Below are 67,668 nucleotides of genomic sequence, written 5' to 3' on the forward strand. Positions count from 1 at the left end.
GCTGCCTGTAGGCCCCCAGGGCCCAGTCAACCTGTCTGTGACAGCTTTTTGCCTGGGACCCCCAACTTGTAGGTTGGAAATAAAGTGGATTTGGATTTGCTTGATATCTGGAAAGGAGACACCGTACAAGCACAGTGAGTTTAAAAATAATGCTCGGCTGACTATGAGGGGTACTGTGTGACTCAAGACACCTTTTCATAGCGCATGGAGATGAGACTAGACACAGCTTTGCATGTAGCAACTTTGAATGTGAGAGGCCTTGGTGCACGACGGCGTCAGTGCCAGCACATTTAGATACGAATTAACAAACTTTCTGATGAGGCAATGAATATTACTGCAATCCAAATAAATAACACTGACCAATTAGAACTGACACCACTACTCGACCGGCGGACAACTGATTGATTCTTGATCGATTAACTTTTGTTTGCATCATAATGTGCTAGCATGTATTGGTTTCTTTTTAAACGTACTGAAATAAAATATATTATATTGAAATATAGTTGTATACCTCTTCAGGTAGTGTAAACACTGCATTTGCTGTTTGTTTTAAGTTTCATGTTCATATTCATTTTGATATCTGTTGTGTGTGGTTTATGGTTTATGGGGTTTAACGTCCCAACGCGGCTAAGGCTATGAGACGCCGTAGTGGAGGGCTTCGGAAATTTAGACCACCTGGGGTTCTTTAACGTGCACTGACATCGCACAGCACACGGGCCTCTAGAATTTCTCCTCCGAAGAAATTCAACCGCCGCGGCCGGGTTAGAACCCGCGTCTTTCGGGTCAGCAGCCGAGCACCATAACCACTGAGCCACCACGGCGGCCTGTTGTGTGTGTAATCCTTTAGGAAATGTAAGCACTGAATTTGATCTGGGTACAAGCTTCATGTTCATATTCATTTTTATTGTGCCGTGAGGTCCACCGAGTGATGCTGCCTGTAGGCCCCCAGGGCCCAGTCAAGCTGTCTGTGACAGCTTTTTGCCTGGGGGATCACCAACTTGTTGGTTGGAAATAAAGTAGATTTGGATTTGGTTGATATCTGGAAAGGAGACACCGTACAAGCACAGTGAGTTTAAAAATACTGCTCGGCTGACTATGCGGGGTACTGTGTGACAAGACACCTTTTCATCGGGCATGGCGATGAGACTAGACACAGCTTTGCATGTAGCAACTTTGAATGTGAGAGGCCTTGGTGCACGACGGCGTCAGTGCCAGCTTAACCGCCTGCTTGCTGAAAACGCGCTTGACATAGTTGCAGTCCAAGAGACTAAGATCGAAAGTGAGGAATTCACTTTGACACTTTCACTTTGAGGCTTAGAGGAATTCAATTTGGGGAATTCACGTGCGGCGTTGCCCGGCCACTTAGAACGAGACACAAGCATCAGTGCGATCGTTAGATGTCTTCCGTGGCCACTCCGCAAAAGAGCAGTCTCCGATATTTCCTGCTTTTATTAGTGCTGCACGAGTGCTATCGGCGAAGCATCGGCGATGTGTCGACTCCTGGGAAAAGACTCCGTCACGACGGTAAATCGGGACAGAGCACGGACACTCCACGAATGAACGAGACCAAGGCAGGGCACCTTATTGTACGCGGGAGCATCGTTCAAGCAGTGAAGCAGCCACTCAGCAGCGGGCTAAGATCGAAGGAGGCGGCGCAAGGAAAATTAAAATCCGCAGCGGAAGGCAACGGCAACGCAAGCACAGAAATGTGGGATGATGATGATGATGAAAACTTTATTTGTAACAAGGGAGTTTTGGACTCGTCGGTCCTTGGGCCCCCGCACGGCCCCACTGCACTCAAACGTTCATGTCCCGGAGGCTCATGACGCTGGCAGCCCGGCCGGTGGCGATGGCTTGCTTGGCCGGGTCCTCGGAGCGCAGTAGGGTCTCCCAAGCCTCCCATGAGGTAAGGTGCTCCAGGCCCCGCGGGGGAGGATCCGCCGGGCAGAGGAAAAGAATATGGTCGAGGGTGGCTTTGGGGTGGTGGCAGAGGGTACAGGAAGGGTTCGTGTGGACTGGGTGATATCGCGAGCGTATATAAGGGGAGGGCAAAGTGGGCGTTCTCGCAATGAAGGGACTAGGTGGAACGCCTAAACAAAGAATGCTTACAGAATCTTTGCTAATTCGTACAATTTGAAACCGCCTAAAACCCTGTAACCTGAAGCGCGCGCAGCCTGGAACTGTGGCAGCAGTCTACCGTCCAAATTAGGCGCTCAGCCAAGAGTCCATGGGTATTGAACGTGCTGAGAACAGGGGACTTGCGTACGGCAAGCCCAAATGAAGTCCCTTAACCATTTGCAGTAGTCTTTGGAAATTGGGTCCTGAATACAACATTCGACCTTCGGACGTATTCCGGAAGTTCTCTCCCATTTTTCACAAGATAGCGTCCAATTCAAGGCCTTCGTGATCGTGGTCCACGAGAACCACACACGCGAATAACGTCGAGTAAAAGCGCCAACAAACCGGCTATGCTGATCAGCATTCTTACCGGCCAGCAAATGACCGTGGGAGTCGTGGGAGCTCCTGACTGCTCTAGAGATGGAAGGATGGAAACAACTTTATTACACACAGAAAAAAATCTTCCAGGATGGTCCCCTACTGGGCCAGGAGTCCACGGGCTTGTGCTTCACGTAAAGCCCGATCACCAGTCATTTCTGGCCGGCGGGCTGAGCGGTCCGTAAAGCAGCCTCCCAGGAAGAATGAGTGGGATTGGGAATGAGGGGTACTGTCTTTGGGGATGAACATTCATAAAGGTAGTGGAAAAGTCTGGATCTGGGCTCGCCACAGGTGTTACAATCAGGTGGAAAGTTGGGGTGAAAGCATGAGAGACGGTGGGGGGAAATAAAGGAGCCTGTCTGTAATTGTCGAAATGTGGCGCTGTATAAGGGCGACAAGGTACTGTGGGGTGGTGGCAGTGTCATGCGGCTGAGTCTGCTGGTTGCCCGGCAGGGTTGGGTGCCTGATCATCCGGGGTCCGGGAGGAGAGTTCTCGGGCCAGCGCATGAACGCGCTCATTACCGGGGATCGAGGCATGCCCAGGGACCCCCGACAGAGTAACCGTTCGGTCGAGAGAGGTGGCCGTGGCAAGAATACAATGTGTTGCTGGCGTCGCCACGCCCTTTAGGTAGTGGCGGTGCGCGGCCTAGGAATCTGTGCAAATTTCGGTTACGTTTTTGTCAATTGTGGAGTGCGCCAGCGCAAGTGCGATGGCGGCTCCTTCCGCCTCTGCAGGTAATTAGTTCGGATAGTGGCGGCGGCCCCTCCTACTGTGCAATTCATAGGCTGCGACTGCCGTGAAATATCCTGGTTTAGAATTTTGTGCCGCGTCGACATAAAAGATGTCGGAGCGGTTGCTGTATGTTATGGTGTAATAGCTCGCTCGTGCCTGCCGCCTACCCTGATGGAGACTAGCGCTCATATTGCGCGGTAGGGGCTTCTGATATATGTAATCCTGCGTGCGCACTGAAATCATGTAAGGTGCTCTAGAGATATTCCCCTGTGCACCAGTCACTGTGACAGCACTGCGAAGGACAGATCGAACACGGTACGGGACGAGCGCAAAAAGGTATTTAATAAAGCTCGGTGGCTTCAGCCGAGGGTACTGAACCTTCGGGCTCCTTGACTCGCAGTTGCTTTTTTTATGGTTTGTAGTCGATGTCCTCATCCAACGGACCTGACAGGGTACCGGGATAAGCGCCGTCGCTGCTTTACACCGACCCCTTCACGTCTAGATGTCCCATGAGATACACGGTGGCCGGGCCGGCACATAAGAGGCTGGCGCAGATCTTGTCCAGGATGGCCGCGCCGGTGCGTGTCTTGTCTTCTGCTAAATACTACCTGGGCAAGAAGTTAGAAAGAGGCAAAGAGATGACATGCAGTGAGCTAAAAAATATACTACGGGTTGCAAAGGCTTTCGAAAATTTCTATCGGAGAAGCCGATATTGCAACAAGCAGGATTGCGTGGTACACAGATGAAGACTAAGGAGAAGAGATGCTGGAAAATGCAGCTGGCTGTTCGTGTGGGTGAGTCCGTATCTTTTACCAGCCGTCTGTCTGGGACAGGACAGAGTGGGCAATAGAAAGCGAACGTACTCTATGCGGGTGTGCAGCCATGACACCCTTAACTTGGGATGACAGAACTGCTGCCCCTCTGCATTCGTCCTTCACCCTGTCAGCTGGTATTCATTCCAATGGATGCAAAATGCGCCTCCCACTACCATTCCATGCTTATCAGCAGACTGGTCTATCTGAATGCAGAGGAATTAATCTTTTGTAGCGGGAGCTACACTGGCCAAGGTTGAGCAGTTTCGCGTGGCTCCTGGAGAGCCGTGCTGTGCAAGCGCGACGAGCAGTTGACCTCGCTACGCACAGCTGGGGTGCCTCGCCACGCGCGCTCGCCTTCCTTTCCTTAAAATGATCAGAGTGTAAAACGTTGACAACGCCAATGAACACAATGAACGCCGACGGCCCATTATGCAGCAATAATTTTTTTCCGCGCAATTGTACCCAGTGAAATTTTATCCATGATTGCACCTTTCGCCTGTGCATCGGTACTGTACTTTCTATATCCGACCGATATGCCTTTCATGTTAAAATTTACGGCTATGAACCGCTCCGACGCACCCGAACATCTGTTCTGGCCGAACTCAGCGATGTTGAAGTTTCCAGAGTTATGAAGTGGGGCGCAGAGCTACGAACGCACATTCATCTCAGTACGACGCTGAATACTTTTGCTGTCTTGGCCTTACAAATGATTTAACTGGTGCTTTGCCACTGCCTTTATACTGTGGCATTCAATTTAGAGTGAAAACACACGCAAATGAAAATAATGATAAATCCCTGCACATGTGAGTGGGCACTGTGCAGTGGGCCATTCCTGTGGGCACTGTCTGAAAGTTCTAACCCAGTGTGGGATCTGATGTTATGAGATCCGATTTTATCAGTATAGCGGCGAACAGCTCAGCGAGTCTATCGGCTTGTCGTTTGCCAGCTATGCTGCAGTGACCTGGCACCCAAGATACGGTAATTTTCCACTTTTGATGTACAGGAAGCAGTTCCGGAGACAGATGACTACAGGGTGCCTACGACGTTCTCAAGAGAGTAGGCAACTTCATTTTTTTAAATACTCAAACAATAATTTCAAAAAATTTCGCGTGGGGGGGGGGGGGGGGGGGCTTCGCTTATACTAAGTGCGATGAGGCGAAATCCACTTCAGCCTCTGTTGCTGCCCCTGTTACTGTGGTGATGACGTCACAGGTGACATCATGCGAATGCGCTGGCCCCTGCCAGGGTGGATACACAGCAGTGGTCGGCGCTCCATATATAGACAGCAGCGGTGATGACTTCACAGGTGACGTCATGCGCATGGAGAGTACGTTTCCGGTTGCGACATACTATGCTATTTGATAACGTCATTACCTTTTGTTAATTCTTATTTTCAATTTTTGTGCTTTTTTGTTTTATTGTATTAAACTTTGCTCTCTCTATTATTTTTATTATTTTTTATGGTTGGCCGTAAAAATGTCCTGTTTGACAGCGCGAATCGGAAGGGAGGGAGATTGTATTTAAAATTTTTTTACGGAAAAACTCGTCAGGCGTCCCGTGCCTGCAGTCACACTTTTGGGCTCAAAAAGACCTTAAGTGACACAAATTTAATTCACATATGTGAGAACCGAAAAATCGCCGTTATTTTGAGGCAGAATTCGCTGCTAACGTAATACTCTAGAGAGCCACCACTCCATACAAACCCAGTGGATGACTGGTGCAACTGTATATCTAGCAACTAGCGCGAGAGGATGTGTTGATGCCAAACATTAAGGCGAAACCTTTTATGGCTCATACTCGCGGAGTCCGCCCGTGCGCTTGAATCGTGCGAACTGTGGCCTCTCCTCCGCGCAGCGGCGCAACCTCCTCCCCTCCTTAGCAACCGGCACGCCGGTGGCGGCGCAGCTGGCTGTACATAGCAACCGTGACGTCACACTGTAGCGGTGGAACGAGCGCGCGCGCGCGTCGGCGGTGGCAGCTGCACCGCCGCTCCTTCGCCAGAGTCTCGTTGCAGTCGAGTGAGTGAGAGGCATGGCTCCGAAGCGGCCCAGTGATTCCGCGCGAACAGAGGCAGCGGACGCCATATTCCCCCCCAACACCAAACGCAAGAAGAACAAGGAGCGAATGCGCATGCGAGGACTGAGCATGTCACCAGATGCGAAAGCAAGGGAGACACAACGGAGGAGGCTTTCGCCAAGCACACTTCAGAATTTCCACCAAAGTGTCTTCGGTAATTTTTTTCATCCGGCAGTCAACGTCGACACCTTTTTAGCCACTTAATGCAAAACTGGCTTTACCAGCCATACTCACTCTTGGCACCTTTCCAGGTCCGTCGGGCATGCGGGCACATTTGCACCCTCGTGACGAAAGCACTGCAGGCAGTGTAGCTGACCACGGCCGCACCTGCTCCTCTGTAGGCTGGCTGCTGGCTACTTCCTGTTGATCGAGATAAACAGCGGCAAGATCGAAAAGTCGATTCTAAAGAACCTGTTCACTAATCTCTGGAAGACATACCGCAAGAAAACGGTCTTTCTAACGCTCCTCTCACGGGGTTCAGACATCTTCGCAACGAAGTGTCAACACTTAAGCGGCAAAGCCTATACTCGAGGAAAGTAGTGTTATAGGTCAACTATAACCCTCCCAATCACAAACCAGGACTGTGACGTCATATATGAAATAGTGGCTGCGTCCAACCGGGCGCTCCTCTAAGTTTATAAGCAGGTCAGCAGGCCGTACCGACAGTGAGTTTATATTCACATTCCGCATACGAAGGCGCATAAGAAAAGAAGCATACAGAATAAAGTTGGCAGTCTCTTCACGTGGCTGAATTGTGAGAAACAGGAGGTTATTGAATCTACTGGGTCATCGCGAACTGTGCTGTGGTGAGCTGGCTCCCTAGACACGGTGGTGTAATTGCCGAGATGAAGCAGTTCTGGAGACAGTTGACTACACGGTGCCAATGGCGTTTCCCTGTGGTCAAAGGAGCCACCCCACTTTTGGAGTTTGTGTACTTAAATGATCGACAAAAATTAAAATTTTCCATGATTTGGTTTACAAGCAAGACGCCTTAACAAACTGCAGTATGTACTCATTGTTTATAATTAAGAAAACTGGAAGCCATGAGCCGCACTTGCACCTAGACAGGACTCGTAGGCGTAGCTGAAAAACTCGTGCCCAGCGGGTTTGCTGCTAAGGCCTGATGACGTTCTTTTAGGGGCATTGGGCAGCCCGTCCATGCTCGCCTCATTGAACGATAAGCCAATGTCTACAGGGGGCACTTCCCAGGGAGCAGTGACACGTTTAATGAAGGCCACCTTAATATCAGAAAGGACCGTGTTCTGGCTTTCAACAAGCATGCCGACTCAAAGTGATGGTGTTATAAGTGGTCGACTTGAGATCAGTGGCTGTCTACAATCCTTGTCGACGCTCGCTGAGTGCTTGTTCCGCTTGCGAAATCACCTTAACGGCATAATTAGAACTAGTGAACTCGCGTCGACTCTCGAGTGAGCATCGCTCCGCCTCGACCTACAAGCTGACAACGAAGCTCGGCGAAGTGTAAAGTAACACACCGAATCCAACGTTGTTAGAGGGCGAATAAGCGATTTTTTTTTATTGTACTCAGTTACTGGTTGATTCATGTTGCTGGGGGCCTTCTCAATAGAGTAGGCAACTTTTTTTTTTCGCCGCCGCGGTGGCTCAGCGGTTATGGTGCTGAGATGCTCACCCGAAAGACGCGGGTTCGATCCCCGGCCGCGTCGGTAGAATTTCGATGGAGGCGAAATTCTAGAGGCCCGTGTACTGTGCGATGTCAGGGTACGTTAAAGAACCCCAGATGGTCGAAATTTCCGGAGCCCTTCATTACGGCGTTCGTAGTAGCATGAGTCGCTTTGGGACGTTAAACCCAATAAATAACCAAGCACTATTTTTTTTTACATACTAAAAGAATAATTTACAATAAGCGTCGATCTTTGCCCATAAACCGAAACTACTGTGTTGCCGGCCCGGAGTGGTTTTGCGTTATGTCAGTGATGACACAAGCGGGGCGCTTGTGCGCAGCGCGGCAAAGCAAGTGAATGACGGTTCCATAGACACAGCTTCAGTATATGTATAAGCAGCTGTTACCGACTACGTGCGGCAGCGAGGAAGGACCCATCAGAGCGATTTCAGGCAAGCGCTACATATTGTTCTTCGATGCTACTACGAAGACTAAGTCTGCCTGATGTAGACATGAACGACAAAGTGATTGTTGAGAGCATGGCGAAATCACGAGCCAGTGAGAACAAGTACGGAAGTGCGGTTAGAACATTAGAGCTACGAGGTATTGAAATCCTTCGGTAGAATGTTTACCGCTCTTATAAGTCTTTACGCATTAGTGCATACGTCATTAAGTGGCCGCACTCAATTTGATGATACAAACAGCAACAATTTATTTTATTTGTATTAACAAAGGCAAGGCGCCCTGTCAACACGCGGGGTCCGCCGGTACGCAACTTGCTCAGTGCTAGTTTACTCTCCGTAAAGTAACCACAAGTATTTTTGCTGGTGTTCGGTACTCGTAATTTACGCATCCCGGGTTTTTAACTCAAATAACACACCGAATGCAGACATTAGAATGCAATCATTAGACACCACACCATAGCTTCCCGAGTATTAGATCCACTTGGACACAGCGATGACCTTACCAGCGTCCGCAATTTAGTTCCGCGAAACCGAACTCATCCTTGAGAAATTGCCGCTTGGAACCTTCCGAGAAGTACACACACTGTCAGAGTAGGGGACCTGTTCAGGCGCCCCACAGCATAAATGTGCGTCTCGCTTAGCGTCTTGTCACTGGATAATGTGCGGCAAGACATTCGCACCATCGAGTATGAGTCACCACAACCATTTCAGGGAACACAAACGGCGAGCAACGACCTAAGCCACACCCTTGAAACCTGTTGCTTGTCTGGCTGTGCAAAGCCTGATGTCGCCATGCGCTTGGTTGGCAGTAAAAATGCCCAGTTAGACAGCGTGAATCGGGAGGGTGGGAGATTGTCTTCAAAATTCTTCTCAGGAAAAACTCTTCTCAGACGTGTCGTTTAATTGACATATTGAACCGAAAAATCGCCGCATTGCCTTTTAAAGCACAGTTCGGTGCTGATCGACTCAATACTCTAGAGAGCCGCCACTCAATGCGACCCCAGTGGATGACTGGTGCAACTGGATATCCAGCAAGTAGTGCGAGAACATGTGTTGTTGCGAAATATTTTATCTGGTAGTCAATGTCGACACTTGTTTAGCCAATTAGATGCAAAACCGACCTTACCAGCCATACTCACCCTCGGCAGTTTTTTTTTTCGTCATGGCCACGTCCGTCGTGTATGGATGGCGGGCCACCTTGCACCCTCGTGACGAAAGCACTCCAGGCAGTGTAGCTGACCACGGCTGCGCATTCTCTTGTGTGAGGTGTCTTGCTACTTCCTGTTGATCGACATAAACAGAGGCAAGATCAAAAAGCGAACTCCAAAGGACCTGTTGAAAACGGTCTTTCTGAGAGTATGAGCCGTTGCTCTAGCGGTGGCGGAGGGCTATAGGACCGGACGGTCGCTAACAACACTCACGGACTCTCAAAACAGCCCGCCGAAATTACATGAATGGCAGGACAGGTCGTCACGCGCTCCGTATACTCCTCGCAGCGAGCGACAGAATTGAAAACCAGGAAGAACAAAACGACAAGATCCCACACAAAATTGTGTGGGTACCGGGCCACACGTGGGTGGCAGAGAACCAAGAGGCCGACAGGATGGCTCGAGGATACATTACTTTCCGAGCATCCGACGAGACCGCGGAACTCACGCCAGCACCCAGGGAATACTCGGCCATGCTAAAAAACTATAGAGGCAGAAGAATGCGATATTACCCCACTGCACAAATCTCTCAGCAGAGAGGAAGCTGTCACTTGGAGACAATTACAAACAGGCTCTTTCCCAAACCTACATATACTAAACAAAATGCACCTACGATACACGCGGACAAATTTCCCTGGTGCGATGAAAAACCTACGCTATATCACATCACATGAGCCTGCCAAAAACATAGACGTGGTCCCCAAAATACAAAACCCAAGTGTGGAGCAATGGGAGACTCTGCTGTCCAGCGACCGCTGTGAATACCAACAAGGCCTGGTACATCGAGCTCAACGGGCGGCAGTGGCCAGCGGAGCCCTGAACTGAGGGCAACCGACCATTGAGTAGAGGCGGACGACTTCCACAGAGAAGGCTCCTGGGGGTAGAATCAAGACGTCTCTGAAGATGCCCCCAAACCGCAGGAAAAAGCATTAGTGAAAATAAAAGTTTTCCCTTCCTTCTAACGCTCCTCTCACGGGGTTTAGACATATTCGCAACGAAGTAGTAAAACTTCTACGACAAAGCCTATACTCGAGAGAACACGCGCTATAAGCCAACCACAACTCTCCCAATCACAACCCGGAACGTAGTGATGGCACACAACTGGGATTTCCTCCAAGGTTATTAGCAGGTCAGCAGGCCACGCAGTGAGTTTATTTTCACATACCGCATTCGAAGGCACTTAAGAAATGAAGCATAGAGAGTTAAGTTGACAGTCCCTTCATGTGGCTGAAATGTGAGAAATAGGAGGTTATTTAATCGGCTGGTTCATCGCGAAATGTGCTATGGTGAGCTGGCACCCAAGACACGGTAATTTTCCCTTGTTGACGTAATTGACGAGATGAAGCAGTTCTGGAGATAGTTGACTACACGGTGCTTATGGTGTTTCCCTGTGGTCAAAAAATCCACTACACTTTTGGAGTCCGTTTAAATGGTAGACAAAGGTTAAAATATTCTATGATTTGGTTTACGACGAGGACGACGCCTTAAACTGCACCATATATGCTTGAGTGTGCACTCATTGTTTTTGATTAAGAAACTGGCAACCATGAGCCGCACATAAGAGGACTTGTAGGAGTCGTTGGAAAACTCGGTGCCCAGCGGGTTTCCTGCTAAGGCCCTGCGTTCTTTTATTGGCAGTGGGCAGCCCGTCCATGCTCGCCTCATGAAAGGATAGGCCACAGTCTACAGGGGGCACTTCCAGGAAGCAGTGACACGTTTAATGAGGGTCACCTTAATATCAGAAAGGACCGTGTTCTGGCTTTCAACAAGCATGCCGACACTGATGGAAAGTGATTGTGCTATAAGCGGTCGAGTTGAGAGAAGTGGCGTGCTAGGGTAGTTGTCCCGAGAAAGCTCGCTGCGTGCTTGTTCTGCTTGCGAAATTACCTTCACGGCGTGAGTAGAACCAGTCAACTCGCGTCGACTGCCGAGTGAGCATTGCTCTGCCTCTACCTACAAGCTGACAACGGAGCACGACGAAGTGTAAAGTAACACACCGAATTCATTATCGTTAAGGGCAAATCCGGCGATTTTTTTTTGTTGCGAAAGCTACACTACGCCCGCACCGTTTCGCTTCTTCAGCGTGGCCGCACTTACACCGTGGCGGCGACTCCACGAATGATCTTCCGCCGTCGCCTAGCAACCGCGGCAGCTGCCGCCGCCGCGCTTCACGAGATGGCGCCGCCGCCGGCACTCGCTTCGCCAGCCTAACCACGCCTAACCACAAGCGAATCCTAAGCTTAGCCAGGCAGCCGTTTCTTTTGCAACACAACCAAGTTTAACCAGAGCTAAACCACTGCCATTTTTATCGTACTCAGTTACTGGTTGATTCATCCTGCTGACGGCGTTGTCAACGCAGTAGTCATTTTTCTTTCTAAATACTCAAAGGATAACTTCAAATAAGCGTCGATCTTTGAAAATGAACCGAAACTACCTAGTTGCCGGCTCAGAGTGTTGTTTTGCGTGACGTCAGTGATGACAATGTTTGCACGCTCGCCACATGTGCGCAGCGCGGCAATGCGAGTGACGGTTCCGTAGACACAGCCTCAGTATTAATGGGGAGTAGCTTTACGACTACCTGCTGCCGCGAGAAAGGACCCATAAGGGCGATGTCAGGAAAGCACTACATATCGCTCTCCGATGTTACTACGAAGGCTAAGCCTGCCTGATGTAGAAATGAAAGACAAAGCGATTGTTGAGAGCATGGCGAAATGACGAGCCAAAGTGAGAACAAGTACGGAAGCGCAGTTAGAGCTACGAAGTACTGAAATCCTTCGGTAGAATGTTTGCCGCTCTTATACGCATTTACGCATACGTCACTGAGTGTGCGAACTCGATTTATTCATAAAAACAGCAACAATTTATTTTATTTGCATTAACTCAGGTAAGGCGCTTGTCAATACGTGGGGTCTGCCGGTTTGAAACTTCCTCAGTGCTAGTTTCCTTTCCGTAACATAAACAAGTATATCTGCTGGTGTTCGGTACATTCGGTTAAATTTGCCGCCATTCGACACCACCTCATAGCTTCCTGAATATTATATCCACTTGGACATAGCGATGACCTCACCAGCGTCTGCAACTTAGTTCCGCGAAACCGTACTCTTCTTTGAGAAATTGCCGCTTGGAACCTTCTGAGAAGAAAACACAGTCAGAGTCGGGGACCAGTTGAGGCGCCCTACAGCACACATCCGCTTTTCGCTTAACGTCATGTCACTGGGTAATGCACGGCAAGAAATTCCCACCATCGGTTACGAGTGAATTGTGTGTCCCAGTGCACAATACCCTGTCACCACAATCATTTCAGCGAAAACAAACGGTAATCGAAGACCGCAGCCAAACCCATGAAACCCCTTCCTTGTCGGGCTGCGCCAAACCTGATGTCGTGATGCGCTTGGTTGGCCGTAAAAATGTCCTGTTTGAGAGCGCGAATCGGGAGGGCGGGAGGTTGTTTTTAAAATGATTTTCCGAAAAAAAAAAACAACGCTTCTAAGGTGTGTAGTTTAGCAGGGACGCTTCCGGGCTTAAGACCGTAAAAAATGCAAGGACATATGTCCGAACCGAAAAATAGCCGTTGTTACCTTTAAAGGGGAATTCGGTGCTGACTCTACTCTAGGAAGCCGCAGTCGACACAAACGCAGTGGATGACTGCAGCAACTGGATATTTAGAAGGTAGCGCGGGAGGATGCGTTGTTGCCAAATATTTCATCTGACAGTCAATGTCGACTCCTTTTTTGCAAGCTACATGCACAACCGGCCTTACGAGCCGTACTCACTCTTGGCAGCTTTCCACATCCGTCGGGTATGGATGGCGGGTCTGCACCCACGTGACGAAAGCACTGCAGGCAGTGTAGCTGACCACGGCCGCACCTGCTCCTGTGTAGGCTGGCTGCTGGCTACTTCCTGTTGATCGAGATAAACAGCGGCAAGGCCAAAAAGTCGATTCCAGATAACCTGTTCACTAATCTCTGGAAGATATACCGCAAGAAAACGGTCGTTCTAACTGACTTCTCACGGGATTTAGACATATTCGCAACGAAGTGTCAACACTTTACCCTCGAGTATAGGCTTACCCTCGAGTATAGGCTTTGCCGCTAAAGTTTTGACTCTTCGCAAACACCTTGGCGGCAAAGCCTGTCCTCTAGGGGACACGTGCTATAAGCCAACCACAACCCTCCCAATCACCACCCGGAACATAGTGACGTCACGCGTGGAGTGATTGCGTCCAACCGGGAGTTCCTCCAGGTTTTGAAGCTGGTCAGCGGGCAATACAGAAAGAGTTTATTTTCACATACAGCATTCGAGGGCGCTCAAGAAACGAAGCATACAGAGTTCGCAGTCCCTTCATGTGGGTGAAATCTGAGCAACAGGAGGTTATTGAGTTTCGCGTGTATGCAAAAAGCAACGCAATAGTCGAAATAGTAACCAAACAACTTCTGGTCTGCCACGCACGGAGCCGCCACTGTCGATTTCTTTTCGTGCCGAAGTATCACTCACCTGATTGCCCAAGTGAACAGGCCGCCGTGCCGGAGCCGCCCACACGCGACGCAGGCATTTCACGCGACCGGGTGGGCTTCAGAGGTCGCCGCTGCAAGCAAAAAGGCGCTTGTGAAAGCAAAGGAGAGGTAATACTTTGAATAAGAGGCGGACATCGTAGGTCGGTACCTGTATATATGGACAGCAGTGGGACTACGACGGTATGTTTGAAGAAACTGGAGCATTAAAATTTCGCTGCTTTGCGCGACTATAAAGTTTCCCTTCTAGTAAACAGTATGTTAACTAACTCTCCTCTCCCATTCCGCTTATTCATTTTGCCTGTTCGCAAAGCAGGACATTCTGCTAATTGTGATTTTAACTCTCCAATCCATAACAATAGATACGGTGAGAGATTGACTTCACTGACCTGAAGGTCTGGAATGCGTTGCTAGAGATTTTAGGCTCTCTTCGAGGTTGTTTTTCTTGCGCAACCAACGGCGTGATCTCGCAATCTGCGTTTTGTTTCAATTAAATATGTGTATACCGTTCAGACGTTGTTTCGCAAGTTCCTGATGCGGTTACCCAATGCTTTCTTTTGTATTCGACCCGACAACGAATGGTTTCAATGTCATATTTCGCTGTTTGTATTTTGTTTAAATATATGTCTGCACAATTCCTATTGCGGTTGCCCAAATGTTTTGTTTTGTATTGGACTGGACACTAGCCATGCAGGCTATCGGTTCGGATATTGTCTACAAGATTTCCTTGAGTGAGCAAATAAATCTTCAACTGAATTGGCTAACAGAGGCGGCAACTAATCGGCTTTGCCTAACGTCATTTTTGTCTTGAAAATAGGATTACAACTACTTTCAAAAAATTTAAGTAGTGTAGAACACGCAAAGGAAACACGATATGAACAGGGGATGACCAGACTATTTTTTCTACTCTTCATCTTCTTTGCTAGCATGTAATCAATATGCCAGCCTTACACTATGCAGCTCAATTTCAGTATGTTCAATTGTCACTCTAACTTAAAAAGCCCAGCATATCGTCTTTATATAGAAACCGAACGTCCTCAATCTAAACGAAGAGGCAGTCGAATAAACTTCTTCGCAGCCAGTGAATCAACCGATGACTACGATACAAGAAAGGACTGCCACGTCTTAACTTAGCTGTGACTAACTATACTGATGCGCCGAAGCCACTCCTCGCCCTTCAGTGTCATCCCTATTTTTTCTTTCTGCCTCTTTTTTATTCTCCCCCGAGAAGCACTGTTACAATTAATGCAAAGTTTTCTGCGTGAATCTCAAAGCATGATCATCATCACGGTTGTGCTACGAAGCAACCACTTCACAAGTGATTTGGTTTGGTGTATGGTGTTTATGTCCCAAAGCAACTCAGGCTATAAGAGACGCCGTAGTGAAGGACTCCGGAAATTGCAGCCACCTGTGGTTCTTTAACGTGCACTGACATCGTATATTACACGGGCCTCTAGAATTTCGCCTCCATAGAAATTCAACCGCCGTGGCCGGGATCGAACCCGCGTATTTCGGGTCAGCGGACGAGCACCATAACTACCGAGCCACCGCGGCGGCCTATGTGTGCTGAAATCGACCGATATTATGGCTAACCGTGAGGCCACACGTCTGCAATCAATAACTTTGCGTGCAGTTTAGCTCTAGCCAATCGTCATGGCAGGAAGCTTTCTAGTAAGATTAAATGGCAAAGAAAGACGACGGGAGGGTGGGGGGGGGGAGCATTTTGAGCCAGGTGACGAAGAATTTATGTGGCGATTACTCATTAGTGGCACTGCAGGATAGGACCACTAGCGGCTTTTATGCTGCGCTGTAGCAAATAATTTTTGTGGGGTTCATATTTTGAAAGTTATGATTTAGCTAGTCTACCAGACTGGCTTTCATTAATGATGCGCTGCTTCCCCAGGCAGATGATTTGGTTTGGATCCAGAGTCTGAAAGCTACTCGAGGCTTTGAGCGACACCTTAGTGGAGGGCTCCGGATAATTTAGAGCACCTGGTTCTTTAGCACGCACTAGCGTTGCACAGTACACGAGCCTCAAGCATGTCGCCTCCATCGAAATGCGACTACCGCGGCCAGAATCGAACCCAAGTCTTTCGTCTGAGTAGGCGAGCACCGTAACCACTGAGTCACCGCGCCAGCCCCAGGCAGACGAGTTTTACGGTCCTGGCGTTGTTAATGGCCAAGTTTCTTCTGCGCGAACTAGTACTTGAGGATCTTCCATTTTTTGACGGGTGTCTTGGAGTTCGCACTCCTGCACCCCGGGAGGTCACACGCGCTTTGTTTGCTTTCGACCCATTGCCCCAGCAACGAACGTTCACGCTGAAGCGAAAACCCTTGCTCCACTTACGCCTCTTTTAGCTTGCGAGCTCCAGTCACTCGATAAGTCGCCGCGTCCTTCGCCCGGGCTGCGGACAACGTTGTTGCACCATGCGACTGACAAGCCTCACACGCACACGACAACTTATGAACCTTGAGAGAGACGTTAAGGCTCCTCGGCAATAGAGTTGATCAAGCCGACCGCAACGTCCTAACGCGTATTTTGAAGCACTTTACGGACGCCCCAGAGCTTTGTTGCGAAGCCACAAATTCGTATCATAGCTTCGTCCTAACCCTAAAGCAACGATGGACGTGCGAAAAAACAGAGTGCCTCTACGTCTGGGATAACTGTAAATATAGCAAAGAAAAGACAGCAGCCTCACTCTGGGTGGACACCTGGACCGTGGCATGAATGGTAACTGTCTGCGATGTAGCGTAACGGTTGACGGTTCCCACCAGATGTGGGTTCCCGTCTTGCACAAAGCTTTCCCATAACTTGCTGCACTCCGCCGGGATGCAAAGCTAGGTCAGTCCTGCCCGCACCGGCCACATTTTCATTGAGACGAGCGCAAAAAGACGCCCGGGTGCTGTGCGACATCAGGGCGAGTTAAAAAAAATTGGCGGTGGTTTGACCAATGGCCATCCATCCCTAATAGAATTGCGGAACCAACGGCTCGGCAATCGCAGCGATGGCGGCACCTCTGAGTCACCCGCGTAGCGAAGGGATCGGCGGTGGCCGCAGCGCCGCAGCTGCGCGCCGTGTGACGTCACTCCTCCTGTAGAACGCACTGCTGGCGCAGCGACGACGGCACCTTTGAGTCACCCGCACAGCGGAGGAGTCGGCGGCCGCACCGCGCTGCTCTGACGTCACTCGCTCCTCGCGCATGCACAGATGGGTCTCTCCGGGGGGCTCCGCGAAATCGCTCACACTTAGCGTATTGTTGCTTCCGCAACATAAGCCGAGTTGGTCGAATTTAATCCAGAAGCCCTTCACTAGAGTCGCCACCGCGTTGACTCAGTGTGTTATGGTGCTCGGCTGCTGACCCGAAATACGCGGGTTCGATCCCGGCCGCGGCGGTAGAATTTCGATGGAGGCGAAATTATATAGCTCCGTGCTCTGTGCGATGTCAGTGCACGTTAAAGAACCCTAGGTATTCGAAATTTCTGGAGCCCTCCACTACGGCGTCTCTCATATCCTGGTTTGCTTTTGGACGTTAAACCCCCTTAAATCATAAACAGATTACAGGAAGCAGTTGTATATAAATATATCTTTTTATGTATCACTTCGTAAAGAAGGCATTCGAAAGCATGATGGCCGGAACAAGAAGAACGAACGTTAATTGCTGTGTGTCTCATATGTAGGCTCGTGACAGCGTGTCATATGCACCGCGCATCAGACGACCTTTTCTTCTATACGCCGACCTGTATATAAACGCTGGTAAACTAAACCATCTTTCACTAGAACGCAGTAGCCTAACTCAATAGGCCAACTAACATTCCTCCTCAGCCATTCCAAGAAATGCTTGTGCGTTTGTTTCCACATTTCTCCTTAATTGAAACACGGACTCTGTGCTCCACTTGAGCCCATTCGTGATGTCATTTCGCTCACCTTCTGACTGCTCACACCTCTGAACAGACGCCCATACGCGATGCAGGTAATCCACACGAACTAGTAGGCTTCGAAGTCAGCCAGCCTGCATGCAGAAAGTGTTCATACAGGTTTCATTACGGCACAGCAATCATAGAAATAGCAGCAATACTAACAATAGTACCGATATTAGTATAAATATATTAGTATCTGCTGGTTATGCTCACCTCTTCCCCGTGATACAGAGAAAAAAAGCATTCGAAAGAGAAATGTCTGCATGAACGCTGCTTTACCTTAGAAGAATGCTTCGTTTTCATTTGAAGACGCTGCTAAAAAAGGGCCGTTCCATTAAATGTCGCAACCATGCGGTTGCATACTAAAACGCAATCACATGGTCTCAGCTCACAGATACTGTCCACTAAAGGTAAGTGAACGAAATATGGTGTGCACTGCGCCTTTAAGAGTATAGTTTAATACATTATAGGGCAGAACATTATTGCTGGCCGAAAATTAGAGGGTACTATACATCTTGCAGAGAATATTTGAAGTTGCGATACAATTCGAAGTTCACCAATTTTCAAAATTTTTGAATTCAAAGAGAGATCAATATCTAACACAAAAAACCCTCGCCTGTCTAGATGCAGGAATTTCCCGTACGGTAAGGGCGCTATTCCTGCGTGGCTCCTCTCTCTCTGCCTCAAACTTTGCTCTTGAATTCCTTCAATCAGCGCACAGAACCCCCTGGTCACAACGCTCGTAACAGCTTCCGCGGACACGTCCACCACCCTGCTAACGTAATAAAATGAAGAGTCATGTGTTAAAACGAACGTGTGATCATGTTTAAATTAAGTCTCTTTTAGTCGCGAACCTCACATCTGGCAGTTTTAGCCATGGCCCCCGTGTAACGGCTCTCGCTGTCGGGCCTGTTCCAGGTGGCGCTGCAAGTCATGACTTCTCATGCTTCAGTGGGGCTAGGTGATTTGCGATTTTGGGGGTTGCCTATAAACCTTTTCACCGTTCCATAGAAGATATGCTTCAAGAAAACGGGCACCGACTTTCTATCACACCTGCCACAGAGGGTATGAGACTTAACACGAGACTTAACACCTTCAGTCTAATTTAACATGGAATTACCATCTTAGCCATTGCTAACCGCTCTCTGGGTCTTCTAAAACGTAACCTTAAACAAGCGCCTTTTCACCTAAAAAAACTAGCATACGTTACCTTAATACGGCCTAAAATCGAATATGCGTCGGCCATCTGGGACCCGGATCAGGCATACCTTATAGATGACTTGGAATCTTTGCAAAACCGTGCCGTTAGATTCATCTTTTCTGATTATTCTCGTCATTCTAGCGTCACCGCACTAAAGGCTCGCGCCGAACTTGATACGTTATCACATCGCCGCAAACTATCGCGCTTGACCCTTTTCCATAAACTTTACCATCATGTTCTGCTCCATAACGATTTTTTTCAATCACCTGAATATTTTTTTCCACGTCGTGACCACCCGTTGAAAGTTAAACGCATATCATACCACACTTCTGCTTTGGCTAACTCTTTCCTACCGCGTACTATAGTCGACTGGAATAATCTACCATCACACATCGCTTCTGAAAGGGATCTTAACAAGATTCAGGACCTTCTAAGCCAAATGTCTGTTTAGCTTTACTAATTGATTGTACCACTTTTATGCATTCAGCTGTTTTATTATTGTTTTGTTCCTGCGGTTGTTATGCCTCTAAAACACTATCTGTTCTTTTTTCGTGTAAATTACAATGTATACTACAGGTTTTTGTTTGTTTCTTGTTTTGTTTTCTACATGTGCTTTCTGTATTTATGTATTGCACCTTGGTGCTTGCTCATTCTTATTTTGCGCGGTGTGTCATTGCTCCCCCCTATGTAATACCCTCGATTGAGGGCCTTTAGGGGTTTATTGAATAAAAATAAATAAATATGAACACTTCTGAAGTGACCCAAACAGGCCACACGCTGATATCTCAAGCGCTACCTGGACATTACGGCATCACCCTACACGTCCGTTGGGGTTATCGCCAAATCCGGAGGGTGAAAATGCAGAATTGTCTCGCTGAACTGGTTTGGTGCCCAAAATGAATATATAATTTCGTTGTCGCTAAAAATAATACTTTTAACTCTTAACCAACGCGAGCAGAACTACAAAGCGTTGAAAATATTTGAAGACGTTGAAGGTATAAAATGCAAAACAGTTTAGAATCTGCGACTTTTCTATTTGGCGATAGAGCGAGGTAGTCCATCCATTCTGCGCTTACTCGAGCAGCACAGGTAATTGAACCAATATTGGAAACGTGTTGGTGAAAGCCGGTCTCACACAGTACCATAGTGCAACCATCCATTTGCAATATTGGGCTGATTATATGTGCTGCTCGGGGACTGTCTCTAGCGATGGCTAACCGAGGCTATGCGGACAAATATCTTGAAGCACCCGTCCACACCTGACGCAAGCACTCTATAGGACTAGGTACATCTCGACGCCAGCCCACCTGTGAACGAAAAGCATTACTGCAGCAGAACAATTTGCAGTACTAGCAGTGCGACAGCTACCGGGACACAATTTCCCAACTGAACGCGATATAAAGTAAAGAGTTTATTGGCATTAAGGTGCAAAACTTGCTGCAGCAAGGAGACTATGCTCCCCGAAGTGGCATGTACTACGTACCCACTCTGGCCAACGGTCTGCTTGCCTGGAGGCGCTGAATACGTGAGCCTGACGGCAGACATCAGGAGTTGCCTGCAGTGAACCGCAACACGGCGATTAATGGCGATTCCGGCTACGTGCGCCAGGTGACGCGCGCTTAACTTTTAGAGAGATGGGGGAAACCTCTCTCTGGGAGTTTTCTGTACAGCGACATTTGTTAGGAGCACTACGACTTCCAAAGACAGCACTCTATTCTTCATGCAGAACGAATAAAGCGGCCACTGCTTGGTTATCAGGATTGCTTCGGAAGAAACTAAATGCTGCAGAGTTCACCTCACAATAGCATTCATAATGCTTGCTTCCGAGCTTGTAAACGACGGTGACGTCGAACTCTTGGAAGCGCGAGCTCCATCGAGCGAGACGGCCCGAGGACTGACACACCGGTACCCTAATGCTGCCTCGTCAAGCAGAGAGCCCCTTCAGAGGGGCGAGGAGCTGAACCCGTACCAAGATATTCTTAGCCATTACAGATTAGGAAGACAACACTACCTGGAGCATGGAAGGGCCTCAGCAAAAAAGAAGAGGTCATATGGAGAAAGCTACAGACGGGAGTTTTTCCTAACCCACTAGCACTAAGCAGATTGTCCGGCGATCCAAGCCCCGAGGTGTAAAGACTTTAATGAAATAGCAAACATGATCCACATGGTGTGGACATGCCCCAGCCACAACGAACCAGACAGGAATATAGAGTCCTGGGAGGCTTTAATGGCCAGCCAGAAAGAACAAAAAAAGTCATCCCTCTGGCCCTGGACACCGCTGAAACCCAAGGGATTCCAGCCTGCTGAAAGGGGGTGAAGATGACGGCGGTCAAGACTCAAGCCTGCAACGCCCTCTAATTCCTTGACTGGTGCAAATGAAGTTATTTCATCATCATCATCGGGTCATGATCATGGTTGTCATTGTATGCGACGTCGGCGTATTGAGGGCGGCGTCTTCATGTGGCGTGGTCGTTGGAGGATCTTCGACGTTTCGCATGTGAGCAACCTCACCTCCAGAGATGGTTCCCTCCGGAGGCTTACTCATATAGTGGCTGCGTAGCTGCAGCGTGGCGACGCAAAACGCGAGGCTGAGGGCGATGGTGAGCGCAAGAGGCGGTTCGGCGCATGCATCTCTCGACACAGGTAACGGTCGATTTATCGCGGGCGTAGGCCAAATCGCGGTCATGGTGGCTAACGGCAAAGCCACGAAGACCACATCAGTAAAGACAGTAATGAAGAATATGGCCCGCTTCCCCGCAATGGAAGCACAGCGGCGGTTGCCGAAAGTCCTCCAGGCGTCGCATTTCCTTGTGCTGTGGAGTATCTTTCGTAGGCCGAGCGGGCGGGGCAGGGGGGGGGGGGGGGGGGGGGGTGCGGCTTGCGAGAGCAGCTGGTTCACGCCAAAAAAGACGAACCTCGGATGTGTCGTTGGGGCTGAGGACTGTGTACTGCAGCGGCGTAGGTCAAGGCTAGCCAAGAGCATGCCATACTTCTTCGCGGCCGATTTCCTCAAGGGCCGCAACTTGAGGCTTGTTATCAGATGGTAACAGGCAATGCAGCTCTTGCCGTACAATTTCGCAGTCATCCGGCAGGTTGCGTCCGAACGCTGTGCCATCCCACAGGCTGTTGAGGTCACTTGCAGCTGTCGAGAGAAATGGCGGGCTGTGTTTGTAAGGTTTTGTCAAAGGTGGCTGCTTCGCTGGTGAATTAAGCGACGGTCTTTGTTGTATTGAGGGCCAGAGCACTGAAGAGGGCCTGTTTAGCACAACGCATCAAAAGCTCCACCTTCTCCTGTGTCATGTCAGGATAGACACCTCTCTTCTAAGTACGCGGTCACTGTCTCATTCGGGTACTGGATGCGTGACTGTAGAAGCATCTGAGCTCTTTATTTCCTGACGATGCTTGTGATTGCCTTCAGGAAATCTCGCTTTAATGATTACCTCGTCGTGAGAGAAGTTTCGTGGCTTTTGAGCCAAAGTCTGAGTGTTCCTTCCAGGGCAAGAAAACGTGGCTCACGTCTGCCTGGAAATTTCAACTGCTGAATACGGCGACATGGTCGAACTGTTTCAGCCGTTCTTCAGGATCCTGACCCGGCGAAACTTAGAACATGGGCAGCAGTCGGGGCCGGTGTCGTAGCCATTGCTGACGTCGGCTTTGAGGAGTCCAAGTTCGCGTGTGGTTCGGTAGTAGTACGCATTCAGGAGAACGCCCCGGGAGACGACGGCTGCTTCGCACTTCTTCGGTTGGGACTGCTTCGGCAGTTTTCCCGTGATCTGCTTCTTCGAAGCGGTTCCGGCCGCTTTGGCGGCTCCCAGGGGGTGAGGGCCACAGCGACTTCCGTTATCACCGCCACCAAACGTTACGTGGAGGTGACGAGAGTCCATGGAGTGAGGAATACAGCGAAAAGGGATTATAAAATGAATTATTGGGCTGACCTTCGCCCACAATAGACTGAATCACTTAGCGGCAGCGTAAGCGCCAAACGTGCTTGGTGGTCGTCCCTCTCGGCCATGCACAATTCAAAGCTGATAGCGAACTTTCGAGATACGGGTGCAAAGTTACTAGAACATTCTGGAACTATTTAGAATCGGCTGCACCGGGATGCGATCAATCGAGATTAATCTGGTCGTGTCTTGCATAACAAACAAAGCGATAAAATTTACAGTGGCTTAGCTTGGCTATGTTAGGATATACATAGTGAAAGCGAGCGCAACGGCGATGCAAGCGTTGCGACGTCATACCAAACGGTGGAGGCGGCTCTGCAGCGAGGCGCGCGGTGGGAAGTCACGCCAGATTGCGCGGCGTCCGCCAGCTGCGGCGGTTGCTAGACAACGGCTCAAGGTCGGTCTCTGTGTGCCTCCTCGGAGCACTGCCAGAGCGAAATCGCAAGTTCGTGGCCGATGTAGCTCTCGCTACAAAAGCCGCAAGAATGAACAAACTAACATAGAGTAAAAAGATTCGGGCAGTATACAGAAAGTGCACAGTAAGTCCAAATGAGCACTAATTCAACCTAATGAGTCTCATAAAATAACAAAACTAAAGAAAAATATCACGGCGCTAACGATACGAGCACGTAGTGCTTGAATACACTGTACTTCTAAAAATCTGACGCCAGGAATGTCGTTGACATGACTCCGATCTAAAGCGAGCATCAGCTTCTAGAGCAATGCTGGAGATCGCCTTCCTTACCGTCGTAAGCTTCCCACGGCCGGGTCAGAGTGCAGTTGGTCCCAACTAGAAGGAGTGGGTGACGGCTGCCCGGCTAGCGTCTACGTGACGACAACTTTGCAGACACCGAAGATCACAGATGCTTCTCCGGGCTCAGGGGCTGCGTTTCCTCACCTGCGGGTTCCAGAATAATCGGGAGATAAGAAAAACATCAGAACCCACCTGCAGGGAAATCTGTTCTGAGGATGAAACAAAAATTTAGCCCGCTACCACGACACCGCTGCTGGTGGTGTATTTCCTATATGGAGTGGTAGCCAGAAAGCGGGGGCAGAAGCCTCTCATAGGAGGTCCTTTAGCCAATAGCTACCTTCTTGTGGTGGCGATAAAGGGATTACGCTTTTATGGCACCTTTCTTCGCAATAGTTCGCGATGGCCAGATGGAGACCTCTCGGACCAGAGGTGCTTCTGCAAGTGACGCCCAATCTGCAGGTAAAAGCAGCTTTGTGGTCTGTTGTCCCACTTCAGGATTCTTGTGAACAGTTTCAGAAAATTCTCACCAAAACAATCTCGAAAGTATGTTTCCTGTCTTTTGTGTATAAGATCCTGAACAAGTCGGTTTCCAAGCGTCACTGCCCCGATTTGAACGATGAATAACGGGCAGTTGTGAGCAGGAGCATTCAGGAGTCAGCGAAGAGGGGAAATATCTGACTTCTCAGTTCATAAAAAACGCGTCTGCAAAATTAAATGTGCCGCTCAATGCGCGGGAAGTTTAAAATGCCGGTCGAATTTCGATGGAGGCGAAATTCTAAAGGCCGTGTACGGTGCGATGTCAGTGCACGCTAAAGAACCGCAGTTGGTCGAAATTTCCGTAGCCCTCCACTACGGCGTCCCTCATAGCCCGAGTCGCTTTGGGACGTTAAACCCACATAAACCATAAACCAAGCCAAAATGCTTCTGTGAGACGGCTTGGTCGATATGGGTGAGGAATCAGTTTATCAATGCTAGGTGTTCAAGGGGGTTCCGAAGGCGTCCCCGTATAGAGATGTTTGTATAGTGTGATGAACTCTCAAAACGTATAAATTTTGGAGCGTGCACGTTGGATCCGAAGGGCGAGAATTTGACAGCGGCCTGCGATCTGCTCTAAACTTACCCGAAAAGCCAATAGAAACAAATCCTGCAATTTCGCGAATTTCCGCTTTAGAATTACGTTAATTCGAAAACCAAATGTCGAAAAGAATTTCTTAGAGTGGACTAAATATCGACACTTAGAGTTGCATAAAGAACGCAGAAGACGCATCTTGCCCTAACAAAGGGTTCGACGTACATCTTTGCCTCACAGGGCGGACACCACGGAATGTCTAATTCATTTTACATGTGCCATAGAATGCCATTTCGGTCGTTAAATAAAGTCTAAATTGTGAAGTAGACTTCCCAAGCTAGACGTGCACTATGAGGGATGTCAGACATTAGGCCTTTTACGTGCACAAGTATATTCGGCGACAAAACCTCAAGGATGCGTGGGCTGGAAATTAAGCTGATAGCTTTATTAATAACCGCTGGATCAAGATCACACTTACGGAGGTGAAACACAAACTCGTGTTCTTGAATCTGTGGCAGGGAAATGGTCTGAACGTTGAAAAACGTTCCGCAAATGGGCCTAAATTGTTTTGCGAGTGGCCGAGAGATAATAGTCTCCGATATTGCAAGGAGACTTACCGCATTCTGGTTTCTGTCAAAGGCATACTGCAGGCTGCCGCTGGCGCATAAAGGTCCACGAACGCGTGGAACGCACTCCTGGGGCTTCCGGAAGTCGGCCACCCTGAGCCCACTCATAGCGCTGCCTGTAGAGAGGCAACATCACAAGGGCGGCTCTAACAGACGTCTAGAGCTACGGGAAGAAACATATGCACCAAAATTCGAAGCTCTTTTATGCGAAGCATATTACTAGAGCTACACTACAGCCCGTCGAGCGCGGCGGTGGAGCTACCATTGACTTTTAGCGTGACCACGTGACACCACGTGACAACATGACGTCACAGCAGAGGAGAGATGGGCTGCCGGCTCGCGCGGTCGGCCGCGGCAGTGGAGGCTCCACATCAGAGGCGCGGCGGCTGACCACGTGACAACATGACGTCACAGCAGAGGAGAGATGGGCTGCCGGCTCGCGCGGTCGGCCGCGGCGGTGGAGGCTCCACATCAGAGGCGCTGCAGCTGACCACGTGACGCTACAGCAGCGGTATAAAGCTGAGCTTGCCTCAGCTTTCCAATGTACTTTCCATGGGTGCCAAGAATGCTGTTGTAGCCGGTGCTGGGGCAGCGGTTGTACACTCTGCATTGAATTCACCTATGATCCCGTATATAGCTGCCACGGCAATCCTTGCTACACTTCTAGTGGTTGTATTAAAATGACTAAGTATTCAACCAAGGAAAGCCATTTATTACCAAGCCTAGCCATCAATATGCTTTGCATCTGACTATAGGCTTAACCTTAGCTAAGCCTCAGCCATTTTTTCAACCGGCGATGAATAATTTCTAGAGCTCGAGCGAGGGCGTATATCAAAGCAGCAATGACAGGAGCTTGTGCAACATCCTGTCACGAATAAAAGCCTCTGATAGTATGACGTCTGTATTTACCATCGAAAATTGGAGAACATTGCCGATGAAGAAAGTGTTGATGAAATATCAAGGCTAAAAAGAAAGGGGGAGTTAATTCCGAGGAGCTTTGTTTTTAAACTGCGGTGCAAACCATCAGTAAAGCAAGAGAAGTTGAATTTCAGGGGCAGTTTTAATTTTCCTTGTAGAGAAACCAGACTGTTCCTCCGCAGAGGTAGAAGGACACTTAAGTACATCATACGATCACCTACCGAATACAAAGTGATGATCCGCGACCAACTGTCCTGGAGCACCCATCCAGATGCGGCGCAGGTATTCCACACGGCCTCGTGGGCTTCGCCGCCAGGCATCAGCCTGCGCCCAGAAAGCGTTATGTGCGCGTGCGCTGTGTGTGCTCTGACACAGGCTCGGCGTAGCCACTGGCATCGAAGGTCAGGTCACCACATTATTTAGAAACAGCCCAGTAGAAAGATGAACAATGCCCACCTGAACGAAGGAAATAAGGCGGTCTAGTTCGCAGTATAAACTTGTTCGCGGTCTAAATCCTCAGTTGGTTTTCTGGGAAGGAAATATGCATAACTGCCGCATTTTGTAGGTGGACACTGCCACCGCGCTATAACGACAAAAAAATTGACTGGCGGCTTAGCATCCAACCGAACATTATGAGAAAGTAAGGTTTTCTCAAGCTCAACACTGAGGTGCCCACTGACCGAGGGAGCCAGTTATGAGCCTTTCCTTTCGTCAAAAATGAACGTGGTATGACGTTGTCAACGCAAATGAAGGCAATGAATGCCGCTGGCCTATTACTTCAGTGGCGCGTTCTTGCCACAGCCTTGTCGATGCCAAAACATGCAGGACACATCTGTCTGTACCACTGTGTAGGTGAAAGCGTGATTGCCGCTGACCCAGGCTGACCCCAAGATGATGGAGATTTGCGTGCCTACATACAGCCGTGATCATCAGATTGCTGAAATCTACTATGAAGGCCTGAAATGGGCAATGAACAAAGTAATACCCCAGCAGACTGCACTGATGGGAGACTTCAACGCGGAAGTATACAAGAAGCATGCCGCAGACCAGGCGGTAGGAGACTACGGGATAGGTTCCTGGAATAGCAACAGGGGGTTGGTAGTGGACTTCGCAGAGAGTAGTAGTTTACGGATTGTGAATATATACTTCAGTAAAAGAAAGAACAGCAAGCGGACGCGGATGAGCCTCAACTGTGAGACCAAAAATGAAGAAGGCCTCAACTTTGAGACCACAAATGAAAGAGGCCTCAACTGTGCGACTAAAAATGAGAGACTTCATACTGTGCATTCACCATGGCATCGCGCAGGATGTGAAAAGGTGCGTTGTAGCGAGCTCAGAATGGTAATGTCTTGAATTAGTTTAGAGTTGGAGATGGAAAGGAAGAAACTAGTGAAGCGGAAGCCCATTAACGAGTTAACGGTAAGAGGGAAATTAGAGGGTTTGAGGATGTCGCTACAGAACATATATTCGGCTTTAACGCTGGACGACGATCGTAATGTTCAAACTATGAACGATAATCTCACAGCTATCATTACGGAGTGCCAAGCAGAAGTAGGTGGTAGGATAGTTCGACAGGATACTGGCAAGCTATCTCATAAGAAGAAAAGTCTGATTAAGAAACGCCATATCAGAGGAGACGAAATATGGGGACGAAAGATCTGATTAACAAACTCCAGAGTATGAAAGCCCCTAACAATACAGACAAAACAGAACTGTCAGAGCTATAAATGAGAGCAACGCAGCTGACATAAGGATGTTTAGTATGGAGAAAATCGAGCATGCTCCAAAAAACGGAGGTAGCCTGATAGCCTTGGAGAGGAAACTTGGCATAGGTAAAAAGCAGATGCATACGTTTAGACACAGAGAGGGCATTGTTATTAGCAATATGGATAAGAAAGTTAAAGTAGCGGAACAGTTCGACAAAAACCTTTACAGTAGCCAATGTAATCAGGACATTAAGAGAGAGACAGTAGAGCACAACATTGGGACATTCCGCCAGTAACGACGGATGAAATAGAGAGAGGCTTAGGAGCAATGCAAATGGGGGAAAGTAGTTGGTGAAGATCAGGTAGCAGCAGACCTTTCGAAGGAGGAGGGTAGATTGTGCTAACCCAATGCCTTATGACCTCGAGCCTACCATAACCTTGGGAGAAGGCTAACATTTTCTTGATCCACAAGAAAGGAGAACGTCAAGGACTTGAAATAATTACAGGATTACACATAAGTGTGTTTAAGTGCGGAAATGCACAAGCCTTTCCGTGTGCTTTTTTTCTCCCTTTATTTTTGCACTTTTTGATATTTTTTCATTTCTTGTTATTTTTAAAATTTGTTATTTTTAGTATTTCTCGCTTTTGGAAACTTTTTCGATGTTTTATGAGCCAAGAAAAGACTGCCTAGCCAGATTAGCCAATGTATGGATTTTTATGTGGCTAGTGCTGGATTAGTTATGGATCTGCCTTTGCGGACGAATGCTACTGAGGAGCCAGGGAATGCTTTCGCATTAAAATTACAGTCCAGTGACCTTACCAGCAGAAAGGAGTCCAGGGGTGTGGAGCGTGGAGAGATTGCGGGTGCGGGCTTGAAAGGCTGTGTGTCCAGCAGCAGCCGGCGTCTGGGCGACTCGCTTTGTTGACCTGAAAAAAAAAAGCAGATTGGGGATTAGTCGGCATGATGGAACGAAAATTCGAAAAAAATATAATACAAAAAAAGAGAAAACAGAGGAAGCATAAAAGCAAGTGAGGGGGGTTGAAAAGGAATGCGGAAGACAAAGTGTTCCTGAGAAGTGATGTGAAGAGGAGCAGGGTACAAAAAAGATAAAATTCCTTATCTTTAATAAAATGCTTTATGAAACATAAGAAAAAATGTTAAAAGAGAAAACATTATTTCCGCAGTTTTGCAGGGCAACCGGTTGTGAACTTTAGCAGACATCAAGCGTGGACAAGAACCACCCTCCCCAACCTAACGCCATTTCCACTTCACAACCTCCTCCCCCTCACCGGGCCTTTCTTTTCAGAGGGACGACCCTATTTAAACGGTTAGTTTGGTTTGGTTTATGGGGTCTAACGTCCCAAAGCGACTCAGGCTACGAGAGACGCCGTAGTGGAGGGCTCCGGAAATTTCGACCACCTGGGGTTCTTTAACGTGCACTGACATCGCACAGTACACGGGACGCTAGAATTTCTCCTCCAAAGAAATTCAGCCGCAGCGGCCAGGATCGAACCCACGTCTTTCGGGTCAGCAGCCGAGCACCGTAACCACTGAGCAACCGCGGCGGTAAAAGGATTCTTGTGGACACTTAGAGGGGTGCTGGCCATACGCTCAAGTATATTTCGTCTCTTTAATGTGTAAGATCGTGAACAAATTAGGGGCCATTCGGGTTCTAAGCGCCACCGCCTCCATTTGAACGACTAGTACCGTGCCGGTCTGTGCAGGAGCATGTAGGAGACAGCAAAGTGGTGAATTATCTGAGACTTCTCAGTTCATGATAAACGCGTCTGCAAAATTGCTGTTGCCCTGTAATACGCGGAAGGTTAAAAGGATTGAAGTTTACAATGCTTTTGTGGGACGGCCTGAGCTATATGGGCTATAGTTGTAAGTCTATTACAACGGCTCTGAAGACGCCCATAGATCAATAAGTCTGTATAGTGTCGTCAGCTCTATAAACGTATTAACTTCACAGCCGGCATGTTGGCACAGGAGGGCGAGAATCTGTCAGCGACCTTTGATCTGCTCTAAACTTCCTCAAAAAGGCAAAAAAAACAATGAATCCGGCAATTCCCCGAATTTCCACTTTAGCGTAGCGATAATTTGAAAGGTAATGTCAAAAAGAATTCCTATTTTGCACGAAACTTCATCCGAGATGCCTGCACGACGAATGCCGAAAACGCGTCTTGCACTATCAAATGGTTTATGGGGGGTTTAACGCCCCAAAGCGACTCGGGCTATGAGGGACGCCGTAGTGGAGGGCTCCGGAAATTTCGGCCACCTGGGGTTCTTTAACATGCACTGACATCGCACAGTACACGGACCTCTTGAATTTCGCCTCCATAGAAATTCCACCTCCGCGGCCGGGATCGAACCCGTGTCTTTCGGGTCAGCAGTCGAGCGCCATAACCACTGTGACACCCCGGTGGCGCGCACTAGCAAATGATTCGACCTATATCTACGGCTCACTAGGCCGACACACACCAGTTGCTAGGAGCGCTGAGATGGCTAATTTAATTTACATCTGCAGAATGCAGAAAGGAACAGAATGCACTCTGGGCCGTTTAAATAAATTCTAAACTGTGGGGTTGAATTCCCCAAGCGAAAAGAGTGCTCTGAGGGTCGTCGTACATTCGGACTTTTGCGTGCGCAAGTATATTCGGCGACAAATTCTCTAGGACGCGTGGGCTGGAAATTAAGGTGATGGGTTGTTTATAAGCCGCCGGATTGAGACCACACTCGCGATCGTTGATGAAAATGGCGCCTATGGGTCGAAATCGCTTTGCGAGTGGCCTAGAGACATTTGTCCCTGATAATGCAAGGTAACCTACCTGACCACTGCCTGCTCTGCTGCAAACTCACATTGCTTGCTGACGGCGCTTCCGCCCAGATCAGCACCCACGCGAGGAACGCACTCCTGGAGTTTCTGAAGTGGGCCACTCTGGCTGAGCCCACTCATAGCGCTGCCTGCGGAGAGGTAACGTCAGAAAGGTGGTTCAAATAGAATTCTTCTACAGTTACCGGATTATATAAACACATGCACCAAAATGCGAAGGCCTCTTACACTTGGTGAGAAGTAGAATTTATAGAGCTTGAGCGCGCGAGTATAGTGGAGCAGCAATGCTAGCTAGTTAGACGACAGCCTGTCACCAATTTACAGCCTCTGATGTTTTGACGCCTCTGACATCACAAATTGGGCAGCATCAGTGCCGATAAAGAAAGTGTTCATGAAGTATCAATGCTTAAAAAAACATCCGATCAACGAGCTGAAGAAAGCGGGAGGCGATTCCGAGGGGGTTTGTTTTTCGAGTGCGGTTCATACTGTCAGTGAAGTAGAATTTCAGGGTCGCTTTTAGATGCCATCTGTAGAGAAACACGGACTGTCCCTCCCGAGTGGTAGAAGGCCACTATACCAGCAAGTAAATCATGCGATCACCTACCGAACGCAAAGTCAGAATCTGCGACCAACGGTCCTGGAGCACCCATCCAGGCGCGGCGCAGATGTTCCACACGGCCTCGTGGGCTACGACGCCAGCCAGCCTGCGCCCAGATAGGGATATGCGCGTGAGCGCTGTAGCACAGGCTCGACGTAGAGACTGGCATCGAAGGTTGAGTCGCGTAGACATCAGACACCTTTAGTATAGCGTGTACTCTGTTACCGGTACCGGAGTACTTGAGCCTACGCGCAGTCAGTGCGCATGCGCAAATCGCCTGGACAGTGCCTGCTTGGTATCTGGCAGCTGCGCGCTTGCCTGCAGCATCTGGACCAACGAGCACGGGCTAACCGGCGGTGGGCGGGTTCCTTGTACACCGGTAACGCTAACATGGCACACGATAAAGGCGTCTGTTTAGAAACAGCTCGAGTAGAAAGACTAACAGTGCCCGTTTGCAAATAAGACGATCTAGTTACCAGTCTAAACTTATTCGCGGTCTAAACACAGTTTTGTAGGAAGGAAAGGCATACAACTGACGCATTTTGTAGGTGGACGCCTTCACCAAGCTATGACAAAAAATAAATGGCTAGTGGTTTAGCATTGCTCAGCAGTGAATACTGTGCGAAAGCATGTTTTCTTTTACAAGCACAGATTACCGCCACGCCAGGTACCTCAAAAAGCGCGATCGAGGTGGGCCTATTGCTCCAGTGCCCCATGTTGTGTAATCGTCGCGGCTAGAGCGATAGCGGCGGCACGACGATCGCGAGAGCTGGCTATAAGATAAGCCGCGCTGCTCGGCTACCGGGCATTCCACTACGAGCTGTGATGGAATAAACCACGTTCGGTTTTCCACCCACCTGACCTTCGTCTGCTGTCCCCGACAAAACAGGACATTTGGCGACGAGGATGGGATTCTGACCAGTTCTACAGCAAGCCGACATGGAAACGGATGGTTCGGCAGCGGCGGGAGCAGTGACGCAACTCGTGGGTCAACTGGGACACATCGAGCCCTTCGACGAGTCTACGAGCGACTGGCCGTCGTACGAGGAACGCTTAACGTCGTTTCTTCTGGTCAACCGTATCCCCGAGGACGACAAGGTACACGCTTTTTTTGAGTCTCGTAGGCCCAAAGACGTAGTCTCCTCAAGTCATTGACAGCGCCGGAATTGCCGTCAGCTAAAAGTTTCGACGTGCTGAAGAAACTTCTAGGCGACCACTTGTCACCGAAGCCGTCGGTAATTAGTGAACGTGCGAAATTTCACAGGAGAGCGCAACTCGAGACTGAATCGATTTCGGAATATGTTGCACAGTTGCGGAAATTGGCACAGCCATGTGAATTTGAATCCGCACTTGATCAGTCGCTGCGGGACCGTTTTGTTTGCGGTTTGCGCAGAGAAGATATACAGCGAGTGTTATTCACGGAGGATAACAAGCTAACTTTTCAAAAAGCCGTGGAACGAGCGCTAGCCATGGAAGCAGCGAAAAAGAGCGTAGCAGAAGCGCACGCCTCTGATACGGGCGTTCCGGACGTTCACAAGGTCGGAGCCGTTGGGGAAAGCGATATGACGCAGCGAAACTGCTATCGCTGCGGGTCGGCGAAGCATGCAAGCCGACTGTGTCCGCAAATAGCGGCCACCTGTTTCAAATGTGATAAGAAAGGACACATTCAAAGGGTGTGCCAAGCTAACAAGCAGCAAAAGACGAAGGGAGCGCGGCGAAACTCGATGAAGATGTTGGTTCCCGTTCAAGCTTCTGTAAGCATGAAGGCAATTATTTCGCCTGGTCTGGCTCCGATAAAAAATTCTGTGCACGTGGAAGGGCGACCCTTGATCATGGAGTTGGATACAGGGGCTACTGTGTCCGTCATGTCTTTATATCAGTTTCGGCAGATGTTTCCCTTAATCAAGGTCATGCCAACGACGCTGAAGCTGCGGACGTTGGAGCAGTATCTTCGAGCTGAAGGCTATTTCCAGGTGAGATGGTTCTGCTTGTTCGAGTCAAACTGCCAGACTACGCGCACTTCTAGACAGATACCAGAGTTTGTTTAATGGCGAACTGGGAACAATTTCAGAAGAAAGAGCAGAGTTGTCGCTAAAAGATGGTAGCGTGCCGAAGTTTCTGAAGGCAAGAAGTGCGCCCTTTGCATTACAACCTGCGGTCGAGGCCGAGCTTAATAAGCTGGAAGGCATGGGAGTCATTTCACCAGTTGCGACGAGCAGCTATGCCACACCGGTTGTACCAGTAGTAAAGAAGGACGGTGGCATAAGACTATGCGGTGATTACAAGACCACCCTGAATCCTTGTCTTGAACCTGACCGGTACCCACTGCCGAGAGTCGATGAGTTGTTTGCGGCGCTCGCAGGGGGCCAATAATTTTCTAAGATTGATCTAAACAGAGCCTATCATCAGGTGGTAGTGTCGGAGTCGTCAAGAGAGTACTTGACACTCAATACCCATAAAGGACTTTTTGCGGTAAACAGACTACCGTTCGGGGTTTCATCGGCACCATCCATTTTCAAAAGAATTATGGACACAATGCTGAAAGACCTGAAAGGCGTCAGCTGCTATTTGGATGACGTTCTCATCACTGGAAGCACGGCAGACGAGCATTTTGCAAATCTGGAAGCGGTCCTAAAGGGGTTGACGGAGCGCGGGGTTCGAGTAAAGAAAGAAAAGTGTTCGTTCTTTCAAAAAGAACTGCGCTATCTTGGTCATGTTATCAGCGCAGCAGGTGTCAGCACAACGCCAGAGAAGATAGAAGCCTTGACGAAAGCTCCCGCGCCCACAAGCAAGCAGCAGCTGCAGTCGTTTCTGGGCGTCGTAAATTACTACGGGCAGTTCGTTTCACGATTGTCTACTCTGGCCAGCCCTCTTTACAAACTGCTGCGTCGCGATCATCCATGGCGCTGGGATGCATCGTTCCAAGTGGCGTTCAAGGAAGTCAGAAATGCGTTGGCGTCATCCGCGATACTGGCGCATTACGACCCCGATAAGCCTTTGCAAGTGGCTTGTGGCGCTTCCCAGTACGGCGTGGGTGCAGTACTTTCTCATGTTGCGGACGATGGAAGCCCTCGCCCGGTCGCTTATGCGTCGCGCACATTAAATGACGCTGAGAAAAAGTACAGTCAGCTAGAAAAGGAAGCACTTGCCATCATTTTTGCAATCAAAAAGTTTCATTTCTACATCTATGGAAGATGTTTCACATTGATCACGGATCACAAGCCGTTACAAACCATCCTGGGGCAGAAGACAGGCATTCCACCGATCGCGGCAGCACGCTTGCAGTGATGGGCCGTCACTTTGTCTGCTTACAAGTACTCGCTCGTGTACAAAAAGGCCAGTGACAACCCAGGGGCAGATTTTTTTTCAAGGTTCCCTCTCCAGGGCCAGCACGACAGCACGTCCGAAGGCGAGGAATCATTTTATGCATTGCGCCTGGAGTCGATGCCCCTATCCGCCAAAGAGATTGCGCGTGCCACATCACGTGATCCGATGCTTAATAAGGTGCTCCAGTTTACTAGCACAGGTTGGCCATCGTACCTGCGAGATGCAAGCCTAAAGCAATTTTTCGACAGACGTTTGCAGATCGGCGTGAGTAAAGGGTGCCTCATGTATGGCATGAGGGTTGTTATCCCGTCTACACTTCGAGAGTCTGTTCTCGACGAACTGCACCAAGGTCATCCTGGAATCGTGCGGTGCAAGGAATTGGCTCGCAGTTACGTCTGGTGGCCGTCAATTGATGCAGATTTGGAAACAAGGGTACGAAGTTGTCAAGCGTGCCAGCAACAACGTAATGATCCATGTAAGGCACCTCTGCATCCTTGGGCATGGCCGAACGCACCATGGAGGCGAATTCACCTGGACTTCGTGGGGCCTTTTCGAGGAACCACATTTCTAGTGGTAGTAAATGCCCACTCGAAGTGGCCAGAGGTGTTCGTCATGCGCAGCACAACGTCCGAACGTACTGTTGCTTGCTTGCGTGAACTTTTCTGCAGATTCGGATTGCCAGAGACGGTAGTGTCCGACAATGGGCCACAACTGGTGTCCGAAGAGTTCAAGGCATTCATGCGGGACATCGGGGCCAGACATGTCGTGACCGCCCCTTATCACCCAAGCACAAATGGTCTGGCTGAACGTTTTGTGCAAACATTGAAGTCGGCTCTGCGCAAATCACCTCCAGGTGAACCTGTCGAAGTGACGCTTCTTAACTTTTTGTTGGCATACCGAAATGCGCCTCATCCTACGACAGGAGAGGCATCAGCTAACCTCTTGATGGGTAGAGGATTGCGTACTAAGCTGGATGCAATCAAGCCGACGGTGGAGGGGAAGGTGATGCGCAGTCAGTTCACCCAAATGCAACAAAGGAAAGGAACAGACTGTTTTTGCATTAATGACAGTGTTTTAGTTCGCAATTACAGAGGCTCGCCGCAGTGTGTTCGTGGAACTGTCCTAAAGAAAACTGGACCAGTCTCCTACAAAGTCCTGGTGAGCACGCCCCGAGGCAAGTTCATCTGGCGTCGGCACCTCGACCAACTGCTGGGTAACACAAGCCCTAAGGTGACACCAGGGTCATCCGACGTAGACAACGTGGAGGGGTTCCTGTTTTTTCCTCCAAACCAAACAGGTGACCAGCCAGCATCAGAAGAGCCGGTACCCTTGCAGCCTCCCGAGGTCCCTCCGGCGCCCGCTCCTACATCCAAGACGTCGGCTCTTGAAAGGCGCTACCCGTCAAGAAATCGCCGTCCACCCGAGCGATACGAAGCTGGCTTTTAACTATTGTATAAGGATACAATTGCACCCTCTAAATAAAAAGGGAGGAGTGTTGTGTAATCGTCGCGGCTAGAGCGATAACGGCGGCGCGACGATCGCGAGAACTGGCTATAAGATAAGCCGCGCTGCTCGGCTACCGGGCATTCCACTAAGAGCTGTGATGGAATAAACCACGTTCGGTTTTACACCCACCTGACCTTCGTCTGCTGTCCCCGACAAAACACGACACCCCGTTTCTCCCTTTCTCCTACAACGTTGTCAGCGACAATGCATGCAGCGCACATCCTTGTGTATTACCATCACGAGGCATCCACTGACCCAGGGAACCAATTATGCGCCGTTCCTTTCGTGGCCCACCCAGGGTCCTCACGCAAACAGGCAGATATTGCGACGATAGAGACCAACTGTGCTTTCGCCCTAAAACCTTACTAAAAGCTGACTATAAGCTACGGTTTCCAGCCTGCGTTCGCGTTGGTTTTTCCCTAACAGCAGGGCTGCGGTGCCCCCCGATAGTGTGTGCCAGTTAAGCGCCTATCGTTTCCACAAAACCAAGAGAGGGCTTAGACTGCGTGTAAGGTTAGACTGCGGACTAAGCTGTCATTTCATTCTTGCAAGCAGGGCCAGAAGCCCTCACAAGCAGTAAATATATACTTATGTTTTATTTTTGTTCGCCTTTTCATTCCACAAAACGACATACGTTCATGCTTTGTTTGGTTATGTGTAGCAGCCACTCTTTTAAACCCAATAACTCCACCTCACGCTAACTGTGTAAAGGATGTGAAACACATCCAAACAGAGTAACCGACAGTGATGCAGATATATTTTTTGCTGATTGCTCTGCCACTTTAATCTACATAAACGACGCAATTCCTAAAACAACGAAGTAATGGGGCTTGTTAAAAAGGACCAAAAGCAGAGGCAAGAGATGACACGAGCGCCTAAAGAACTGAAAGCGCCCTCTAAGAGAAAGATCGGGTGCCCCCGTGCTGCCCGCACCTCTCTTGTGTTGCCTTTCACAGCTCTAGGAATAGTGTTCATGAGTAAGAGAAAGTGACTTGCTCAGTAATAGCTTATGTGGATGGGCGCGTCGACGATACAATACGGTTGAGGTACACATCAATTTTGCCATTATAGAGGTGATAATAAATAGGCTTTCGGACCCGTAAGCGCATCCCCTTATTCACAGGGCGGTTTTCACTGAGCTATAAAGTACCGCCACGCTTTTCCACTCGATGAAGCAGAAGTTCGTGAGAGCTCTTAAAGGGTGTCTGGATAATAAAGGTGTGGCATGCCTGCAATGTTATAAAACACACCACTTTATGAATATCCTCCAGCAACAGTATCTTTAGGAATTGTGTAGAAGTTTTTGTTTTCTGAAATCTGATGACCGAAGTCTTCGGGCTTTACCCTCTCGCGTTCCTATCTGCATGCTCAAAGGTTGGTACTCCTCCACCAGCCTTTCAGCAGCCCCGCAGCTGACGTGGACGGAAAATTTCCCCGGGGCACGAACTTCCCTACTCTCCATAGCAACGCGACTGACTGGCCGCGGTTATGGTAGCTGTGAAAGAACCTAACCTCTTAGGCCGCACGCACAAGAGCGTCAGGAGGAGGAGGGCGCTATAGCACAGAGCTGCCAGAAAGGGCTCGCCAAGTTTCGAGCGGGGTTGTCGGTTCTCTGCTGCGAGCACAAGTGTAGCATTTCGCTCAGGTGTTCATGAATACGCAATGTAATGACTGAGCTAGTTCGTGTACTCTTCTCAGAAGGTGTTTCGATGCACTTTTAAGGCCACTTTCACGGGGAAGGGTATCAACGTACCTTTGTCACAAACAAGGTTTTTCGGGCATATTCGTTCGACGTACGCCACTGCCCCGCAGTCGCAAGTATAAGGAGACGCGGGCTCTAAGCGTTCGCAGTGGTGACTGATCCACAGGACACACAATGGAGTGGTCTCACTCCTTGAAGTCGTAACCGCGTCGGGACTAAAGGGAACCGGATTGCTCCGTGCGCAGCGCGGAACTGGGGCTGCGGAGTCGGCGGGCCGCAGGAAATGGAATGCGCTTTGTAGATTGAGTGCGATAAGGGCCGTAATTGCGCGTCGGGACGATCGACTCATTGCTCTGCGCCCGCCGCCTACGAGCCAGCGCCACGAAGACGACTATCCGCTCCGGTGTCGTCGCCTCGACCCGTGCCTGACAGTTGTTAACCTCACATTTTTTTTTTCGATGCGATGACACAAAAGCCTCACTGGAGAAAAAAGCCGGCGGTGAATATCCGACGTCGTACAGAAAATTTTTTTGTCGCTTTCTGTTTCGATGCTTGCTGACGTCATAATTACAAAACATAAAACTGAGCAGAGGACAAGACACAGGAGAGAAGCAAACAGGACGAGTTGAGCTCGTCCTGTTTGCTCCTCTCCTGTGTCTTGTCCTCTGCTCGGTTTTATATTTTGTAATCATCTCATACCAACTAGCCCCTCATCGCTCACTCCTGAAATTGCTGACGCCCCCATCCTTCTCACATGCGTTCCTCCAGCTATACAGGGTTTTCCTAGGACTTTACGCAATTTTTGAAAAACTTTTTTTGAGTTAGGAGAGCACGTTTTCGGCATAGGATTGTCAGCGGTGTAGTACGTAAGAATACGGCTAAGAAGTGCTAACTAGCAGGCTGGTTAACTAATACTGAATAGTTCTCTTTCTACCTCTTACTGTATAGGCTCCCTAATCATTGAGAGGCGTTTAGCCCACCGTAAGTAATATCCATATCAATTTTAAGAATTTCGAAAATGTGCTGAACCTCGATGCTATGGCCCCAGAAATTTTGCATACATCGCGCCAAAATACATGTGCTTTCGAGAAGCTTGCACGCAGAGGAACCTGTCCAGTGCAAGCAACTCGTGGAAATAACCAAATTTTTTTTTTGCCACAGCGCCGAGGGTAACCGCGTTTTAGAGCGCAGCTCTTTGGCGTCCGTTCCTGGGTTTCGCGTCGTCGTCGGCGTCGGCCTCGTAACCAGCTCCGCCCCCCTTTCATCCCCCCAGCGCTATCGGCGTCAGCGGCATCAGTCAGTCGCTGCTATCTCTTCCCTCCTCCCTTTATCGTTTTGTCCGCTTGCTGCGCGCGCTTCTGCCCCATCGTTTGCCGCTGGGTGTACACGCCGCCCCCCTCCCCCCTCTTCCTGCGAGTCTCCGGTTGTCAAAGCGCCGGCTCGAACTTAATTCCTTTCTTCGCTCCTCCTCCAATGCAACCCCTGTGCGGTGGCAATCAGAGAGCCAGATCGGTGGCGGCGGATCTGTATATGTGCACCGCCCGAGCCGAAATTGCGAATACGTGTGAAAAATAAAAACAAAAATTCTGTGATAGCGCATACATGTGTTGCTCGATTTCTTTGCCTCAATCTATCGAAAAGGTGAAACAGCTTATTTGCTGCGCTCAAATTTCGCATTAGGAAGTAACGTAATCGTCGGTAATTTTTTTGATATTCTAAAAACTGATATGTATACGACTTGCGGTGGGCTACACGCCTCTCAATAAAGCGCCTAAACCTAACAGGAATAGTTAAAAAGTTTAATATTCAATATTAGTTAACCATCGTGCTAGTTAATACGTCTAAGCTGTATTCTGATGCACTACACCGCTGACAATACTATGTACAAAAAATCGCTCTTCTAACTCGGAAATCCGACAGGATTTCCGAGTTAGAAGCTGCGACTTGACGCAAGAAGCTGCGACTTGACTGCGACTTAGAAGCTGCGACTTGACTTCAGCTGCGACTTGACGCAATTTCTAAAACTATAGTTTTAGAAATTGTGTGAAGTCGCAGCTGAAGCACCCTGTATTAAGACGTGCCATTCAAGGGGACCTCTGATTGTGAGTCTGCCCTTCCGCCATTTCTCCTGACGTCGGTCCCACATCCTGCTCCCATCAAAGTTCACACCGACGACAGCTGTGTCGGAGTTGGCGCTGGGCTCTTGCAGTGCCACGGCACAGCTGCACATGCGATAGCTAATGCCAGCCGGTTGTTGAGCAATTCGGAATGCAACTACATAGTTACAGAACAAGAGTGCCTCGAATTTGTCCTTGGAGAGCAACTCCTTCATTCCTACCTTTAATGACAATGCTTTTACCATCGTCGGCGACAATCACTTGCTCTGTTGGCTGCTGAACCACTTTGACCCATATGACAGGCTCGCTCGCAGGGCTTTGCGCTTTTTTTATTATTGCAAAAGCAATACCACGCCAAGTCTAACCGCTCGTCGTGTGGTCCGCGGACCCCCCTGCTCCTCGAGGAGCCGCCGCCGCGCCTAACAGATGGTGTTTGGTTTGGTTTGGTTTATTGGGCTTTAATGTCCCAAAGCGACTCAGGCTATGAGGGACGCCGTAGCGAAGGACCCCGGAAATTTCGACCACCTGGGGTTCTTTAACGGGCACGGACATCGCACAGTACACGGGCCTCTAGAATTTAGCCTCTATCGAAATTCGGCCTCCGCGGCCGGGATCGACCCCGCGTCTTTAGGGCCAATAGCCGAGCGCCATAACCACTGAGCCACCGCGGCGGGGGCAACAGATGGCGTTTTCAATTGGTTGAAATGGTCGTGCCGTCACAGTGCGGGACTTTCAAACGAGGACAATTGTACTTTGGCTAGTAACCATGTAGTCAATTAAAGGGATCGTATAGTGATGCTTCAAGTAAATGAGTGGGTTCCGTTAACTGCTTACTTAACCTATTAGCCTAATTAACCTTTCTACTCAGACCAGATAGACAAATAAAACCGAGTAGAAAATTGGTCGAGTTGGGGAATCGAACAAGGGTCTCCGGAGTGCGAGATGAGCACGCTAACCATTCCGCCATGCCAGCTCGATGGCTTGGAATGAACAAAGGCGAGTCTAGTGAATACGGCGTCTTCGTTCACTCCCGTCTTCCTTTCCATAACAGCGAGGTTCAGGTGTCCACCGAGATATGCGAGAGAGATACATTTCCTTTCTTCAAAAACCAGTTTACCGACGAGCAAGGCGTAAAGCCGAACGGACGATGGCGTTCTGTGGACTCCCTGGCAGCGCTGCAAGACGCTGTCGCGTTCCACTCAAAGCGAATCAACATCTTAACCACACATCAGTGACACAAGCAGCAACACCGCGCATAAAGGCTTTCGCCTCACCGCACTTTAGGTCAACAAAGTGCCCCCCCCCTTAATATTTTTTAGTTAAGTACATCAGTCGAATGTTAATCTCTGCAGATTAGGGCCCTCCCTCGAGAGAAGTCGTAGACAATAATGAAACCTAACATAAATCATCTACGAAATGAAATAAAGTGAATTGAAATAAAGTGAATACTTGTCACTGCATGTTCGAAGAAGAATAATTCGCTACAGCTGCTAGGTTTGTTACAAACGGCTTTGAGACAACTGTCAACAAACGAGTTAAAATAAGGTGAAAAAGTCAGGGGGCAGTTTGACTGTCTAAAGTGCGTAGAGGCGAAAGCGTTTTCCGCACCACTTTGCCTATGTGACACTGGTGACGTCACCACTGAATTACGTCACACATAATTGATGACGAAGTAATGACAAATTACTAATCAGTGGCTAATTACTGATTAATGAATAAATACTAAACTGCTAATTAATGACGCTTAAGCTTCGGCTTCAGGAGTGGAACGCGACAGCGTGTTGTAGCGCTGCCAGGCAGTACACGGAACGCCACCACCCGTTCGGCGCGATGCCTTGCCGTTAGAACGCAACGCTTTTTGAGGAAAGGAAATGGCGCAGTAATTCTCCGTCATCTCGGTGGAAACCCGAACCGCACCGTACAGGAAAGGAGGAACGCCACCACCCGTTCGGCGCGATACCTTGCCCTTTGAACGCAACGCTTTTTGAGGAAAGGTAATTCTCTGTCATCTTGGTGGACACCCGAACCGCACTATACAGGAAGGGCGGAAGTGGGAGTGAAAGAGGAAAGAGAAAGAGGGGGGGGGGGCGTAATGAAGAAACTGAAACTTGTATTGGAGAAATTGAACCTTTTGGACACCCGGCAAAACGCGGACACATCTGCCGACACGGCTGTCGACTCGGCTGCCGACGCGGCTGCCGACACGGCTGCTAACGACAGTAAGAGGCAGTAAAGGCTTTCGCCTTAATACTTGTCGCTTTAAAGTGTATCTTCGAAGGAGAACACTACGCTACACGTGTTGGACTTGCTACAAACAGCTTTGAGATAACTGTCATCGAAGCAATTTCGAACTTTTGTCACCTTAGCTACACCCCTGTCTCAAACAGGAACTGCTACCACACAGCCAGATTCAAATTTGCAGGACCGGATTGCAGAACAACCGCCGCACTGCTGTGCGCAAGAGCTTCGGGGCGGCCACTATTTGTATTGGAAGCTCTACCCGAAATGGCCCATTTGGAGCGCAGGCGCAATACGTTGCGGGCTTGTAGTTAACCACCACACATTGTGAGGCGAAGGCTGAGTTATGTTTGCGGCTCACCGGCAGCCACGCGACAAATGCACTAAATGCCCACCTAAGGCACTACTAGCATCACAGCAGCGAGGTTGCTTGCTTGCATGTGATAATGCACCACTAAGGACAGGTAACAGAGCCTGCAGTATCAAAACATTAACATTATAAACGACGAAGTCCACAATACGCAATCGAATAATGAATTCTTCCCTCAAGTTTCTCGACCATAAAAAAAAAGCTTTTCGCCGCTAAAAGACAAGGGCACTAAAGGCCTACTTAAGGCCCTGCTAGCATCGCAGCAGCGAGGTTGCTTGCTTGCATGTGATAATGCACCACTAAGGACAGGTAACAGAGCCTGCAGTATCAGAACATTAACATTATAAACGACGAAGTCCACAAGCCGCAATCTAATAATGAATTCTTCCCTCAAGTTTCTCGGCCATAAAAAAAAGCTTTTCGCCGCTAAAAGACAAGGGCACTAAAGGCCTACTTAAGGCACTGCTAGCATCGCAGCAGCGAGGTTGCTTGCTTGCATGTGATAATGCACCACTAAGGACAGGTAACAGAGCCTGCAGTATCAGAACATTAACATTATAAACGACGAAGTCCACAATCCGCAATCGAATAATGAATTCTTCCCTCAAGTTTCTCGGCCATAAAAAAAAGCTTTTCGCCGCTAAAATACAAGGGCACTAAAGGCCTACTTAAGGCACTGCTAGCATCGCAGCAGCGAGGTTGCTTGCTTGCATGTGATAATGCACCACTAAGGACAGGTAACAGAGCCTGCAGTATCAGAACATTAACATTATAAACGACGAAGTCCACAATCCGCAATCGAATAATGAATTCTTCCCTCAAGTTTCTCGACCATAAAAAAAAGCTTTTCGCCGCTAAAAGACAAGGGCACTAAAGGCCTACTTAAGGCACTGCTAGCATCGCAGCAGCGAGGTTGCTTGCTTGCATGTGATAATGCACCACTAAGGACAGGTAACAGAGCCTGCAGTATCAAAACATTAACATTATAAACGACGAAGTCCACAATCCGCAATCGAATAATGAATTCTTCCCTCAAGTTTCTCGACCATAAAAAAAAGCTTTTCGCCGCTAAAAGACAAGGGCACTAAAGGCCTACTTAAGGCACTGCTAGCATCGCAGCAGCGAGGTTGCTTGCTTGCATGTGATAATGCACCACTAAGGACAGGTAACAGAGCCTGCAGTATCTGAACATTAACATTATAAACGACGAAGTCCACAAGCCGCAATCGAATAATGAATTCTTCCCTCAAGTTTCTCGGCAATGAAAAAAAGCTTTTCGCCGCGAAAAGACAAGGACATGATTATGATTGTGGCGGCTGACAGGTTGGCGGTCGCGCTTTTGGACGTTTACAAAGTTGACCGCATGTGTAAAGCTAGGCCGGAAGGTCCGGCGTAACAGCTGAAGCACATCATCGACAGTATCCAGTGCCGAATTCCTTTAACTCACGAAGGGTCGCTTACCGTGTAACGAATGAGATTCCATGACCAACTGTCTTGCAGCACGTGCGCACACGCGATGCAGGTATTCCGCACGACAGGTACCCCTCAAGAAGCCTCAGGCGTCCTGCGCACAGAAAGTGTTACATCAATATCAGTTCCGGAACGAGAAGAAGAGCAGGTTTGCCGAAGCGGGTTTCATTTATTGACAGTGTGTCGAAGTAGTAGTAGTAGTAAAAACATTTTTTTTTTCAAAAGGAAGAGTTAGGGAGTAGGGGGATGGGGATAGATAGATGTGGAGCTACAGTGGTCGGTCTTCCCTAGTCCAGGATCCCGTTGGCCTCCGCCGCTGCCTTGGCCCTCGTCACCAGCATAAGCTGTGTGCTCGGGTCGGAGTCACCCAGGAGGGCCTCCCACTGCTCTAGACTAGGGCTATTTACCTTTGGTAGTAAAGGGATTTTTTCGCAGCCCGAGGTGGCGTGGTACGTTGTGGCGTAGCCCCCACACCACACGCACTCGTTCGCGTATCTGTTCGGCCACATTTTGTGATACATGGCTCTGCTTGGGTAGCTGTCTGTTTGTAGTCGTCTGAGCGTGGTGGCCTGCTCTCTGTTGAGGATATCCGCCGGAGCCGAGTACTTCTTGCGCGCTCCCAACAACGCCTTCATTGCCTCCCCGTAAGATTCTGGCGTGCTGAAGGGTTCCACCGGCAAACCCGCCCTCCGGTTCGTGAACCCTCGGACAAGGGTGTCTGCCATGAGATTTCCCTCAACCCCAGTGTCAGGGACCCAAATGATGGTGTGTTGAATGTTTGAGTTGTTTGATCCATGTCTGTGTTGTTTTTGTTCGAAGAGGATACTCGCAGCTTTGCGGCCGATCCTTCCATCTCTGTATGCCCTTGCTGCAGCCTGAGAATCCGTGGCTATCCAGTAACTCAGTCCCTGCCGATTGGCTTCAGTCAGGACTAGAGCTATGGCGATCTCTTCCGCTGCTTGTGTTGTCCTTGTGCGCACTGATGCACCAGTAACTATATTCCCATTGGCGTTCACTACTGCTACCGCCCTAGCGTTTTCCTTCGTTCTGTACTTGGACGCGTCAACATACAGAACCATCTGTTTCTTCTTTAGGAACCTGTCCAACTCCAATGATCTCGCCGCCCGTCTTCCTTCGTGGTTCTTCGGGTCCATGTTTCTGGGCACTGGTTTAACCAAGAAAGTGCTCCTAATTTGGCTGTCAATGTCTGTCTTGTCTTCGCCCTCGTCTTCTGCCGGGTATTCTAGCTTGACCAGTAGTGCGCGGCCAGCGGCTGTTCTTTTAAGTCTTTCCATTTGAAATCTGAGCATGGTTTCGCTGTGCTCCTCATAGGTGCCGTACACCCCCATGTTCATCAGCTTCTCTGTCGAGGCGCAGGTCATGACGCCTAAGGCTTGCTTATACGCCCTTCTGATGCATGTTTCCATTTTGTTCTTTTCCCCTTTGTTAGGTTGTAGGTATGGAAGCGCGTACGTCATCCTCGGTATGATGGGCGCAGAAGTGATCCGTAACGCATCTCGCTCCTTCACCCCTTTTCTCTTGTTCATAATCCGGCTTAACCAGGCAAATATCAGTGGTTATGGTGGTTGGCTGCTGACCCGAAAAACGCGGGTTCGATCACGGCCGCGGCGGTAGCATTTCGATGGAGGCGAAATGCTAGAGGCCCGTGTACTGTAAGATTTCAGTGGGCGTTTAAAGAACCACACCATCGTCATAACCGTCAGTCTGACTACGCCCACTGCAGGGCAAATACCTCTCCGATGTCTCTCCAATTAACCCTGCCCTCTGCCAGTGGGGGGCAGCGTATCGCCGCTAACATCATCATCTCATTCTTCTACCCAATTTTCTGCCGCCCCCTGCTGCGCTTTCCTTCTCTCAGAGTCTGCTGTTACCCTTATGGGCGAGCGGTTATCTTGCCTTCGCATAACATGCCCTGCCCAAGCACATTTCTCCCTCTTGATTTCACCTAGGATGTCATCAACCTGTGCTTGTTCCCCAACCCACTCTTCCCGCTTGCGGTTTCTTAACGTTACTCCTATAATTTTTATTTCCGTAGCTAGCTGTGTTGTCCTTAACATAAGCTGAACCCTCTTTGTTAGCCCCCATGTTTGTGCCCCGTAGGTGAGTATCGGTAAGATACAGCTGTTGTATACTTTTCTCTTGAGAGAACCTGTCATATGCGTTCTACCGCATTCTTATTCGAGTTATTTCCCTCTCATGATCCGGATCAGTCTACCTGCCCTAAGTAGACGTATTCCCTTACTACTTCCAGCCCCTCGCTGCCAATTGTGAACAACTGATTCCTTGTGAGACTGGTGAAGAGTATTTGGTTTTCTGAATGTTAATTTTTAAGACCCACCGTTTTGCTCTCTATATGTCTAACTCATTTATGCTTTTCACCTCATCTCCTGAGTGACATAGCAAGGTGATGTCATCAGCGTATTGGAAATTGCTTAAGTATTCTCGATTAACTCTTAACCACAACTGTTCTCAATCCATGCCTGGGAATACCTTGTCAACGGGCTACGAATAACATTGGCGACATCGTGTCTCCCTGCCTGACACCTTTCCTTATTAGAATTTTATTGTTGAGTTTATGAAGGACCATGGTAGCTATGTAGTTATATCTTCCAGTGCGAGGCGAGCACGCTAACCATTCCGCCATGCCAGTTCGATGGCTTGGAATGAACAAAGGCGCGTCTTGTGAATACGGCGTCTTCGTTCACTCCCGTCTTCCTTCCTTCCCATTACAGCGAGGTTCAGGCGTTCACCGAGATATGCGAGAGAGATACATTGCCTTTTTTCAAAAACCAGTTTACCGACGAGCAAGGCGTAAAGCCGAACGGGCGATGGCGTTCTGTGGACTCCCAGACAGCATTGCAAGACGCTGTCACGTTCCACTCTTAAAGCGAATCTTAACATCTTAACCACACATCAGTGACACAAGCAGCAACACCGCGCTTAAAGGCTTTCGCTTCACCGCACTTTAGGTCAACAAAGTGCCCCCCCCCCCCCCCCCCCACACACACTTGATAGCGTGAATATGGTCTGTTGTAGAGTATCCTTTACGAAAGCCTGCATAATGATTTGGTTGAAGTCTAAGGTAGTCCTGACCCTATTCACGATTACCTTAGGAAATACCTTGTATTCAAAGGACAGTAAGCTGATCGGTGCGTAAGCCCTTGATATCTCCTCTCTCAAGAATTAAGACAGAATGTTAGCGTTCTTCCAGTTTCTGGTACGCTCGAAGTCATAAGGCATTGCGCATACAGAGTGGCTAGTTCTTTTAACACGATCTCCCCTCGTTTCTGATCCTAACCAGCTGCTTTCCCACTTTGCATTTCTCCAATGGATTTCTTTACATCCTCTTCTCTCACTGGCGGGATGTCTCACTGCTGTGCTCTACTGCCTCTCTCATTTACATTATAATTGTTCTGGCTTTTGCATAGATTTATACAGAACTCTTCGGCGACTTTAAGTATCTTATCCATATTGCTAACGACATTTCCCTCTTTGTCTCTTAGCGCATACATCTGGTTTTTACCTATGCCGAGTTTTCTCTTGACTGCTTCTAGGCTACGTTCATTCTTTAGAGCATGCTCGATTTTCTCCATGTTAAACTTCCTGATGTCGGCTACCTTACAGTTAAAATTTACAATTACAATTTACAAGTTTCTCATGGCAAAAGCTTATCGTCAGTAGAAGCTATAAAGGCAACAATATTGATGAATTCCACACAACTAGCTGCACGGTGAAATCACCTCGCTGGCGGATGTGCATTGTTGCGGAGTGCACTTTTTTAGTTTAAGAAAGCAATGCGACCGAAGATGTGTTGTATGAGCATTACGAAGCATTGCGGCAAAAGCGAACGAGACAGCATGGTAAAAACTTGGGGTGTTGAGCAGAATGTGTGCGACGGAGGCATGCTTCGATCAAAAGATAACATGACTTCTGCATACTGGCAACGGTTTTCTCATAACCGTTTATACTTGATGACTGCTGGCTTTCGTGGCGACAGGAAGAACATTTTTAGGATTGGGAAATCCTGCAGACGGATATTTGTCAGAAAAAAAAAACGCATCGGCCAGCTCATATCGTCCTTAGTGAAGGGAGTGCTTGATGTAACGTTCCTTTTGTCTGCTAGTCATATAAAAAAGTTTTATTTACTGGAGTTTGATTGCGTGTATAGGGCATTGGTCACGCACATACACAAGCGAGCGAATCGTTTGAAATAGGCGCTAGTTAATTTGTTAAGCTGTACATATCGCTATTTGCTGCCCATTTAGATGTGCACTTGACACACTTAGTTTGTATTCAGCATAACGCATCTTTAAGCCGTAAGAAGGTTCGGATTTGCTTGTTTCATAAAATTTTCTGCCCCGAGTCTCTACATCGTGAATTCATAGTGTCGCCAAGCTACCACTCCTCCCGTGTCGACCATCGTCACAAGGTTACTCTTCGTTAGTGCCACACTGGCACCTTTTATTATTAATTCTTGCCAAACACATGTAAACACTTGAACCACCTTCCCGCAGAGATCGCATCTATATCAGATTACACTCTTTTCACGCAAACATTGTTCAGTCAATGGCTTTTTTCCTTCGACCATTTTCTTGTTATTGTTATTCATGTCTTGTTCCGCTTCTCGATTTACTTTTCTAGTGCAATTATATCCGTTTTCTCCCTTCTTAACCTTTCACTCTATATGATTTATTTTATATTCCTGCCGCTCTCATGTTCTGTTTTTTGCATTTGTAACCCACTCCCCTCTACAATGCTACTGCGATTGAGGGTATGCGAAATAAATAAATAATTAATTAAATGTTCAGCAATGCCAGCGAGACAATAACCTTACAATGCGATCCAAAGTTTAATATTATTCCGATTATCCTAATGGTTTTCTGGCTGATGCATGAGCAGTCCCATACGACTGAGTTCACAATAGCAGAATAAATAGTTTTCGTTCCTCCTTTTAGCAATGGACGCCTTCGTTTAAAGAGGGAAATGTGGAGGTTGCAAAACCTGCGCGGCAAGGCAGCACACAGCAGTTAAATAAGAGATGAATTCTCAGTGAAAGCTGCGATATATCCTCATATACAGGCAGCAGTAATAAGAGAATTGCATAGCGGAGTTTTTTGTGGTGAAGCTCCAGCTGTTTGAACTCTCAAAGACATATGAATAATGTCTTCGTAAAATCTTTGCGGAATTCACGTTAATCAGGACAAAAAGACGCGGTGATGGACAGCGAAATCCTACTGCTCTCAAATAGCACGAAATGCCATTTGAGAGTGACTGCTGCGTAGGAATCAGTCTGATGAAGTGATACATTGAAAACCACTCAAGCAGATAGCAACCGGTTATAACTTAGTAAGACTAATATAGAGTTCCGTGGAGAGGACATGCATTCCTACGTTCGACACCGCCCGACGTGTGCGGTGCGAAAAACGCTTACTTCTGCGGGACCCAGTGGGCATGCTTAGCTGGCGCATTCTGAAACCTCTTGCTCCCTCAATATTTTACGCCCATTAACGGTTATGACTGCCCGCGGTCCGACTGATATCGGCTCCGTCAAGTGTCGCTACTTATTGCGGCGCATCAATTCGGCCTCTCTTGAAATTTGAACGAGTGGATTCCTAACATCACCAGGACTCTGGAGCCACCAAATTTCACCAGGTGGGCTCAATTTTCGCATTGTAAGGGGAGATTTCCACTTTTCCGCGAGGAGTGGACGCTACGCCTAACGGCTGCGTCGCTCCCGCGGCGGTGACACCCTCGCTACTTCTCAAGATGGCTTCTCAAGCCCCTCTCAGGGGCTACGACCCTTCCGAAATGGCCTGGACGACTGTTCCAGCTACCCAACCTGAAGCTCCTGCGGAACCTGCCCGTTTCGAGCACGAGGAGCTCTTCCAACTCGTCAACCGGCGGGGCAGAGCCGGCTCCAACAAGCAGGCTGCCACATCGATGGCCTCCCAAGCTACGCAGCAAGGCCTCACGCACGGGCCTGCCTCATCACTTAGAAGACAAGCCCAGTCGTGTCAGTGGAAGCCGCGTCCTATGCCACAGATGCACCCTGAAGACTACGTTGTCATCCTCAAGCCCACAGTCACCGCCGACCTACGGAACACCTTCCGACGTGGTGAGTTGGGCAAAGCTCTGAACTCGCACCTCGGCATCTCTGCTGCCGAGAACATTCTCAACATCGTCCCCGCCTGGGAGCAGAATCTGCTCGTTGTAGGCGTACGGAATCCGCACCTCGCCGATCGCCTGATTGGCGATATCAGTTTGACCACGAGCAAAGGCACCCTGCCCGTACACGGGCATTTGAAACAAACCGGAGACGTATGCCGCGGCGTCATCGGAGGCATCGCCGACGAGGAAACCAGCGCAACGCTCACCGCCCAAATTGCCTGGCGAGGCGGGCGGATTGCCAGCATTCGCCGCCTTGGAAAATCGTCCATCGCGGTGATCACCTTTGTGGGTAAGGTGGTCCCGCGGTACGTCCACTACAACGGGGAACTTACCCCCGTCCGAGAATACAAGCGAACCGTGCCCGCCTGTGTAAAGTGTGGTACTGTGGTACACCGCACGGACACTTGCCCCACTCCGAATTCATCTAAGTGTGGCCTTTGCGGCCAAAATGTTACTGTGACGCAGGATGGCCCTGCGCCACACGAGTGCAACCCAACATGTGCAATCTGTGGACTAGCCCACCCCACGGGCTCGAAAGATTGCACGGCAAAATTCCGCCGACTTCATCTTGCCGGTGTCAAGCCCTCTCGACATGGAGGATTCGAAAAGCCAGAGTCTGGAAACAGACAAAATCCCACCACCGGCGGAGCCAATGGCGGAGCGGTACGTGGCAATAACGCCACCGGCTCGCTCGAGGAAAACGTCAACGCGGCTTCCTCATCTCCCGGACTGAAGACAACGGGAGAGAAGAAGAGAAAGAAGAAAAACAAGAAGAAAAAGCAGGCACCGCCACCGCCCTCTAGCGGAGACTACGCCAAGAACTTTCCCACCCTCAAACCAAGGGGCGCTGCCGGAGCCCGTGCCCCGGCGCAGCAACAACACACTCAGGTGAGCAGGTGGGCAGGGGTCGCTTCCTCCCCTCCCTCCCCCTCGTCCACTTCCCCCTCCTCGGCTTACGGCTTAGATGTCGAAAGCCGCCGGCAAAATGAGCAGCTTAGAGCACAAATCGGGCAACTGCTCGCCAAAATTCAAAATTTAGAAGAAAAGTTAGCTGCCGCGACGGGTATCCCGAGTTCCGACGCCATGGGGAGTGAGCCCGAACTGCCGCTCGCGTTCGCGTCGGCAATGGCCGCGATGGAGGCGCGTCTCACTTCCCAGCTTGAGAAAATGGTGGAAACGGCTATGAACTGCATGGAGTCCAAATGCTCGGCATCGGTCCCTGCAGCCATAAGCCGCTGCATGAAATCAAAAACCACCCGGACCAGTCGGCGGTTCGAGGGGATCCGAGCCTTCAATACGCACAAGAAAATTATCTGCAATCCCAGAGACGCGGTATCGCAGGACTCCAACGCCACACCCCCACCCAGTGCTGGCTCTAGGCCAGAGTCCAATCAGCCCCCGGCTCTCACCTCTAATCCTAATGATGGCGGCACGGCCTAACAAGCGTTCCCCTCCTCCGAAAACACACACATTGGTAACCGTAACGCAGTGGAATTGTAGAGGCTTCAAGGCTCGGCAGAAACGCGCGAACCTGCGCCTCTACCTAGAAACTTTCGAGGCTTTACCCGCCGTGGTCGCCCTCCAGGAGCCAGGAGCGGCGGCAAAATTGACTAACTATGTGACGTTCCAGCGAGACCCCTTGTCGTGTCTCCTCGTACACAAGTCGTACACAGCCACCGAAATCGACCTCGATCTCAACATACCGTACTCGTACGCTATGGTAAGGATCCTTCCCCTTCGCCGATCGGATCCTCCCCTGCACGTACTTAATGTATACTGCTCCCCGAAAGTGAAGCGAGTGACCTTCGCGGACCTCTTTAGCCGTGCACTTAAAGAGGCGGGTCGCGACCCCCTACTGATTGTGGGCGACTTCAACGCCCCTAGTCAGCTATGGGGCTATCGTAAGGAGGAAGTGCGCGGACGCATGCTGGCGGAGCTGGCGTCCACACTGGGCCTCACCCTCCACACCGACCCGGCATTTCCTACTCGCGTAGGCAACTCGGTGACACGAGACACATGCCCGGACTTCACCTTCACTCGTAACATAAGACACGCAGACTGGATCAACACCGAGGATACCCTCGGCAGCGACCACTGCATCATCAACACCACCGTTTTGTACACGCCCCCTAAAGCGCCCTACCACACTAGCACGCATCCCCAATTGGACCACCTTTCGCAAAAATTTCCCATCCGACACCAACACGAATATCACAGAGCAAGGATACGCAAACTGGTCCTGGTCAGTCATATCGCACCTTCGCTCCCACGAGAAGCAGATACAGCTTACAGAGGTGGTCACGGACGCGGACAACCACCTCCTCCACCTCTGGGAAGCGCGCCGCGGCCTCACGCGCCGCTGGAAGCGCCAGAAACACAAGAAGAAGCTCAAAGCGCGCATTGCGGACCTCACCCGGCAGGCAGCAGAGTACGCGGCCCAACTCGCTGACTCCAACTGGGTAGATCGCTGCAACACGGCGGCGAGGCACATGTCGAGCCGCAACACGTGGCGGCTATTCCGAGCCCTCATCAACCCAACACATACCCGCACAGAAACGCAGAAGCAACTACACAAAGCCATGCACGCATTCCAAGGAAATACAACGCAGTTGGCACAGGCGCACCGGGATCGCTACCTGTGCACAACGCAGGACGCCCGCAGATCGGCCTACTCCTACGCCGGCAGGGAAAACTCGGAGTTGGACAAGCCTTTCCAGCTTCACGATCTGCGGGCGGGTCTGGCCAAAATGAAGAGGGGCACCACGCCGGGCCGGGACAAGGTCACCGTCAAACTTTTGGCGAACCTTCCTGATTCAGCGTACCAGTGCCTTCTAGAATACATCAATGCGATCTGGACATGGGAAACCCCGCTCCCCATTGACTGGAAGACGGCTCTTGTCACCTTCATCCCGAAGGCCGGCAAACCGATCGACACGGACAACCTCCGCCCCATCTCTCTGACCTCGTGTGTGGGAAAATTGATGGAGACGATGGTGCGGGATCGGCTGTCCGAGTACCTTGAACAACACAACACCTTCGCGGACACCATGTTCGGATTTCGCCCACATAGATGCGCACAGGATGTCCTGCTCCAACTCGACCGCGAAATCTTGAACCCCATTACACACCCCCAAAACGATAAAATTGTCCTTGCGCTCGACCTGAAAGGAGCGTTCGATAACGTAACTCACGAGGTCATACTCACACATTTGAGTCAAACTCACTGCGGCACCAATACCTTCAATTACGTTAAACAATTTCTCACGGACAGACTGTCCTACATCCGAATACAGGACGAAGAGCACGGACCTTTCCTGCTCGGCGGGACTCCACAAGGCGCGGTGCTGTCCCCTCTGCTATTCAACATTGCCATGATGCGCCTACCCGCCCTGCTTGGTGCAGCCGAAGGGGTCCAGCACGCGCTATACGCCGACGACATCACCATCTGGGCTACGCAAGGACGCCTGGGGGATATGGAGACCAGCCTGCAAACGGCCGCCAGCATAGTGGACCGCTATGCTCGAGACTGTGGTCTGCAATGCTCCCCGCAGAAATCGGAATTCGTGCATTTACGTCCCTCGCGCACATGCTCGACCCAAATCAACCTCTCGTTGCAAAGCGGTCCCATTCGCGAATCCAAGGAAATCAGAGTCCTTGGACTCTTCATACACAACCAGCGACGCTGCGACACAACACTCGCCAAGCTCCGGCAGGTGGGGGACCAGGTGGGCCGCATGGTCCGCCGGGTTTCCAACAAGCGCGGTGGGTTACTATGCAAAGAAGCCTTGCGGCTGGCGAACGCATTCGTGACCAGTCGAATCTTGCATTCGACTCCCTACCTCCACCTGCGGAAACAGGAGGAGGATTCCCTCGAGGTCATCCTCCGCAAAATCATGAAACAAGCGCTGGACCTCCCAGTTTCTACCTCTACCAGCCGCCTTATGGCACTGGGGATGGTGAACACTTTTAAGGAGCTTCGGGAGGCCCACCTCAACAACCAATACACTCGTCTCACAAAGACAGGGTCGGGTCGCCGCCTTTTAGCCGGACTACACATCCAGCACACTCAATTCACAGAGGAGAGATGCCGCCTTCCCGTACACTGGAGACGCGCCCTCCACGTGCGGCCTCTCCCCACCAATATGTCCAAAGAGGATCATAATGGCAGGCGCCTGGCGCGGGCGGAAGCCTTGGACCGCCATTTTCGGAGCAAGCAAGGAGTCTTCTACGTGGACGCGTCCGGCCCGGACTCCAGGGGATGGTACACGGCCGCGGTCGTCCACGAGGGTAAAACAGTAGACGCCCTTACTTTCAAGGCCCAGTCAGCAATTCACGCAGAAGAGGTTGCCATCGCTTTGGCAGCCTCTGACACCTCCTCCAAATACATAATCACCGACTCACGAGGGGCTTGTCGAAACGTCACGCAAGGGTGGGTTACTCCCCTAGCTTATCGTATTTACCAAAATTGTAGCCGAGACTCGGATCCCGCGCACCGATCTATCGTTTGGGCTCCAGGTCACCAAGGCGTCCACGGAAATGAGGCAGCCGACGCCGCCGCCCGCGCACTCTCTCTCCGGGGCATTTCCCACGGGACCCGACGCCGACCAGGACTTCCATTTCAATCCGATTTACACTTTTAAGGAAATATTTGATTATTACAAATCCACGCACCAAACTCTTCCTACCCCATGCAAAGGGCTGGGGAAGGTCAACGAGCGGGTACTCCTGCGCCTGCTCACCAACACGATGTTGTGCCCGGCAATTCTACAGCATTTCGATCCTAAATTCAACGGGTGGTGCTCACACTGTGGGGAGGTGTCCGGCACCTACCACATGGTGTGGGCCTGCCAGCAGAACCCATCCCTACCCCCTATCCCGAACCCCACCCGAGAGGACTGGGAGGCGACCCTGTCCGGTTGCTGCACTCTCGAGGCCCAAAGGGCCTTAACGCAGCGCGCCCGGGCTGCGGCAAACGCCAATGGTGTGCCTGACTAGGCATCCCACCTAGTGGTTGTAAGGGCGTGACCCTTCAGGTCACGACCCCCAACACCTCTCTCTATGATTAATGTTTTCACCACCACCACCACCCGCGGTCCGACTAGCATCTGCGGGACATGTGTGCAGAATTGTCGACAGCCATGGCTGCTCGCATCAGGTCAGTGTTCGCTTTGCCGCAACAATGCGGTATTTATGACGAATAAGTTGGCGCAAACGTTATGGAGACATAGAAAAACCACAGGAGGTTTTGCGCCCACATTTTCATCATGAACGGTATCCAACAAGCCGAACTTTTCATTTTGTTGCTATATTTCCGTTCAGTAGGAAAAAATATTGGAGGACGCTTAAGCTTCCCCGTTAGGAGTGGAACGCAACAGCACGTGAAGCACTACCAGGGAGTCCACGGAACGCCTAGTGATTGAGAGGCAATAGCTCGTTTCTAAATAGTACATAAGTGCTTTACACGACCGCCTCCATGCAACACCGAATGGGCGACGCCTTGTCCGTTGGAAACAGCTTTGAACGCAACGCATTTTTTAGGAATGGAAATGGCGCAGTATTTGTCGCACATCTCGGTGGACACCCGAAGCGCACCGTAAGGAAAGGGAGGTTTGGTTTGGTTTGATTTAGTTTATGGGGTTTAACTTCCCAAAGCGACTCAGGCCATGAGGGACGCCGTAGTGAAGGGCTCTGGAAATTTCGACCACCAGGGGTTCTTCAACGTGCACTGGCATCGCACAGTAGAAATTCCGCCACCGCGGCCGGGATCAAACCCGCGTCTTTTGGAAGGGAGGAAGGTGGGAGGGAAGGAGAAAGGAAGGGGTACCGTAATGAAGAAAATGAAAATTGGACTCTAGGAAATGGCGCAGTAATGTCTCGCGTATCTGGGTGTTCACCCGCAACCCCCGATTATAAGTTGGTTCGAATTCCTGCCGCAAGCTAGGCTCTTAAGTTATCGCGGTGAACACCAGCAACCACCGGTTAGATGTTGCTGGTTGGGATTCCTGCCGCAAGCTAGGCTCTAACTCTAGTGAGGTTTAAGCTGCATGAAACGCTGAATCTTGTGACACCACCCGGAAATATTCTGCGGCAAACGGTTGACGTTATGATTATTCCGAAGCGTGGTGCCGACAACTGCAACTACTGTCACTATTATTACTACTGGAATGAAGAAGATGGTACAGAACCGCCACCAACAACGACGAAGCGCTAGCGCCGCCCGTAGAAGGCTCGTGCTGGAGAACTGCCGCTTGTGTGCCGGTCCCTCGCCTCGCTGGTTCCTAGACTTCTTGCGCCAGAGTCTTCGTCGCAGGCGCTTCAACGTGCCAATAAACCGCTCTACATTTGGTGGAGGTTGCGGCGTTCACCTTTCCCCATCACCGTGGACCTTCGCAGTCGCACCATCCCGATGTTCAAGGCCGGTCAGCAGCCCCCCAGTCAACAGCCAGCCCCCCCGCCGGAGCCAGTCATCGGCTCCGGTGCCATCTGGCAGCGGTACCCCGCTGTTTTCAGCGGCAACAGCGACCAAGGTGGAAGATTGGCTGGAGTCGTATGAACGGGTGAGCCGCCGTAACAACTGGGATGACCGCGTCAAACTCACCAATGTGATATTCTACCTGAGCGACGTCGCGAACCTGTGGTTCCGGAACCACGAGGCCGGTATTTCCACCTGGGCCGTTCTGAAGAGCCCACTCGCGGAGGTTTTTGGTCGTCCCGCCGTGCGGAAACTGCGCGCTGAGCAAAGCGCGTGTCCGAGCTCAGCACACGAATGAGACTTTCACGAGCTACATTGAGGATGTAGTTGACCTTTGTAAGCGTGTTGACCCGGCTATGACCGAGCCTGACAAGATAAAGCATATCCTGAAAGGCATCGACGACGACGCTTTTCAGATGTTGTTGGCGAATAGCCCCACTACCGTTGCCTCGGTGTACACCCTGTGCCAAGGTTTCGACGAGTTGCGGAAACAACGCCTTTGTGCTCGTCGCTCTCCCCCACCTGCCGACTCCATCTCCGGCCTGGGCATCAACAATGACTTACTCGCTACCATCAAAGGCTTAGTGCGGGACGAGGTCGCCAGGCAACTCTCGCTCCTATCTCACCAACACCCGTCACCGCCCGTCCTAAGTCCTGAGATCCGGCACGCCATCACGCAGGAGGCCGCAGATGCACTTCCTTGTCTTCGGCAACCGGCACCCTTGGCTCCCCAGGCCGGTCTTTTCCCAATCCAGCCCACCCCTGTTGCCGCCCCGTTGAGCTACGATCCTGCAGTAACCGTGCCGCCTGCGCCCGCACCTGTGCCTCTCACCTATGCCGACGCTGTCAGAAGACCACCGAGGCAGCAGGCCTATGCATACGCTCCTCCTACGGTGCCTGCGCCTGCTGCTCCCCGACATCGTTTCGCGCCCGCTGCCTACAATCCTTGCCGCACGGCTGATAACAGACCTATCTGCTACGCCTGCGGTATTCCAGGCCACGTCGCGCGCCCCTGTCGACGTACTGTGCCTGCGCCTCTGCACCCCCTGCCGGACTACCCCGGTACGGATCGCACCTTCCGCCCACCTTTCGAACCACCCCATCGGGGCACCTCGCCTGATCGCGCGCTTGGTCGCCAGCCCTACGTTTCCCACCGCTCGCCCCCCCCCCCCCCCGCTCGCCCCCCCCCCCCCCCCCCCCCCCCCGCCGCCGCCGCTCCTTGTCGCCCATGAGGCGTCGCACCGTCACCGCCGATTCAGAAAACTAGCAGCCGCAGTTCCTGGGGCACGAACTGCGCTCTTATCGCCCTGCTCAAGTCCTCGCTTTTCACCGCCGAATCTTCTTGACGTGTTCGTAGACGGCGTCCCGACACTTGCGCTTGTAGACACTGGGGCCACCGTTTCTGTTATTAACGAAAGCTTCTGCCGTTCACTTCGAAAAGTTACCACCCCATCTTCTGGACTCTCCCTCCGTACCGCTAGCGCCGAGCCCGTTATTCCTTCTGCCGCTTGCACGGCACGCGTCGTCATCGCCGATGTTTTATATGTTGTCGAATTTTTAGTCCTGCGTGCAAGCTCCCATGACGTCATCCTTGGCTGGGACTTTCTATCCCGCCATAGCGCCGTCATTGACTGTGCCCGTGCGCATGTCGTCTTTTCTCCGCTTTGTGATGTACTCTTCGACGAACCTCCGATTCGCTGTGATGATAAGCTTGTTGTTGCCGAGGACACCGATATTCCCCCTGAGAGTACTGTGCTCGTCCCTGTGCGCGCCGCCTCTGTTTCTGACGCCACCGTTCTCTTCATGCCTTCCCCCTCCTTGCCTCTCGCCGACGTCTCTCTCTTCCCTTCGCCGTCATCGACATTCACCACGGTGCTGCCGCAATCCTCGTCTCTAACACCTCATTCTCTGCGTTTCCCCTGTTTCGTGGCGAGTGCCTTGGTCATTTTGAATCCGCTTACTTCATTCTCTTCCTTCGACACCGATGTGCCCTCCTCCAGTCTCGACCTCGCTGCCCTCACCCCACGTGCCGCTCCTCCCGATCACCCACTGCCTTCGGACATTTTCGACCGCTCTATTGATCCCGCCCTCGACACAGCTCAACACGCGCAGTTTCTTGTCCTGCTCGAACAGTTTCGCTCATCGTTTGACCACCAGTCCTCTTCTTTGGGCCGTGCGACCACTGTCGAGCACCACACAGAAGCCGGCACCCATACTCCTCTCCGCCAGCGCCGCTACCGTGTGTCACTTCCCGAGCGCCGCCTCATCGCTGAGCAAGTGGGCGATATGCTACAACGCGGCATTATTCAGCCATCTGCCAGTCCTTGTTGGTCCTCCCCAGTTGTCCTGGTCAAAAAGAAGGATGGCTCGATACGATTTTGCGTGGACTATCGCCGGCCCAACAAAATTACGCGCAAAGACGTCTACCCGCTACCCCGTATTGACGACGCCCTTGACTGCTTGCAAGGCGCCGAGTTCCTTTCCTCTCTGGATCTCCGTTCCGGCTATTGGCAAGTCCCGATGTCTGAGTCCGACCGTCCTAAAACGGCATTCGTTAGCCCTGACGGCCTATATGAATTCACGGTAATGCCATTTGGCCTGTGTAACGCTTCCGCCACGTTCGAACGAATGATGGACAACATCTTTCGCGGCCTCAAGTGGAACATTTCTCTGCTATTTAGATGTTGTTGTGTTTTCGCCCGATTTTCCGACGCATCTCCAGCGCTTGCGCCAGATATTGAGCTGCCTCACCCGTGCTGGCATCCAACTTAACCTCAAGAAACGTCACTTTGGCGCCCGGCAATTGACAATACTCGGCCACCTCGTATCCAAAGATGGCGTCCTACCTGATCCTGACAAACTCCGTGCTGTGGCTGACTTCCCTAAGCCGACCTTTACGAAACAGGTGCGCCGATTTGTGGGCCTCTGCTCCTATTTTCGGCGCTTTGTCCCTAATTTAGCCTCTATCGTCGCGCCCCTTACGAAACTCCTCAATGGTCCCGCTGACCTGTCTACATGGGACTCTGTCTGCGATGAAGCTTTTGCTGCGCTCCGTCGTTTTCTTACTTCACCCCCTATTCTTCGGCACTATGACCCCAGTGCTCCTACTGAGGTGCACACCGACGCAAGCGGAATCGGCCTCGGTGCTGTCCTGACCCAGCGCAAGCCCGAATTTTCTGAATACGTTGTTGCGTACGCCAGCCGTGCTCTCACCAAAGCACAGTCGAACTACACCGTGACTGAAAAGGAGTGTCTGGCCGTAGTGTGGGCTCTCACGAAATTTCGCCCATACTTATATGGCCGCCCGTTCACCGTCGTTACTGATCACCACGCCTTGTGCTGGTTGGCCTCCCTCAAAGATCCCTCGGGACGCCTTGGCCGCTGGGCGCTCCGCTCCGTCTTCAGGAATTCGATATTGTCACGTTCTAGTGACGGCAGTCCAGCAGTCAGGAAGACACCAACCAGTCTTGGAAACGAAGCTCTTTATTTGGGCTGACTTGCGCCCGCAAAAGAACTGAATCACTCGGCGGCGGCGTAAGCAACAAGAGTGCTCGTCGGTCGTCGAATTACGAATGCCCGCTGCTCGCGGCATCGTTCAATTTAAAGCCGGCAAGGAAACTTCGAGATAACAGGTCGAGATCATCTAGAGTAATCTAGAAGCAAGTAGGTGCAGCTGTTCATGGCTGTGAACAATCGAGATTAAGCTGGTCGCTTCTCGCGTCACTAACAAAAATGATAACAGCCCTTTCCTGCAGCCTTGAGCTTGAACGAACAAACACTACAATGATACGTGGCATTACCCCCTTCCAAAGAAGCATCGTCTCGATGCTTTAAAATGAAAATAAACACGAAAAATGAAACTTCCGAGTCCTTTAGCGTTCATAATATGGCTTCAGGCGTACGACATGTACGACTTCCGGGCGTGGGCGGCGTCGCTGAGATGCTGTCGTGGCGTCGGGGATGACTTCATAGTCGAGGTCACCGATGCGACGGAGAACCCTATACGGGCCAAAGTAGCGTCGCAGCAACTTTTCGCTCAATCCACGGCGGCGAACTGGCGTCCATATCCAAACCCGATCACTTGGCTTGTAATGCGTGTCTCGTCGGCGCAGATTGTAGCGTCGGGCGTCGGTGTGCTGCTGGTCTTGAATGCGAAGCCGAGCAAGTCTTCGGGCTTCTTCGGCGCGATGAAGGTAGGCGGCGACGTCGAGGTTGTCTTCGTCGGAAACGTGCGGGAGCATTGCGTCGAGTGTTGTCGTGGGCTTCCTGCCGTATACCAGCTGGAATGGGGTAAACCTTGTTGCCTCCTGGACGGCAGTATTATAAGCAAAGATCACGTAGGGCAGAATGGAGTCCCACGTCTTGTGTTCGGCGTCGATGTACATGGAGAGCATGTCTGAGATGGTCTTGTTCAGACGCTCTGTGAGTCCGTTGGTTTGTGGATGATAGGCAGTGGTCCTCCGATGGCTTGTCTGGCTGTAGTTTAAAATGGCTTGCGTCAGCTCCGCTGTAAACGCCGTTCCTCTGTCTGTGATGAGCACTTCCGGGGCGCCGTGTCGCAGGAGGATTTGTTCGACAAAAAATTTTGCGACTTCTGTTGCGGTACCACTAGGCAACGCTTTTGCTTCGGCGTAGCGGGTCATGTAGTCGGTGGCCACGATGATCCACTTGTTTCCTGATGAAGAGGTCGGAAAGGGGCCGAGGAGGTCCATCCCTATTTGCTGAAAGGGCTTAGTTGGCGGTGGTATGGGGTTCAGGAGTCCGGCTGGTCTAGACGGAGGCGTTTTGCGTCGCTGACACTCACGGCACGTTTTCACGTAATGGGAAACGTCGGTAGCTAGCCGTGGCCAATAGTACTTCTCCTGGATGCGGTGCAACGTGCGAGCAATCCCGAGATGTCCTGCAGTCGGCTCATCATGACATGCCTGCATAATTTCTTGCCTGAGATTTTTGGGCACGACAAGAAGATGCACTGTCCTGTTCGGCGCGAAGTTCTTCTTCAGGAGGACATTATTGTGAAGGACGAAGGACGACAGTTGCCGCTTGAACCCTCGGGGAGGCGATGCGGTCTTGCCTTTCAGATAATCAACTAGGCTTTGCAAGTCAGGATCCGAGTGCTGCTGCTGCGCGAAACTGCTGGCGCTTACCGGCCCTAAGAAAGCGTCGTCGTCTTCCTCTTCGGGTGCTGCGTCGACAGGAGCTCGTGACAAGCAGTCTGCATCGGAATGCTTGCGGCCAGATTTGTAGACTACAGTTATGTCGAATTCTTGAAGACGCAGGCTCCAACGAGCAAGGCGGCCGGAGGGATCTTTCAAATTGGCCAGCCAGCACAGAGCATGGTGATCGCTCACAACCTTGAATGGTCGTCCGTGTAGGTAGGGGCGAAATTTGGACGTGGCCCAAATAATGGCGAGACATTCTTTCTCTGTCGTCGAATAGTTGGCTTCGGCTCTTGACAGTGAACGGCTAGCGTACGCGATAACTTTCTCCTGTCTGCCATTTTTCTGAACGAGGACCGCTTCTAAGCCCACCCCGCTTGCATCGGTATGAATTTCGGTTTCGGCGTTTTCATCAAAGTGCCCGAGCACAGGAGGGGACTGTAAGCGGCGCTTCAGTTCGTTGAAAGCTTCCTCTTGCGGCCTTTCCCATTTAAAAGGCACGTCAGCCTTGGTAAGTTGGGTCAAAGGTTCAGCGATGCGCGAAAAGTTCTTGACGAATCGCCGGTAATAAGCGCACAATCCAAGGAATCTGCGTATAGCCTTTTTGTCATTAGGTTGTGGAAACTCTGCGATCGCAGCCGTCTTCTGGGGGTCTGGGCGAACTCCATCCTTGCTTACGACGTGACCAAGGAACAGCAGCTCCTCGTAGGCGAAGTGGCACTTCTCTGGTTTAAGTGTCAGGCCTGAAGACTTGATCGTTTCCAGCACTATCCGAAGCCTTCTGAGGTGGTCTTCAAAGCTTGACGAGAAGACAACAACGTCATCTAAGTAGACTAGGCAAATCTGCCACTTCAAGCCTGCGAGCACCGTATCCATTACTCGCTGGAACGTCGCTGGGGCAGAGCAGAGTCCGAATGGCATCACCTTAAACTCGAAGAGTCCGTCTGGCGTGATGAACGCAGTCTTCTCGCGATCTCTTTCGTCGACTTCAATTTGCCAGTAGCCGCTCTTCAGGTCCATCGATGAGAAGTACTTAGCGTTGCACAGCCGGTCCAGTGTATCGTCAATGCGGGGGAGGGGGTAGACATCCTTCTTCGTAATGTTGTTCAGGCGGCGGTAATCGACGCAAAAGCGAAGGGTGCCGTCTTTCTTTCTCACTAGGACGACCGGTGCTGCCCAGGGGCTCCTCGATGGCTGTATGACGTCGTCACGAAGCATTTCCTCAACTTGCTTGCGGATAGCTTGGCGTTCTAGCGGCGATACGCGGTAGGGGCTCTGTCGCAGTGGTCGTGCGTGTTCGTCTGTGACAATGCGGTGCTTGGCAAGCCGGGTTCGTCGCACATTCGATGCTGATGAGAAGCAATCGGTGTACCTTTGAAGAAGACTGCGTATTTGGTCTTGTCTGCTCCGGGGTAATGCCGGGTTGACGTCGAACGTGGGTTGATGGCCTTGGTCAGATGGTTCTGCGGGTTGGTCGAGTAGGGCAAATACGTCTCTGATGTCTGCCAGCTCGTCGAGGAAAGCGATCGTCGTACCTTTGTTTAGATGCCGGTATTCTTCCGTGAAGTTGGTTAGCAACACCTGGGCTTGGCCGTTTCGGATTACGGCGACTCCCCTCGCGACGCCCAATCCTCGATCCAGGAGTAACTGGGTGTTCTCCTCGATAACGCCTTCGGCATTTTCGATGTCTCCAGTAGCTATGCCGACGAGAACACTTGATCGGGGCGGCACGCTCAATGCTTCATCGAGGACGTTTAAGGCAACGTGATGAGTCGCGCCCGTCGCAACAGGTATGGCTTTCTCCGTGGAAAGCTTGACCGACTTAGATCGAAGGTCGATGATCGCCCGATGTTCGTTCAGGAAGTCCATTCCCAAAATCACGTCTCTCGAACATTGCTGTAGGATCAGGAAGGTTGTCGGATAGGTTGTCCCATTTACAGTAACTCTCGCGGTGCAGCGTCCTGACGGCGTAATCAGGTTGCCACCTGCGGTGCGGATCAGCGGGCCATCCCAGGTTGTTGTTACCTTCCTGAGTCGGACAGCGAGTGGGCCACTCATGACAGAGTAGTCAGCTCCCGTGTCCACCAAGGCAGTAACCGCGTGACCGTCGACCGTAACTTCAAGGTCACTTGTTCGCGTTCTCGTATTGTACGTTCTCTTCGGTGTCCGATCTCGGCTTCGTCGAGTAGTGAGGCTTCGGTGGGCGTACTGCGACGTTACTTCACTGGGCAGCGGTAAAAGCTTCAAGTCTGGCCGCGTCGTCGTCGTCGTCGTCGGTGTCGTCGTCGTCGGTGTCGTCGTCGTCGGTGTTGTCGTCGTAGTTGAGGCATGGTCTTGAGTACTCGTCGATGGAGGATATTTGTCATTGCGCTTAGAAGCAACCTCACCTCCAGAGGCTGCTTTATTTAGTTTAACCTTAGGGGGCTGGGGGAGCGTCCACGCACGGCGTAACCTCGGCTAGGAGATACAAAGCGCGGGGACGATGGCGGCGGGGAACGGGATAGGCGGCTCGGTGATGAGTATTCTTCCCGACGTAAGAACTCCTCGATTTCGGCTGGTCGCTGGCCGGGTCGCGGTCGTGGAGCGTCGTAAGAGAACCCTCGGATACCCAGTCTTCTGTATGGGCAGTGCCGGAGGACGTGACCGGCTTCGCCACAGTGGAAGCATAGTGGGCGGCGCTGGTCGGGAGTTCTCCACTCGTCGCATTTCCTCGGCTGCGCGCGTCGCTCGTAGGACAAGGCGGGTTGGGGCGCGTGGGCGGCGGTCCAACGCAGCTGGCTGAGGGCGATAGGGGCTTGGGTCCCGTTGTCGAGGTGCAGGACGGCGCACAGCTGCGGCGTAAGTCATGGCTGGGGGCTGCAGAGGCTGCGTGGGTGTCGGCGTCACACCCAAGGCCTGTTGAACCTCGTCCCGGACGACGTCAGCGAGCGATGAAAGCTGCGGCTGCGTTCCCGTTGGCAGCAATCGTCGGAGCTCTTCTCGCACAACTTGACGGATAACCTCTCGCAGGTTATCGTTGTTAACGGTGTCCAGGCAGTTTGCTGAGAAGACGCGCTGCTGGCGGTCATATTGGCGGGCTCGGGCGTCAAGGGTTTTTTCCATTGTGGATGCCTCTTCTACGAATTCCGCGACGGTTTTCGGTGGGTTGCGAACGAGGCCGGCAAATAGTTGCTCTTTAACTCCTCGCATAAGCAAGTTCACCTTCTCTTCTTCCTTCATGCTCGCGTCGGCACGCCGGAAGAGACGCTTCGTTTCCTCAGTGCACACAGCAACGGTCTCGTTTGGGTGTTGTATGCGAGACTGTAGCAGCTGCTGGGCTCTCTCCTTTCGCACGACGTTCGTGAAGGTCTTTAGAAGCTGCTCCTTGAAGGTTTCCCAGTTCGTGAGGTTAGCTTCCTCATTCTCAAACCAGACATTTGCTGGTCCCTCCAAGGCAAAGAAGACGTACCTAAGTTTTGTGGCATCGTCCCAGTTGTTGAAGATAGCCACACGGTCGAACTGCTCCAGCCATTCTTCGGGGTCGGCGCCAGGCGAAGCGTCGAAGGTTGGTGGCACCCGGGGCTGGTGAAGAATGATTGGAGTCGTCGTCTGGGGCAAGCTCATGGTAGACGTTGCGGCTGGCTTCCGCTTCCGTGTAGGGTCCGGCAGATTCCCGAACTCTGGTGCGTCCCCTTGGAGGCGTCGGCTAGCGCGGTGGACTGGACTCAGGTCCTGCGGTTGATGACTGAGAGGGCTGGCGTCACGGCTTGTAGGGGGTGTCCGGTACATGGAAGGCTACCCAGCACCTCCACCAGATGTCACGTTCTAGTGACGGCAGTCCAGCAGTCAGGAAGACACCAACCAGTCTTGGAAACGAAGCTCTTTATTTGGGCTGACTTGCGCCCGCAAAAGAACTGAATCACTCGGCGGCGGCGTAAGCAACAAGAGTGCTCGTCGGTCGTCGAATTACGAATGCCCGCTGCTCGCGGCATCGTTCAATTTAAAGCCGGCAAGGAAACTTCGAGATAACAGGTCGAGATCATCTAGAGTAATCTAGAAGCAAGTAGGTGCAGCTGTTCATGGCTGTGAACATTCGAGATTAAGCTGGTCGCTTCTCGCGTCACGAACAAAAATGATAACAGCCCTTTCCTGCAGCCTTGAGCGTGAACGAACAAACACTACAATGATACGTGGCAATATTACCGTAGTCTACCGGTCGGGCCGCAAGCACTCCGACGCCGACGCCTTGTTACGCTCGCCACTGCCCTCTCTTGCGCCCTCTTCCCCCTTATCTGATTCCCTACTCTCAGCGCTCACTACTATGGACATGCCCAATCAACAACGCCAGGATCCATGGATTCCATCCTTGCTCGATGTCCTCCGTGCACACTCTACGTCCTCCTCCCCTCGGGCCCTTCGTCGCCAAGCTTCCCATTTTGCCATCCGCGACGATCTCCTATACCGCCGCAACTATCGTCCGGACGGCCGAAAGTGGCTCCTCGTGATTCCCCGACACCTTCGGTCTGTGATCTGTGCGCACTACCATGCCGACCCTCAGAGCGCTCACGCTGGATCGTTAAAAACCTACGAGTGCCTACGGCAGAGGTACTACTGGCGGGGCATGTACAACTTCGTTCGTCGCTACGCTCGCTCCTGCACAGCCTGTCAGCAGCGGAAGTCGCCACCTCGACCCTCGACTACCCCGTTACAGCCATTACCGTGCCCGGCTCGCCCTTTCGATCGTGTGGGCATCGACCTATATGGGCCGCTCCCCTTCACGACCGCCGGGAATCGATGGATTATAAGTTGCCGTGGACCACCTCACTCGGTATGCTGAGACCGCTGCCCTACCTGCGGCTACTGCTCGCGACGTCGCCTTCTTCTTCCTTCATCACTTCGTCCTGCGTCACGGCACTCCGCGAGAACTTCTCAGTGACCGCGGCCATGTCTTCTTGTCTGAAGTTGTTCAAGAGCTTCTCGATGCGTGCCACTCAGTCCACCGTACCACTATTGCTTACCACCCCCGAACCAACGGCCTCACCGAACGATTCAACCGGACTCTTGGGGACATGATCGCCATGTACATTAGCTCCGACAGCTCTAATTGGGATCAAGTCCTTCCGTTCGTGACCTATGCATATAACACCGCATCTCAGGCTACCACCGGCTTTTCCCCATTTTTTCTTTTATTCGGGCGCGAGCCTTCCTGTCTCCTGGACACAATCCTTCCCTACAACCCCGACAGCTCAGAATATACTTCCGTTTCTGACACCCGCCATGCTGAGCAGTGCCGCCAGTTGGCTCGCTCCTTCACCGCCGAACGTCAAGGACTCCGCAAACATGAGTCCGATCAACACACGCCCGCTGCACACTTCTCCACTGGATGATTGGTCTGGCTCTCTGTTCCGGCTGCGTCCAAATTTTCGGCCAAGCACATTGGTCCTTACCGTATCTTAGAGCGTACGTCACCTGTGAACTATATCATCGAACCGGTGACACCTTCTTTGGACCATCGCCGCCGTGGTCGCGACGTCGTTCATGTCAGCCGCTTGAAGCCTTATTACAGCCCTCTCCTCGTCTCCTCGCCTTGAGTCGCCAGGATGGCTCCCTCTTTCCGCCGGGGCAGTTG

General features: G+C 50.8%; 1 protein-coding gene across 10 annotated transcripts; it reads right to left on the bottom strand.

The window, feature by feature from the left end:
* Positions 1-882: 882 nt before the first annotated feature.
* LOC149346856 (uncharacterized) lies at positions 883-44,331 on the bottom strand. Of its 10 annotated transcripts, none has more exons than XM_089586713.1 (15): positions 44,232-44,331; positions 31,517-31,616; positions 30,939-31,043; positions 28,899-29,005; positions 26,594-26,696; positions 25,446-25,570; positions 23,751-23,903; positions 20,545-20,616; positions 17,868-17,952; positions 13,926-14,016; positions 13,205-13,331; positions 9,363-9,504; positions 6,355-6,480; positions 3,608-3,837; positions 883-1,039 (listed from the first exon to the last, which is right to left on the bottom strand). In XM_089586713.1, the coding sequence occupies exons 2-7, from the start codon at positions 31,560-31,562 to the stop codon at positions 23,883-23,885; spliced, it is 507 nt and encodes a 168-aa protein (XP_089442839.1). In that variant the 5' UTR covers positions 31,563-31,616; positions 44,232-44,331; the 3' UTR covers positions 883-1,039; positions 3,608-3,837; positions 6,355-6,480; positions 9,363-9,504; positions 13,205-13,331; positions 13,926-14,016; positions 17,868-17,952; positions 20,545-20,616; positions 23,751-23,882. The 10 variants fall into 10 exon arrangements, with proteins under 10 accessions (XP_089442839.1, XP_089442842.1, XP_089442847.1 ...); XM_089586716.1 differs by lacking the exon at positions 883-1,039 and adding an exon at positions 14,332-14,416 and having other exon boundaries at positions 3,550-3,837; XM_089586721.1 differs by lacking the exons at positions 883-1,039; positions 20,545-20,616 and adding an exon at positions 14,332-14,416 and having other exon boundaries at positions 3,550-3,837.
* Between the last annotated feature and the right edge of the window lie 23,337 nt (positions 44,332-67,668).

Source organism: Amblyomma mixtum, chromosome 4 (genome assembly GCF_055824585.1).
Source record: "Amblyomma mixtum isolate Tamu chromosome 4, ASM5582458v1, whole genome shotgun sequence".
In the NCBI taxonomy this organism is placed as follows: domain Eukaryota; kingdom Metazoa; phylum Arthropoda; class Arachnida; order Ixodida; family Ixodidae; genus Amblyomma; species Amblyomma mixtum.

Excerpts from the sequence above, each read along its gene's own strand:
- LOC149346856 (XM_089586713.1), bottom strand. The coding sequence starts at position 31,562 with ATGGGTGCTCCAGGACCGTTGGTCGCAGATTCTGACTTTGCGTTCG. Across the intron at positions 29,006-30,938 it reads AAGCGCCGTCAGCAAGCAAT|GTCAACAAAGCGAGTCGCCC; the intron begins GTGAGTTTGCAG and ends TTTTTTTTTCAG. Across the intron at positions 26,697-28,898 it reads CCCTGGACTCCTTTCTGCTG|GCTGATGCCTGGCGGCGAAG; the intron begins GTAAGGTCACTG and ends TTCTGGGCGCAG.